The sequence below is a fragment of the Hemiscyllium ocellatum genome, chromosome 31 (assembly GCF_020745735.1).
Source record: "Hemiscyllium ocellatum isolate sHemOce1 chromosome 31, sHemOce1.pat.X.cur, whole genome shotgun sequence".
Lineage (NCBI taxonomy): Eukaryota > Metazoa > Chordata > Chondrichthyes > Orectolobiformes > Hemiscylliidae > Hemiscyllium > Hemiscyllium ocellatum.
In genome coordinates this window covers 11,360,892-11,432,443 of record NC_083431.1, presented here as the reverse complement: position 1 = coordinate 11,432,443, position 71,552 = coordinate 11,360,892, and the positions used below count along the sequence as shown (strand labels likewise).

The window sequence follows — 71,552 nt, the reverse complement described above, 5'->3', positions numbered from 1 at the left end:
GGACATTCCAAAATCCATTAGTATTGATATCGACGTTTCGGGCAAGAGCCCTTCATTAGGATCTTGCCTGAAACGTTGACTCTCCTGCTCCTCGGATGCTGCCTGACCTGCTGTGCTTTTCCAGCACCACACTCTTTGACCCTGATCTCCAGCATCTGCAGTCTTCACTGTCTCCTAGGTATTTATATGTTAGGGTATTGAGACTTAGAGCAACAGTGTGATGGCGTCATGGAGCTGCACATCACTGGGTATAAATAGCACAATATGGGTGGAGTTAGTTGGATTTCAACTGGTGAGATTGGGACTAACATGGAGTTAGATCAACTAAAAGCATACGCAGAGAATAGTTGTAACTAATGTAACTATAAACCTGGTGTGTCTATGGTTACCATGTACAGCAGTGCCCAGTGTCAATGTATAATAAATAGTGTTACCTGGAAGTCGAAACACGAAGACCGTTTTTTCTTAACCTTGTCTTTTTTTTTACCTTGTCTCCTCCTTGACCAGTCAACCAGTTCTAAAGAATTAAAACTCACAGTGTAGTACAACAAAGCAGCTACAGTGCGGGGTGGGGGGGGGGGGGCCTGCAAGGATCATATTAAGAGTATTGTTGCATTGTAGTATTTTGTTTGACTTCTGTGGAATATGAGCACCCGTCAGAAAGATTGGGAAATGTAAGAGTACTGCTACTGTGTGTAATATAATGTTATGTTTGCAGCGGTGTGTAAGCAGGAGACTAATCCTGTAAAAGCTCTCTTGTAAACTTTAAACACTCAATAAAACAGAACAACAGGAAACAAATCAAATAAACAACTCTGTGAGGGAGGAAATTGATAAAGGAAACTATTTGTGAACATCTCTTCTATCAGTTCACAATAGCAGAGCAGGAATGAAACCCAATATAAAGACAGCGTGGGGCTGAACCAAAGAGTTGTTTATATTCATTTTTGAGAATTGGACATCACCTGGTTGGGCCAATGTTGTTACCCATCCTTGAGATGGTAGTGGCAAGCTGGTACTTGAACTATCACAGTCCATTTGGTGTGGGAACACCCAGAGTGTGGTTAGAGAGAGAGAGTTCCAGGACTTTGACCCTGAAGAAACAGCAGTGTATTTTCAAGTCAGGATGGTTGTGGCTTGGAGGGGAACTTGCAGGTGGTGATGTTCCATGCCCTTATCCCTATAAGAGGTTGTGGGGTTGGAAGGTGCTGTCACAAAAGCTTTGTTAAGGGACTGCTGTGCATCTTACAAATGGTGAACGCTGCTACCAGTGCATATTAATGGTGAAGAAAATGAATGTTAAAGGGCTGATGGAGTTTAATTCAGATAAATGTGAGGTGCTATATTTTGGGAAAGCAAATCTTAGCAGGACTTCCACACTTAATGATAAGGTCCTAGGGAGTGTTGCTGAACGAAGAAACCTCGGAGTGCAAGTTCATAGCTCCTTGAAAGTGGAGTCGCAGGTAGATAGGATAGAGTCATAGACACATAGAGATGTACAGCATGGAAACAGACCCTTCGGTCCAACCTGTCCATGCCGACCACCACCTGCCAGTACCCAGCCCATATCCCTCCAAACCCTTCCTATTCATATACCCATCCAAATGCCTCTTAAATGTTGCAATTGTACCAGCCTCCACCACATCCTCTGGCAGCTCATTCCATACACGTACCACCCTCTGCATAAAGTTGCTCCAATGTCTCTTTTATATCTTTCCCCTCTCACCCTAAACCTATGCCCTCTAGTTCTGGACTCCCCAAACCCCAGGGAAAAATACTTTGTCTATTTACCCTATCCATGTCCCTCATAATTTTGTAAACCTCTATAAGGTCACCCCTCAGCCTCTGACGCTACAGGGAAAACAGCCCCAGCCTGTTCAGCCTCTCCCTATAGCTCAAATCCTCCAACCCTGGCAACATCCTTGTAAATCTTTTCTGAACCCTTTCAAGTTTCACAACATCTTTCCGATATGAAGGAGACCAGAATTGCATGCAATATTCCAACAGTGGCCTAACCAATGTCCTGTACAGCCACAAAATAGTGAAGGTGTTTGGTATGCTTTCCATTATTGGTCAGAGTATTGAGTACAGGGGTTGGGAAGTCACATTGCGGCTATACGGGACATTGGTTAGACCACTGTTGGAATATTGCTTGCAATTCTGGTGTCCTTCCTATCGGGAAGATGTTGTGAAACTTGAAAGGGTTCAGAAAAGATTTACAAGAATGTTGCAGGGTTGGAGGATTTGAGCTACAGGGAGAGGCTGAACAGGCTGGGGCTGTTTTCCCTGGAGTGTCGGAGGCTGAGGGGTGACCTTATAGGGGTTTACAAAATTATAAGGGCATGGATAGGGTAAATAGGCAAAGTATTTTCCCTGGAGTGGGGAGTCCAGAACTAGAGGGCATGGGTTTAGGTTGAGAGGGGCAAGATATAAAAGGGACCTAAGGGGCAACCTTTTCACACAGATGACATTATGTGCGTAGAATGAGCTGCCAGAGTAAACGGTGGAGGCTAGTATAATTGCAATATTTTAAAGGCATCTGGATGGGTATATGAATAGGAAGGGTTTGGAGGGATGTGGGCTGGGTGCTGGCAGGTGGTGGTCGGCATGGACAGGTTGGACTGAAGGATCTATTTCCATGCTGTACATCTCTATGACTCTATGGCTGATTTGCCTCGATTATCTTGAACATTTTGAGTGTTGTTGGAGTTCCCTCACCCAGGTAAATGGACGGTGTGCCAACATCCTCTTGACTCATATCTTGTAGATGGTGGACAGGCTCTGCAGAGCTCCTCGGATGCTGCCTGATCGGCTGTGCTTTTCCAGCACCGCACTTTTTGACTGATCTCCAGCACGTGCAGTCCTTTCTCCCAGGCTTTGGGGAACCAGAGGCAAGTGATTCACCACCCGATTCCAGCCTCTGGTTTGCTCAGTGGTCAGGTAACACAAATAAGTGGGAAGGCAAGTAGTGAGGACGGCACAAAGAAGATTTAGAGGGATATAGAATGTCTGGTTGAAGATTTGTAGCTCGGGTGTCCGTTGTTGTGGTTCTGTTCGCCGAGCTGGAAGTTTTTGCTGCAAACGTTTCGTTCCCTGGCTAGGGAACATCATCAGTGCTGTTGGAGCCTCCTGTGAAGCGCTGCTTTGATGTTTCTTCCGGTATTTATATTGGTTTGTTCTTGCCGCTTCCGGGTGTCAGTTTCAGCTGTAGTAGTTTGTATGTGGGGTCCAAGTTGATGTGTCTGTTGATGGATGTTCTTGCCGCTTCCGGGTGTCAGTTTCAGCTGTAGTAGTTTGTATATGGGGTCCAGGTCAATGTGTCTGTTAATGGAGTTTTTGGATGAATGCCATGCCTCTAGGAATTCCCTGGCTGTTCTCTGTCTGGCTTGTCCTATGATGGTAGTGTTAACCACTACAGCTGAAACTGACACCCGGAAGCGGCAAGAACATCCATCAACAGACACATCAACCTGGACCCCACATACAAACTACTACAGCTGAAACTGACACCCGGAAGCGGCAAGAACAAACCACTATAAATACCGGAAGAAACATCAAAGCAGCGCTTCACAGGAGGCTCCAATAGCACTGATGATGTTCCCTAGCCAGGGAACGAAACGTTTGCAGCAAAAACTTCCAGCTCGGTGAACAGAACCACAACAACGGATATAGAATGGTTGAAAGAGTGGGAAAAATACTTGGCAGATAGAATCTAATTTGAAAAAATGTGAGGTTATATGCTTTGGCAGGAAGTATAGAGGAGCTGAATATTATATAAATGGGGAAAGACTGCAGAAAGCTACAGAACACAATGATTTGAGAATCTTTACGGATGAATCATAAGAAATTAACTTCCACATTCAGTCCAGAATAGAATGTTGGCCTTTATTTAAAAAAGAATGATATGTAAAAGTGAAGAGGTCTTTCCAAAACTGAAAATCTCACAACACCAGGTTACGGTCCAACAGGTTTATTTGGAAGCACCAGCTTTCGGAACGCCGCTCCTTCATCAGGGAGCTGTGCTCCAATAGCTAATGCTTCCAAATAATCCTGTGATTAGTCCAAGGTTTAGATTACTTACATTGTGGAAACAGGCCCTTCGGCCCAACAAGTCGAACACGGTGAACGGCGGCACGGTGGCACAGTGGTTAGCACTGCTGCCTCACAGCGCCTGTAGACCTGGGTTCAATTCCCGACTCAGGCGACTGACTGTGTGGAGTTTGCACGTTCTCCCCGTGTCTGCGTGGGTTTCCTCCGGGTGCTCCGGTTTCCTCCCACAGTCACAAAGATGTGCGGGCCAGGTGAATTGGCCAAGCTAAATTGCCCGTAGTGTTAGGTAAGGGGTACATGTAGGGGTATGGGTGGGTTGCGCTTTGGCGGGTCGGTGTGGACTTGTTGGGCCGAAGGGCCTGTTTCCACACTGTAAGTCTAATCTAATCTAAAAAAGTCCACACCGACCCGCCGAAGCGCAACCCACCCATACCCCTACATTTACCCCTTTACCTAACACTACGGGCAATTTAACATGGCCAATTCACCTGACCTGCACATCTTTGGACTGTGAGAGGAAACCCACGGAGACACGGGGAGAATGCGCAAACTCCACACGGACAGTCGCCTGAGTTGGGAATTGAACCCGGGTCTCTGGCGCTGTGAGGCAGCAGTGCTAACTGTTGTGCCACCGTGCCGCCCACTAACCCTGTTGGACTATAACCTGGTGTTGTGTGATTTTTAACTTTGTCCACCCCAGTCCAACACCAGCACCTGTACATTTCTAAAATTGTACAAGGTACTAATCAGGTCACAGCTGGAATATTGTGAACAGTTTTGGTCCCCTTCTCTATAATAGACTGACATTGAGACAACCCTGAGAAGTTTTACCAGATTGATCTGGTGTTTTGTTGGATTTTTCTGATGTGAAGAGGTGGAGTAGGTTGGGTCTGTACTTGTTGGAATTTTGGATAATGAGGAAATTTTACTGAAACATATTAGACACTTGGGGGTCTTGACAAGGTGGTTGCGTTTCCCCTGATGGGACAGTCTGACCAGAGGGAATAACCTCAGAACAGGAAGTCTTCCATTTCAAACAGAAATGATGTGGAATCTCTTTGCAAAGGTGGTTGTGAGCGTGAAATTCTTTCCCACAAACAGCTGTAGAGTCTGGGTCATTAAGTATAATCGAATCTCAGACAGACAAATTATTAAATAGTGAGGGAATCAAGGTTTATGGGGGGGGGGGGGGGGGGGAGGAAGAAACAGGGAGTTGACAACTATCTGATTATTGAATGGCGAAGCAGACTTTAATGGGCTGAATGGCCTGCTAGCGCTCTTGCGATCTTATAGGATGGAAGTATACTCTAGCATTGACTATAGCAACATCGGGATGCACGCTATAGCAGGGGTGATTTATCTGATCGAGATGTTGAAAATCATGAAGGGTTTTGGCGCAGTAAGCAGGGAGGAACTGTTTACAGTGATTAAAGGCTCAGTCACCAAAAGTCACTGATTTAAGGTCAGCAATGAAAGAACCAAGAGTCAAAATTAGACCCTTCTACACAGCAAGTTGTGAAAAGACAGTGAAGGTAGCTTCAGTAGTAACTTGCAAAAGGGAGTTGGATTTATGATGAACATGGAAATTGTAGGCAATGAGGAGGGGGGTGAGCAAGTTTGCGGATGACACGAAAGTCAGTGGAGTTGTGGACAGCGAAGAAGGATGTGGCAGGTTACAGCGGGATATAGATAAGTTGCAGAGCTGGGCAGAAAGGTGGCAAATGGAGTTCAATATAGCGAAGTGTGAAGTCATTCACTTTGGTAGTAGTAACAAGAAGATGGATTACTGGGCTAATGGTAGGCTACTTGGTAGTGTGGATGAGCAGAGGGATCTTGGTGTCCATGTACACAGATCTCTGAAAGTTGCAACCCAGATAAATAGTGCTGTGAAGAAGGCATATGGTGTACTGGGCTTTATTGGTAGAGGAATTGAGTTCCGGAGTCCTGAGGTCATGTTGCAGTTGTATAAGACTCTGGTGCGGCCTCATCTGGAGTATTGTGTGCAGTTTTGATCACCATACTATAGGAAGGACATGGAGGCATTGGAACGAGTGCAGAGGAAGTTTACCAGGATGTTGCCTGGCATGGTAGGAAGATCGTATGAGGAAAGGCTGAGGCACTTGGGGCTGTTCTCATTGGAGAAAAGAAGGTTTAGGGGAGATTTGATAGAGGTGTACAAGATGATTAGGGGTTTAGATAGGGTTGACAGTGAGAACCTTTTTCTGCTAATGGAGTCAGCTGTTACTAGGGGACACAGCTTTAAATTAAGGGGTGGTAGGTATAGGACAGATGTTAGGGGTAGATTCTTTACTCAGCGGGTGGTGAGTTCATGGAATGCCCTGCCAGTAGCAGTGGTGGACTCTCCCTCTTTATGGTCATTTAAGTGGGCATTGGATAAGCATATGAAGGTTATCGGGCTAGTGTAGGTTAGGTAGGCTTCGGTCGGCACAACATCAAGGGCCGAAGGGCCTGTACTGCGCTGTATTTTTCTATGTTCTATGGTGACGCTGGATTACATGGATGGTTGGGAAATAGACGATGCAGCCCTCAAGCCTGACCCACCATTGAGCAGCTGATGGAATTTAAATTCAGTCAATGACTCTGGAACTGAAAGCTAGCCTCAGTAATGACGACGAAGGTTTAGAAATCCATCTGGTTGACCGATGCCTTTTTGGGGAAGGAAATCCACCGTCCTTACCCGATCTGGCCTGCATGTGACTCAGGCCCACAGCATTGTGGGTGACACTTTAATATCCTTTGGAAATGGTCTGGTATGTCACTCAGTTCAAGGGCAATTAGGGATGGGACAACAAATGAAGACTTGACTAATGATGCCCACATCCTGTGGCTCAGTGGTTAGCACTGCTACCTCACAGCGCCATGGTCCCAGGTTCAATCCCACCCTCGGGTGACTGCCTGTGTGGAGTTTGCACATTCTCCTCGTATCTGCGTGGGTTTCCTCTGGGTGCTCCGGTTTCCTCCCACAGTCCAAGATGTGCAGGTCAGGTGAATTGGCCATGCTAAATTGCCCATAGTGTTCAAGGATGTGACGATTAGGGTGGATTGGCTATGCCAAATTGTCCCATAGTGTCCAGGGATGTGTAGGTTAGGTGTATTACTCAGGGGTAAAATGTAGAGTAGTAGAGTAGAGTAGAGGAATGGGTCTTGGTGGGATACCCTTCAGAGGGCCGGTGTGGACCTGTTGGGCCGAAGGGCCTATTTCCACACTGGGATTCTATGAACGTCCTCAAAGACGGCACATTTTTCAAGTTTCTCAATTCAACTGGTTCTCCAAATGTTGGAGAGTCACGGACACTGTGCGGTGCGGCTGACAGAACCACCTTTGGAACCTTCTCATATAAATCAAGAAGCACCTTTAATTCCTCAAACTGACAGTACAGTTTAAATAGCAGGGCTCTGTTCTCTGCTTTGTGTTAAAAGGAGGAGTCTCGCCATCTGTTCCCAGTTTGGAAAATAAACAGGTAACACAAATTATGATAAACTTCAGCAGGCTTTCATTTTTCATCTTTAATTCTGTTGCTTAAATAGTAATTCCCACGGGAAAGTTGAATGTTGCCGTTTAATAAAGCCTTAAATCAGGCCCGTGCAGTCTTCCTTTGTCTTCAGACAAATCTAATGCAAGTTCATATCGATAACAAAGCCGGGAATGATAATAAACAGATATAATGTACAGCTGTAGCTGAAACCTGGCATTTAGAAATGCTAATGACTTGTATCTGCTTTAGCCCTGCCTGTGACTAATCTCTAATTACTGACTGCCAATTTCTGAACAGCGCCCTGTCACTTATTCATTTTGATTGACAAAATACACAGAGCAGCTGAATCTGTCTCTGCCCTCACACTGAATTGCTCAGTCTGGCACATTGCACTGATGTATTAAACACCACACAGAGATGTGCAAACGATTGCAATATTCTCCGTACATACAAGGATAATGGATACTTGGGAACCATTTCAAAGCAGTCATCTAATTCCTAGGTTTAAATTACATTATAAAGCACAAACTGGAAGCTGAGGGAAAAAAAACTTGACTGAACTGTCATCTGAACCCTGAGATTACATTCTTGCTTTGAAATCACACCACAGTAATCTATTATTCCTTATAATAACAGATACTGTTAATAGCTTGCAAATTTGTTCAGTGGGCTAATGCACTGCCTGACGTGGAACTGAACTTTGGAGATCAGCTGTGAGCTGGGAGAGGGGGTGGTTGGCAAAGTGGGGGAGAATTATGGGTCTCTGAACTTGGTGTCAGAGTCAGGAGACCAGGAGCTCAAGCCCCAGCGTCAGATTGAGCACAGTGCAATACTGAGGGAGTGCGACATGCTCTGAGGAGCCTGGCTTTGGGCGAGGTGTTAATCTGACGCCCTGCCCGCCCTCCCGCAGGCAGGGGACTCCTCTCAAGGCCCTGGCTGAGCTTTACTCTTCAACCAGCACACTGCCCTCGCTAAACCACAAGAAATGGCCACAGGAGTAGGCCATTCAATGCCTCCAGTTGAAAATGTGTCGCTGGTTAAAGCACAGCAGGTTAGGCAGCATCCAAGGAACAGGAAATTCGACGTTTCGGGTCAGAGCCCTTCATCATTCAACGCCTCCAGCCAATTCTGACAAGCAATAGGATCATGGCCGAGCCGACATTCCTCACATCCACTTTCCTGCCCTTTCCCCTTGATCCGACTGATCGAGGGTCTATCACGGCCTTAGATACACACATGGACTCTGCCCCCAAAGCTCTCTGGGGCAAAGAGTTCCAAAGACTCCCTACACTCTGAGAGGGGGAATTCCTCCCCACCTCAGTCTTAAATTGTCACCCCTTTACTTTGAGACAGTACCCTCTGGTCCTAAACTCTCCCATGAGGTGGAAACCTTTACCCTGCCAATGATCACCTTGTGGGCGGCACGGTGGCACAGTGGTTAGCACTGCTACCTCACAGCGCCTGAGACCTGGGTTCAATTCCCGACTCAGGCGACTGACTGTGTGGAGTTTGCACGTTCTCCCCGTGTCAGCGTGGGTTTCCTCCGGGTGCTCCGGTTTCCTCCCACAGTCCAAAGATGTGCGGGTCAGGTGAATTGGCCATGCTAAATTGCCCGTAGTGTTAGGTAAGGGGTAAATGTAGGGGTATGGATGGGTTTCGCTTCGGCGGGTCGGTGTGGACTTGTTGGGCCGAAGGGCCTGTTTCCACACTGTAAGTCTAATCTAATCTAATCTTCTAAACTCCAGTGAGTAGAGTCCCAACCTGTTTAGCCCCAGCTCATAAGACAATCCCTCCATTCCGGGGATCACCTTTGTGAACCTTTTCTGAACCTCCTCCAATGAAATACCTTTTCTTAAATAAAGGGATCAAAACTGCTCACAGTATTCAATAGATTACGAATGCTGCTGTCAGTGGACCTTAACCTCTGTAAATTAGTTGTTACATTAGCTCAGTACAATACCACACTTAAATACATTGCACCAGCAGCACAGAAACAAACCTTTCCCCTCAGCCAATCCCTGCTAGCATTTATGTTCACCTGAGTCTCCCTCATTTAAATCCATCCTGTAAACCCTACTCCCTTCTCCATCGCAGGCTTAGCTGACCTCCTCTTAAATGTACCTATGCTAGACACTCCACATGAGCTCCATATTCTCACCATTCTTTGGGAGAAGATGTTTCTCTCAAACTTCTCAGTTTTTCTTGCTGAATATCTCGTACTTGTAGTAATGAGGTCAGCCAGGTGGACCTCATAGGAGTTCTCTGATTGGTCCAATCAGGGAGCCCCGGCTGACAGACAGAAACAGGAGTAAGGAAAGGCGATGGGAATAGACCCATCCCCAAAATCACGATATGGAGTGGAGGCGATACGCTCGTGGTTAGACTATTAGTCTAAAAACCAAGGTCATGTTCTGGGTACTTGGGTTCAAATCCTACCACGAGGTGGAATTTGAATTCAGTAATTTAAAAATAATTATGGAGTTAAGAGTCTAATGATGACCATGAAACCATTGTTGGTAAAATCCCATCCGGTTCATTAATATCCTTCAGGGAAGGTAACTGCTGTCCTTACCTGGCTCTGACCTATTTGTGACCCCAAACCCAAAGCAGTTGATTCTTAATTACCCTCTGGGCAAATACTGGCCTGGACTGTAGCACCACATCTTGTGAATGGATTTATAAAATAATAACTTTATTAGATATAAAGAGTTGGTATGCAATAATATAAAGAGCATTGAGGAATTATCTGTTCAGTGGGGAGAAGCAGAACTGTTTTGGCTGTTGAAGTTGTGTTCTCACAGTCAGGGACTAATACACTGGGATCCACTGAATTCCTGAATCTGTTTTCTCCTCGTGTGGCAGAAGGCCCATCTGTCTCAGCGGCAACCCGACAGACCCCCATCCTTTGGGATTCTCTGTCTCCTCTTTTGTACTTTTCCAGGTAAGAAAGTATAACTGAGTTTGGGAACTGACCCTGAGGGAGATCAGGAACTCAAAAAAAAACAAAAAACACAGGAGTGTCTGAGGTTCTGTTTACTCTGAGAGCTGGCTCTGAGGGAGCTGGATCAGTGTCAAGGACTCTCCGTGTGTAAATAAAGGGGGACTTGGTGACGGGATACTGGCTTCTGTGGAGTTACTTCAGGACAGATGGCTTCTAGTCAAGCTCTTTCCTACAACAGATGGAGTTTAATTCAGATAAATGCGAGGTGCTGCATTTTGGAAAAGCAAAATAGAGCAGGCCTTATACACTTAATGGTAAGGTCCGAGAGAGTGTTGCTGAACAAATAGACCTTGGAGTGCAGGTTCATAGCTCCTTGAAGGTAGAGTTGCAGGTAGATAGGATAATGACGAAGGTGTTTGGTATGCTTTCTTTTATTGATCAGAGCATTGAGTACAGGAGTTGGGAGTTCATGTTGCGGCTGTGCAGGACATTAGGCCACTTTTGCAATATTGTGTGCAATTCTCATCTCCTTCCTATCGGAAATATGTTGTGAAACTGGAAAAGGTTCAGAAAAGATTTACAAGGATGTTGCCAGGGAGTGGCTGAATAGGCTGGGGCTGTTTTCCCTGGAGCGTCGGAGGCTGAGGGGTGACCTTATAGAGGTTTAAAAAATTATGAGGAGCATGGATAGGATAAATAGACAAAATCTTTTCCCTGGGGTGGGGGAGTCCATAACTAGAGGGCATAGGTTTAGGGTGAGAGGGGAAAGATATAAAATGGACTTAAGGGGCAATGTTTTCAAGTAGAGGGTGGTACGTGTATAGAATGGGCTGTCAGAGGAAATGATGGAGGGTGGTACAATTGCAACATTTAAGAGGAATGTGGATAGGTATGTGAATAGGAAGGGGTTGGAGGGTTATGGGCCAAGTGCTGGCAAATGGGACTAGATTGAGTTGGGATATCTGGTCAGCATGGACGGGTTGGACCAAAGGGTCTGTTTCCTTGATGTACATCTCTATGATTCGATAACAGGAAACATTCTGTCTGTATCTATTCCCATTAAATCCTTCCTTAATTTTAAAGATCTCGTTAGGCTATCCCTCAGCTCTCTATTTTCAAAGGAGAGAGACTGTTTGTCAAGTCCTTTACTGATGTGTACATAAACACATACAATCAAAATCAATTCATTGGCTGCAATGTTTTTCTGGGACACTCTGTCAAGTAGATGGATTTTATCTAAATGCAGGTTCTTTCTTGGAGATGGAATAAAGTTGGTCAGGATTCGCAATCCTAACCATGAGGGTGGAAAATGCACTTGTGGAAATGAGCCAGAGGTCATACGAGCAGGAGGTGGCCATTCAGCCCGTTAAGGCTCTTCTGACATTGACACCTTAACTTTATTTTCTCATGTTGGTTCCCTATCTCTATGAATGTCTTCTGCTAGGTAAGGTTTGTGCTGCTTGTCATTCATTCCAGGCATCACTGGCTGGGTCAGCATTTATTGGCCAGTGAATAGTCAACCCCATTGCTGTGGGTCTGGAGTCACATGTAGGCCAGACCAGATAACAGTGACAGTTTCCTTCCCTAAAGGACATTAGTGACCCAGATGGGTTTTTCCGACAATCTACTCCTAATTCCAGACATTTTTAAAAATTGAATTCACAGCTCACCATCTGCTAATGGTTGGGTTTGGAACCCAGGTCCCCAAAACATTACCTTGATCTCTGGATTCAGAATCTGGCAGTAATACCATCATCTCCCCATTGTGAAGCCCATTGTAACTTGGTCCATCAATGAAGAATAGTCACTTCTGTGTAGAACAGGAGGGTGGCTGGTGCCTCTGAAGATTTATCTCATGATGACCTGTCATTGGTGGGACAGGAGGAAAATATTAAGAAAATAACCACTCTCATCTTCCTTTAGCTGTTAAAAAAAATTAGATTAAGGGCTTGAGAATTTGTTTTTCCCAACCTTAATGGTGAAGAAACAACCTGAGGCTGAAGGAAGCTGTACATGATTTAAATTTTCACTTTCGTTTCAAGTATTACTGAGATTATTTCTTTTTTAAAAAAAAAATCAATAGTAATGAGTTTATCCAATTTCAAATATGACTTTAGGGAAATTGTGTTCAGAAATCAGCAAAGCTGCCACCATTGTGACAAGAGAGAAATAATATCCATTTTATTCTGGTCCTTTGTTTAAAGTGAGTTGGGAGGATAATCTCAAAACAATTGAGCAGTGCAGGAACTGGAAAACTGAAACAAACACAGAGATTGCTGGAGAAACTCAGCAGGTCTGGCAGCATCTGTGGAGAGAGAAAGCAGAGTTAACGCTTTGAGCCCAGTGACCCTCCACCAGAACAGAAGATAGTAGGTGGAGAAAGACGAGATGGGGAGTGAGAAAAGAGAAAGAGGGATAGAGAGAGGAGAGAGAAAAATGGAGGCGAAGGAAGAGAGAAAACAGAAATAAAATTAGAGAGAAACTAAATAAAAAGAGAGAGAAAATAGAAATAAAAATAGAGAAAAGAGAAATAAAAATAAAGAAAGAGAAATAAAAACAGAGAAAAGAGAAATAAAAAGAGAGAAAATAAAAATAGATAGAGAGAAAGAGAGAAAAGAGAAATAAAATAAAGAGAAAAGAAGTAAAAGTAGATAGAGAGAAAGAGAGAGAGGAAGAGAGAGAGAAATAAACAGAACGAGAAAGATAGAGATGCCTTCCCATCATCAATATACATTTCACCCTTCCCTAGCAATCTCCTGTCCTTTTGAAGGGTCACTGGACCCAAAACATTGTTGCTTTCTCTGTACAGATGTCAAGTTTCTCTGGCACACACTGTTGCTGGCATTAATCTTGAGCTTGCTTCAGTGTTAACATGTATGTGAATTCAGTTGCCTCTCAATCACTTGGACAGTAAAATTGCCAAAGTGGTGCTCCATCTCAAAATCCCAATACCAGAGCTTAATGTGCAAAGGCATGACAGTTAGACAGAAAACAAAACAGTTCATAATGGCATTTGGTTTTTGTTTTAGAAAGGACACCGATGGTGAAGACAGTCTCTTTAATATAAAGAATAAGGTACTTAATAAAGTATTTTGTTTTAGTGTACGCTCTGCATATTTCAGCCTCAGGGGATTTAGGTAAAGAGTGATGTTTAGTGTCCTGTTTAATTAAGCTCTTCCTGTTGGAGATATACGATGCAGTTTATTTTCCTGAAACCTGTCATGACTGGTGAGTTTTAAAGAATAGGAATTTCACAAAAGGATTATCTGATCAGTACGATTTGCTGAAATATTCTGATGAATGGGACTATTTGTCCCTACCGAAGATTCAAACTGGCTTTGTCACCTTTGTTCCCAAGTGACCACCAGAACAGAATAAGATCAGGGGAAATAAGAACAGGAGGAGGCCGTTCAGCCCCACAGGTCCATTCTGCAACCCGGGGCATGACTGATCTTCCCCCCTCCCCCCCAGTACCACTTTCCCACATGATCGCCAATCATGCATTATCTTTCAGGTCTAGAAATCTACATCACTCTGTCTTGAACATTTTCGTAGACTGAGCCTCTGCAGAATATTATAAAAGAATGTCTTGGAAAGAGACTATTCGGCCCATTAAGTTGGTGCCAGCTCTTTTCAAAAAGCAATCTATTTCGTTCCACCCTTGACTTTTCCCTTACTATTAATCATAGAATCCTTACAGTGTGGAAACAGGCCCTTCGGCCCATCGGGTCCACACTGACCCTCTGAAGAGTAACCCACCCAGATCCATTCCCCTACCCTATCACTTTACATTTTCCCCCCGAGTGATGCACCAAATCCACACATCCCTGAACACAATGGGTCATTTCCCATGGCCAATTCACCTAACCTGCACATCTTTGGACTATGGGAGGAAACCGGAGGAAATCCACAGTGACACGGGAGAATGTGCAAACTCCATAAAGACAATTGCCCGAGGCTGGAATCAAACCTGGGTCACTGGTGCCGTGAGGCAGCAGTGCTAACCACTGAGTCACTGTGCCGCCCTATCATCTCTGATTGTCTCCCTCCCTGAGCTTTCTCTTCACTTGATGTAGGAGCAGCACTCTGAAAGCTTGTGATTCCAAATAAATGTGTTAAACTATAACCTGGTGTCCTGTGATTTGTGACTTTAACCACCCCAGTCCAACACTGACCACTCCATCTCAGTTTTTTTTCATTTCAATTCCTTTCTGAAGGTCTGTATATGCCACATCAGGCAGTGTTTACCAAATCCTAATCACTGTATAAGAAACAGAAAATGCTGGGGAAAAAAAACTCCCTGATCCTCAGAACCATGGGCTAACATTCCATATGTGGATGTTAACTCCACTTCTCTCTCCTGCTGGCGGCTTCCATTTATTCCAACTTTACTGCTGATGCTGGAACTCTGAAATATTTCATTTTTTACGTCAAGTTTTTTTTCCTCACAAAGTCACTAGTTCTTTGTTCCCCAGGATCTTCGATATTGTCCTTAGTGATCAACTTCTGTCTGAACTCTACCCGATTTTAAACACCTCTCTGTTCTCACTGACGTGAAGTCTCGAACATCTTCTCAAGTCTGTGCACATTTCTATAGGCATCTTATCCATGTTGATGGCTTTTTGCTCCCTCTCCAATGCAGGACACCCAGACTTGAACAGGATCCTGCAGCAGAGCCCAGCTGAGTGTGTTTTATACAGCTTTAGCATGATCAATTAAAAGGTGCCTCGTCACCTAGGACCAGAAACTTGGGCCACGTGATGCTGGTTCTACTACGCAGGACTTTGCAGTCAAGCCAAATTCTGTAATACACACACACACACATTCCCACCCCCCCCCCCGTCCCCACCCACAGTCAATCCTCCGCACACACCAACTCTTATAAACTCCACAGACATTCACACAAACACCACCTGCCACACACACATGCACTCCCCCGACACACAGACAGCTTCACAAGGTTATCTTGGAGTTATAATCACGATGCAATTTTCACAATCGTCGCTCCCCACTTCCTACCTTTTGATGTTACTCATTCAAGAGATATAAGCATCACTGGTGAAGGCCAGCATTTACTACCCATTAAATACCCAGAGGGCAGAGTCATCCAACCACATCACTGTGGAACTGGAGTCACATGTAGACCAGAAAATGTGTTGCTGGAAAAGCGCAGGTCAGGCAGCATCCAAAGTGCAGGAGAATCAACGTTTCAGGCATGAGCCCTTCTTCAGGGATCATTCCTGAAGAAGGGCTCATGCCCGAAACGTCGTTTCTCCTGCTCTTTGGATGCTGCCTGACCTGCTGTGCTTTTCCAGCAACACATTTTCAGCTCTGATCTCCAGCATCTGCAGTCCTCACTTTCTCCTCACATGTAGACCAGGTTAGGATGGCAGTTTCCTTCCCCAAAGGACATTAGTGAACCAGATGGGTCTTTCCAACAATGGATTCATGGTCATCATGAGACTTTTAATTTCAGATTTCTTTCCCATCCCCAATTGAATCCAAATTCCACCATCTGCTATGGCAGGATTCAAACCCAGGTCTCATCACATTATCAGAGCATCTGGACTAATAGTCCAGTGATAAGACCACCAGACCAACGCCTTCCCTGCAAGTAATCCTGGGGGGGGGGGGGGGGGAATTGTGATAATTACGCTGCACTAATCATCCCAATCCAGTGTTCTGAAGACATGGGTTCAAACCCCACTTCATTAGCTGGTGGAATTCACACTTAATCAATAAATATGGAATTGACAGCTATTCCCAGTGATCGTTATCACAGAGACTGTCAAAGGTCATCTGGTTCACTCGTGCGCTCTCAGGTATTAACTTTGCTGCCCTTACCCAGTTTGGCCCATGTGTAACTCCAGACACACAGCAATGTGGCTGACTCTTAACCACCCTCTGAAACGTCCCTCGTTCAGTCACCCAGCACAAGAGCAGTCAGGGATGAGCAACAGAGTCTGACCTTACTGCATCTCATGAAAGAATAAAGAACAAAAAATGACAACTTCTTGGGATCTTGGCTCCGATCTATTAACTCAATGCAGACTGGAGAATTATCATGCCAGATGTCTTAACGCAGACAATAAGTACTGACAGTTTTACTGGGGGAAGCTGGCTGAAAGAGGTCCAGCTACTGGAAGGAGTTGATTTGACAGCAGAGATAATAGTTTACAAATGCAAGACGTATCAATGCAGGGTGATAGAAAGTCAAACGAAGAATTACATTAGTCCAGGTGTTGTCAGATTCTCACAGCACTCTGTCAGGCTGAAGAGCTGCTGGTTGTAAGTGGACCAGGCATAGACACAACGTACAGAATTGTCACTCCCTTCCCAGTGAGGTCGCTTTCCATTTCACTGTCGGGTTCTCATGAGTGGAAAGCAGCAGGCTAGAAAGCAAGGAATGAGCTGCTTGAAGTGGATCTCGTAGGTCCACTCATCATTGACAGCACTGACACAGGGACGGTCTGTGTGGGAGCTGGAACATACAAGTCTGAGACCCAGGAGCAGACGCATCACTGAAGCTCCTGTGGGATTAAAGCCGTTTTACTTGAGTTTTCTTTTGGGGAGATGGACACTGTTGCTCACCACATGAAGAGTGGTTGAGGACGTTGGGTCTGTACTCAATTGAGTTTAGGAGGACTGGGGAGGGTTGCGCAGGTGATCAGAATACAGAGATGCCTGGATAGAGTGGATGTGGAAATGTTGCCATAGGTAGGAGAGACCAGGACCTGAGGGCACAGCCTCAGAGTGAAGTGACAACTCTTAAGAACTAAGAGGAGGGGGAGCTTCTTCAGCCAGAGGGTGGGACTCATTGCCATGGATGGCTGTGGAGGCCAAGTCATTGACTGTTTTTAAGACAGAGATAGATGGGTTCTCAATTAGGAAGGGGATCAGGGGCGACATGGAGAAGGCAAGAGAATGGGTTTGAGCAGCACAGCTATGTTTGAATGGTGGAGCAGACTCATCTTATTGTGGGTCTGGAATCACATCAACAGCAAAGTTTTTAAACTGGATAATAGGAAGGCACCTTCATTATCACAGTCACAGTCACTGAGAATAACTTCAACTGAAGTTAAATTCTGCCAGCTTTCATTAGTGCGATTTAAAACCAGGGTCCGACAGCATTAGCCAGGAGTTCAGATCCAGTGACATTCCCACTGCATCACCATCTTTCCATTGACAAGGAAGGGCTGCTGCAGGGAAGCTGGGAACGGCAACAGCAGATACAAGGTGCCTGGGTTCTGCTCGTCAGTGGGGAGCGGTTTCGCTCGGTTGGCTGGATTGTTGGTTTGCAGAGCGGTGTGATGCTAACAGCATGGGTTCACTTCCCATCATCGGTTGGAGGTTATTATGAAGGACTCTCCTTCTCAACCTCTTCCCTCACCTGAGGTCTGGTGGCCCTCAGGTTAAATCACCACCAGTCGCTTCTCTCTAATGAGAGAGAGCAGCCCCTATGGTCTGGTAAGACTATGGCAACACAATAAGAATGGTCATCAGTGCAAACAACTTTCACTCAACAAAACCAAAGAGTTACCTTCCAAAGGCTTGTCTCCTCCACTACTCCCCATTCCAACCTATCACGCCTGGACACCCAGTCTTGATATGCTCAAACACAGCATTGACACCTAAAACAGGAAGACAGATAGGGTCTGGGGTGTCATTAATGATCCAGGAAGAGATGAGATGAACTCTTTCCTGTGTAGTCATCCAGACTGGTCTTGCGTTCAACTCTTCAGTCAGACACCGATGATATAAAATCATGTGCAGCTTACACATATTCAGATAACAAACAAACAGTCTATCACTGCCACTCAGCATTAGCCTGCTCACTGATACTCAGTTTAGATTCAAACAGGGCCACTCAGCTCCTGATCTCATTACAGCCTTGGGCTACACATGGACAAAAGAGCTGAGTGCGGGGCGAAGTGAGAGTGACAGCCCTTGACATCAAGGCGATGTCTGACTTCGTGTGGTAAAACAGTGAGCCCAGGCAAAACCGGAGTCAATGGGAACCGGGGGGAGCTCTCCACTGCTTGGAGTCATACCTGGCACACAGGAAGATGGTTGTGGTTGCTAGCTGTCAGTCATCTCTGCAGCAGGTGAGACTTAAACCCAGACCTCCTGGCTTAAAGATAGAGACAATACCACTGCACCACAAAAACAAATCAGGGTGAGTTGTATGTATTTTCCTAACTATGCAGTTCCATGCAGGTGTGACTTGAACTTGAGCCTCCTGGCTCAGAGAAAGGGACATGACCACTGCACCACAAAAACCAAACATCTTCAGCTGCTTCACCAATCACTCTTCCTCCATCTTAAGGTCAGAAGTGGGGATGTTCGATCATTGCTCGATGTTCAGAACAGTTTGTGACTCCTCAGAGGCAACAAAAATCCACGTCCAAATGTAGGGGGAAAAAACCCTGGACAATATCCAGGTTTGGGTGAATAAGGGGCAGGTATACAAACATGTCAGTCAATGACCATCTCCAACAAGGACATTCAATGCATTAGCATCGCTGAATACTCCACTACCAACATCCTTATGGTTACCACTGACCAGAAACTCAACTGGACCACACAGATCAAATATTGTCGAGTGAGTGTGGTGCTGGAAAAGCACATCAGGTCAGGCGGCGTCCGAGGAGCAGGAAAATTGACGTTTTGGGCTCCAGCCCTTCAGTTTGTGCCCGAAATGTTGGTTTTCCTGCTCCTCGGATACTGCCTGACGTGCTGTGCTTTTCCAGCACCACACTCACGACTCCAGTCTCCAGCATCTGCAGTCCTCACTTTCTCCTTGATTAAATACTTTGGGTACATGGACAAATCAGCATCTGGGACGCTGTGATGAGGAACTCACTCGCATCTCTCCAAAGTCTGTCCACTACCTACAATATATGTAAGTGATGGAATATTCCCCTCTTGTCTGAATGAGTGAATCTCAGCACGAAGTCTTTTCCCTGGGGTGGGGGAGCCCAGAACGAGAGGGCATAGGTTTAGGGTGAGAGGATTAAGATATGAGAGAGACCTAAGGGGCAATTTTTTCACTCAGAGGATGGTGCGTGTATGGAATGAGCTGCCAGAGGAAGTGGTGGAGGCTGGTACAATTGGATGGGTATATGAATAGGAAGGGTTTGGAGGGATATGGGCCAGGTGCTGGCGGGTGGGACTAGATTGGTTTGGGATATCTGGTCGGCATGGACGGGTTGGACCGAAGGGTCTACTTCCATGCTGCACATCTCTATGACTGTATGACCATCCAGAATAATACAGCTGGTTTGATTGTTAGTGGATGAGATGCCAACACTCAGTAGCATCAAGGCGCACTATAGAAATTCACCAACACTCCTCAGACAACACCTTCCAAACACTTGACCATTTCCAACTAGAAGGATGAGGACAGCAGGTGCATGGGAACACCACTAGCTGCAAGTTCCCCTCCAAACTTCACACCTGACTTGGACATATATCAATATTCCTTCAACCTTGCTGGGTGAAAATCCTCCCTGACTACACGGCGGGATCCCTACAGCAAACGGACTGCAGCAGTTCAAGATGGTAGCTCCCCTTCACCGAGTCGAGGGCAATTAGGCAGGGGCAATAAACTTTGCCTCAGCCAGCCACATGCACATCCCTGAAGACCCAAAGAAAGCAGCAGGGTAATGGTGAGTTGATTTAAGCTGTGCCTTCAGGAGATGGGAAGGAATTGGAGCAGCGATGGGTGACAATGAACACCATCTCTACTTAGCTGGTCACATGAAAAGTGAGACAATTCGTCTGTGTTCCTCTAATAACTAGACAGCAGTCTCAAACATTTCAACCTGAACATGACTGTACCTTGGCTCTTTCAATGCTGGGATAAAAAGAATGGATATTGATAGAGTGTAGTTTGGCTTCATGCATTATATCAACTTGGCCAGAGAAAGTTATGCGTTACTGCTACCTAGTGGACAACATGAGAACAGCATCACAAGAAGAAACAGCAAAGGAGATCTGCATCTCTGAACATTGATTTTCACAGGAGATTTTCTCAAGATTAAACTTTTGTGTCACTTCATTAAAACTACTCTTCAGTCTCTATGCTTGAAATGTTAAAACCTCTCATGCCTGACCTCTACCCAAATGAAAAAGTCTCCGAGGAAATTTAAGTAAAAATGCACTTCCACAAATGCAGTGTGATTTACTGGGTCATTTGTATTTTTTTTGGGACCGGAATTAAATATAAAAACTGGCTTTTCCCTCTGGCTTTTCGTAACTGAAGCAAAGAAGGGTACGGTATAAATAGATCAGGCAGGTGAAATGTGCTGCAAGTCTCAATGAGCTGTTGGAAAGAGGCAGCATCTGCGGCCGCACTGACTATTCCCCCAGCGTGAAAAATTCCTGAGCTCAGGCAGACCACTGGGGATACTGGAAGTTGAGCATTTTCCTGAAAAGGGAGAATAAATCTGGAGATGAATCAACCGCCTGCACAATGGGACATGGAGAGTTGAGAAGAGAATGAGGGGGACTGGAGCAGGACAGGGCTGCAGACAGTAGGCGGACAGGGTGATTAAACACGCTGAAGCTTTGCTCAATTCTGTGAACCGTGCACTATGAATGCAGAACTGCGCCACTGTGGAGTAAAAGGTGGGCGACAAGAGTTCACATCGATGGAATAAAAAGTTACCAACGTGCATTTCCGATCTCCCTGCTGGAGGAAGAAATTGTGAAACTCGAGAGGGTGCAGAAAAGATTTACAAGGATGTTGCCAGGGTTGGAGGGTTTGAGCTAGAGAGGCTGAACAGGCTAGGGCTGTTTTCCCTGGGGTGTCCGAGGGGTGACCTTATAGAGATTTATAAAATCACGAGGGGCATGGACAGGGTGAATAATCAAGGTATTTTCCCTGGGATGGGGGAGTCCAGAAGCAGAGACCATAGGTTTAGGGTGAGAGGGGAAAGATATAAAAGGGGCAACTTTTTCCACACAGGGGGTGGTACATGTATGGAATGAGCTGCCAGAGGAAGTGGTGGAGCTGATACAATTACAGCATTTAAAAGGCATCTGGATGGGTATATGAATAGGAAGGGTTTGGAGGGACATGGGCCGGGTGCTGGCAGGTGGGACTAGATTAATGTAGTATATCTGCTCGGCATGGATGAGTTCCACCGAAGTTCTGAACTGTACAGCTCTGCGACTCTAAACTAGGAGAAGTCGGCTATTTGGCCGTTCAAGCCTAATTCAGTATGATCACAGGTGATCTGTCGCTGTTCTGAATTCCACATTCCCATCAAGCCCCAGTAACCCTCAATTCCTATAACTTTAAAAATATTCAGTGACTTCATCTCCACCGCTCTGAGGCACAGTGTTCCAATATTGCAACACCCTCAGGAATAAAATTTCTCCCTGTGTCTTTCTTAAAAGGGCAACCCCTAATTTTAAGTGACCCCCCTCTACTCCTGGATTCACCCACAAAAGGAAACATCCCTGCTACTTGTCAAGGCCACTCAGGAGCTTCACACTTCACCTTTCACTTTTCTCAACTTTCTGGTGGAGGGAAGTCCAGTCCGTCCAATCTTTCCTCATGAGGCAACCCACATATTCCAGGTATTATCCTCGTAACGATGCTCTGGACCACCTCTAATGTATTTACAACTTTCTTTAAATGAACGAGACCAAAACAGAATACTCAAAATGTGACCTCATCAGTACCCCCTCTAACATCATTAGTTTTACAGTCCAGTCCTCTCATAATGAAGGATAGCATTCTTACTGATCTGCTGCAGCTGCATACTAACCTGTGTGATTCATGTAACAGAACACACATCCCTCTGCATCAGAATTCCCAGAAAAGGGGACACAGGTTAAAATTAAGGAATCATTCAGAGAAGATGGAGATGAGAGAAGTGCTCTGTCTCGGCAGGGGGTTAGGGCCTTAATTTATCTCAAGAGGATTGGAATGTAAAAGCAGTGATGTGCTACTGAAACTTTATAAAGCTCAGGTTAGGCCCCATTTAGAAAATTGTGGGCCCCACATCTCAGGAAGGACATACTGGCACTGGAGAGTGTCCAGCGGAGATTCACACGGATGATCCCTGGAATGGTAGGACTAACATGCGCTGAATGGCGGAGGATCCTGGGATTGTATTCATTAGAGTTTAGGGGAGATCTAATCGAAACTTACAAGATAATGCATGGCTTAGACAGGGTGGAAACAGGGATACTAGGACTTGTGGGCACAGCGTTGGAATTAGAAGGGGTCAACTTAGAACAGAAATGAGGAGACATTTCTTCAGCCAGAGAGTGGTGGGCCTGTGGAATTCATTGCCATTGAGCGCAGTGGAGGCCGGGATGTTAAATGTCTTCAGAGCAGAGATTGATAAATTCTTAATCTCGCAAGGAATTAAGGTATATGGGGAGAGTTCGGTTAAGTGGTATTGAAATGCCCATTAGCCACGATTGAAGGGTGGAGTTAACTCGATGGGCCGAATGGCCTTACTTCTACTCATTTTCCTTATGGCTGCAAATCTGTGGGATTCTCTTATTAGGAGAGTGATGGGTGGGGGTGGGGAGTGGGCGGGGGAGGCATTAAAGGTGGAGATAGACAGATATAAAAACAGAAAGTGCTGCCAGTGGACAGAGAAACAGATGTTTTGAGTACAATTATTTTTCTTTCAAACCTAAATTCCCGATGAACAAAGGGTTGAAAGCTTTACTGGGGGAAGGCAGGGAAGAGGGGCTGAGGCCAACATCAGATCACTCAGCAAAGCAGGTTTGAGGGCCCAAATGCGGCTAACTTGTCTATCCACGTGAAAAATAGCACTTGGGCCTGCTCCACCAAACAACATACAACTGGTGTCCGATCTCAAGTGCCCAATTACCTTGACTTTCCCCCCAAAAAATCTCCCCCTTTGTATATTTTCTCACCAGCTGAGTATCCCGAGCCTCTGAGGCAGAGAAACCTTATGACACATCTGCTTTACAGCCAATAGTCACAGTCACACTCTTCCCCTTGGACAGCAGCCTTCCCATTACTAATCACCATCAAGTTAACACTGGCCTGCCCAGGTCTGAGGGACTTTTTCTACTGTACAGAGCAAGGTCACATGGAGATAATTAGATTCCTTTATATTAAAAAATAAGGCCAGAAAATGTTACCCCGTGAATTAATTCCACTTCAGTAATTATTTAATTAGTTAGTGCAGTCAGTCTGAAGGGAATAAGAGTTTTAAACAAAAATAAATTGCAGCAAATTCACCGAAAGAAGTTCACTTCTTACTAAATTCAGGAAGGCAGCTCCTCCTCACCTTCTCAAGGGCAGCTAGGGGCGGGCACTAAATGCTGCTCTGCACAAGAGGATTTTTTAACAAGTTCCTTCCATCTTATGCTGAAAATGTGTTGCTGGTCAAAGCACAGCAGGCCAGGCAGCATCTCAGGAATAGAGAATTCGACGTTTCGAGCATAAGCCCTCAGGTATGTTCAGCAGCAATGATGCTAACCTGGTCTGAGCTCATCTTGTTAGAGTCATACAGCACGGAAACAGACCCTTCGGTCAAGCCAGTGCTGAACTTAATCCCAAACTAAACTTGGCCCACCTGCCTGCACCTGGTCCATATCCCTCCAAACGTTTCCTATTCATGTACTTATCCAAGTGTCTCTTAAACATTGCGTGACGGTGCCACACCCACCACTGCTTTAGGAAGTTCATTTCACGTGAACCACTATGTAAAAAATTTACCCCTCGTGTCCTTTTTAAATCTCTCTCCTCTCACCTTAAAAATATGTCCCTTACACTTGAACTCCCCCATCCTAGGGAAAAACAAACACCTACCATGAACCCTACCCATTCCCCTCTTAATTTTATAAATGCCTCTTAAGGCCACCTCTGAGTCTCCTACACTCCAATGAAAAACGTCAACACTAACTCAAACCTTCCACTCCAATCAACAGCCTGGCAAATCTGTTCTGAACCCCCTCTATCTTAATAATGTCCTTCCTATAACTGAGCAACCAGACCAGTACTCCAGAAAAGGCCTCACCAATGGGTTAAACAGTATCTTGTGCGCTCTAGACACTAGCTAACATGGACCAAATCCTGTCATGAACAATTTGCATTTATATAGTACATCCACTGTAGTCACAAACATCACAACGCATTTCACAGAAGCACAAGCAAATGAAATTTCATGTCAAATCACTCGGGAACACTAAAGTAGCTGGTTAAAAGCTTGGCCAGAGACAGAGACTGAGAGGGATAGAAAGACAAAGAGGTTTCGCAAGGGAATTGAAAAGCTTCAGGATTAGCTGAATACACAGCCGCCAATGGAGTGGGATTGAAAATGAGGAGCGGGCACGAGGCGATAGAGGGATTTGGAAACAAGGATGAGAATTTTAAAATCATGTGTTGATGAGCGTGGGCTATTGAGCACAGAGGCTATAGGCAAACAGGTCTTGTGCCCAGTAAGGACGTAGTCAGCAGAGTTTTGGATGAGCTCAAGGTTACAAAGAGCAGTAGACGGGGTGTTGTGGACTACAATAGTGAAGTGTGGAAGTAACATGGACATTGATGGAAGCAGGTGGATGAATAAAGCAACAAGCATGGAAAAAGGACGTAGAAATAAAAAACCTAAAAGAGTAACTGGACAGGGACAAGAAAAGGCCCTCTAATATTTGGAATAGCCAAAGGAAGTGTTTGCAATCTATGGTCAGAGTGCTTCAGATTTCAAGGTACTTGGGCAGCGACAATGTTAGACAAGTTTCTCAAACTTCAATCTGCTGTAGCTCCATCTTAAGGCTTCTCACTCAGTGCAGCCCCAGAGTGATAATTGGGGACACAGTCACAAAAGCCACCTAGCTAACTACCATTATAGAGATAGAACAAATGCAAACCCTCGGTCAATCTCAGGGTTATCAAATCCAAGTCTCTGCTCCACAGCCAGTAGTGCTCCCTCAGAACTTGCAAATCTAACTGCTGCTCAATATGCAACCCCACAGGGGGATCGTGATGCACAGTGTGGTCTAAAACAGTATCCTCACACAACTATACTGTAACAAAGAATTTAATTAAATAGTCAGTACCACCTTCATAACTCTACCAGTGTGGTACTCAGGCAGTGACAGCACTGGAAGCCCCATTTCTCACAATGTACCAACATGCAGGATTTGTTTTAATTTGCACACTGTGCTCGAGAAACCTCTGACACTGAGCGCCTCAGCTCCCAAATGAAAAGTGATCATTTGGTCAAGTTGCTGGTGCGTGTGTAACTCAGGTACCAAACAGTGACCCAGAGAAGCAAGGGGAAAAGAAAGGATATTAATTTCAAAAAGTACATTTACAACTGGCTGCATGAATATGTCGTTGCAGTCTGGCAGTGGGTTTGGGGGAATGTTGTTCCATGTCAAAATGTTTGATTAGCACTAGATTTTAGATTAGATTCCCTACAGTACGGAAACAGGCCCTTCGGCCCAACCAGTCCACACCGACCCTCCATAGAGTAACCCACCCCAATCCATTTCCCTCTGACTAATGCACCTAACACAATGGGCAATTTAGCGTGGCCAAATCACCTGACCAGCACATCTTTGGACTGTGGGAGGAAACCCATGCAGACACAGAGAGAACATGCAAACTCCATACAGACAATCTGCCCAAGGCTGGAATCGAACCTGGGACCCCAGTGCTGTGAGGCAGCAGTGCTAACCACTGAGCCACCGTGCCGCCCTTAGCACAGTGCATTGGCAGCTACCAAGGCTCATTTTCCTTTCAGTAAGTTATTTGGAAAAATAAACTGCAGGAGCACTCCAATCAACCTGTACACAAAACTGGGATTGTTAAAATCTAAGTAACAGGTTGTATTTAACTAGCTCATGATTTAATGAAGGTGCTGGACCTGACAGTTATTACAAATCAGTCTGTTGAAGACTATCGATTGCCAGATTTTCCAATTTAAGTAGACTGCAACATTCAGGAATAATGCACAACACTTCAGGGGCAAGCCCTGGGATTTGGAGGTGGGGAGGGGGTGGAGTTGCTGTTCATTTTCACTTGTACAAAACAGTTCGTAAGCGTGTGGTGAGCAGACACCTGTCAGTGCGACTGTGTCTCTTGTTGTGCCTGGAGCTGTCTCTCCTCCTGAGCTAGTCCTTGCTGCTCCTCCTGCATCCCTTTCAGCAGGTCTTGCAGCTTCATGTCCAACACTGGGTTCCGTGCCTTGGAGTCCTGGGGATTGTCACTCATTAAGCCCGATATCTGAAAAGCACAACAAGTTATTTGGGGAGGGTTAGACAGCGATGGATACTTGCCCGAGTTTGACTTGCACCACCTTTCTCACAGCTGGCTCTTACAAACAGCAATGAAGCCAAAAGCCCAGTGTCGATGGAGGGATCAACATTGACCAAGAAAACTAGGGAGATCTACCCTGCTCTTCCTCCAGCCAGACCACGAGATCCCTCGCAATCACCTAAGCAGCCTTGCATTAAAGTTGCATCCAGAAGTCAGCACTAACGTGTATACGCAGTCTCACTGGAATGTGTATATTGTGATTCAAAGCAGCTGATACTAACTGGGGAAAGATCAGGGCATGCTTAAATAGGCCAGTCTTTTGGACCCTTCTGTGGAGTGGTAGTGCCCCTACCTCTGGGTCAGAAGGCACAGACCCAAGTCTCATGGTCCAGATGTGCACAGTAACATCTCTGAACAGATTGACTAGAAATATCTCCAAGAACCAGACCTTGTATTTTACAGTTAAACAGTATTAAGAAACAAGCCTGGTTGAGGTGGCCGTAAACAAGTCCTGGGCAGCTGAGCTGGTCATGCAGCCTGACGGCCTGCCTCTCTTCTCGAGCTCCTTTCGTACCTGGGTGACCCCAGGAGGATGAGGAGGACGTGGTCTTCACGGGTGCACCAGGTCTCCTGTGACTGGAGGGCAGTGCTGGGCTCGCCTTGCACCCCACAACCAGACTTCAGTTTAAATTTTACCAGGTTCATTTGGAGATTTGATTTTTGTTAAAGTGCATGCATAAGAGGCCTCCACGGGTTCATCTGGTTAATTCAGTTCAACTGCTTGAAAGTAACTAATTCCCCGTGTAGCAGCGAGCTGGTCTGTAGAAGGGGACCTGACTCTGCACTTATACAGCACTGAGTAAAGTGAATAAACCAATGTGGAAGAGGGGCTAGTTCTGCCAGAGAGATGCTTCGCAGATTAACTCAGCAGCTCCAACACAGCAGCATTCCTGCCACCTTAGACTTGTTTTTCTGGGAGTGGGGAGGTGGGGTAGGGGTCTGGATTACAGCTCAAGGCAGCGGAGTGAAGCTTGATTCCCAAATCTTTGGTCAGGACGACTGGATAGAATCGTGGAAATCCCTACAGTGTGGAAACAGGCCATTCAGCCCAACAGGTTCATACCGACCCTCCAATGAGTATCCCACCCTGTTACTTTTACAATTACCCCTGACTAATGCACCAAACCTACACATCGCTGAACACTATGGGCAATTTCTGCAGGCCAATTCACCAAACCGGCACACCTTTGGATTGCGAGAGGAAACCCACGCAGACACGGGGAGGATGTGCAAACTCCTCACAGAGAGATAGTATCTCTCCTTTCCAAGCTACCACACCCAAGCACCAACACACTCAGGGTGGAAACAAATTTGGGTGATACTCACTCCGGCTCGGCCTCTCCTTCGCAACACAACTCCGTCCAAGAGCAGTGCCCGGCTGGTCGCCTCGAACAACTTCTCTTCGTCCACTTCACCTCGTGCCTCCAGTTCCTGGTACTTTTCCACAAACCTAGGGAAGAGAAGGTCAGGCATGGTGTGGAGCTCCCAACCTCAGGCAGGAATCCAACAAAAACAGAAGGCAAAAAAAATACCCTGGGACACATGTACGGCTGAGAGAAAGTGAGGACTGCAGATGCTGGAGATCAGAGTCGAGAGTGTGGTGCCGGAAAAGCGCAGCTGGTTAGGCAGCATCTGAGGAGCAGGAGAATCAATGTTTCAGGCATAAACCCTTCATCAGGACTTGTGCAGCTGATCCCAGGTTCAGGCAGAATTTACCTAGACTGGAAATGGCTGAACACCTTTTTGGAAACCAAGTTTGAGATTTCAGTTGTGGGTGAAGATAGTTTATAAATTACCAGAAAGCTGTAAGTGTTAATAAACTAGGGCTTTACAAACGGGACAAAGAGAGGATGAACGTGGTCAGCTGACTTGGAAGCTGGTCCAGGAGACAGACGCAGTAACAAAGACCAGGGCAGCACAGGAGACAACCATTCAGCCCATTAGCTCTGCGATGGTTCTTTTGAACAGCAATCCATTAATCCCTCTCTTAATTCTTGTGTTGCAATACCATGTATATGCTCCTTTAAGAAGTGTAACTACGCACACCTTGGCACGCTTATTTGTTGCTGGGGTGGGGGAGGGCAGGGTTCCCTAGTGGAGGAATGTCTACACCAGAGTCTCCCTCCTTCCCATCAGGGATCTGGGGTGGAGGCTGATGCATACAGCAGTCCTTTATAACCACAGATTGCAGCGGTTCACAGGCTCCCCGCCTGACCGTTTGTTTTGTGGTACTGTGGTGCCCGTATGCATATTGGCCGTGGGGCGTTTGCACTCCCTTGTCAGTTAGGAGAGAAACCTTTTGTTGTGCTTTTGGTTGCACCTTAGCCCATGCTCCTGGTATTAGGACACCCGGTGCCGAGGGGTGTGGGCAGGTCGGAGAATCTCCTCGTCGGCCCGACCGGTTAAATAGGTCCAGGCAGTGGGTGGTGGAGGGGGTCATCTCTGAAGACTGCCTGCTCCTCTCCTGTGGTCACGTCCGAGCCTGGGTGTCATTGCAGAGGGAGCAGGCAGTGTCCATCAGAGCTCTCGATGCCTTGAGAGAGAGATTGGTACTGTGGGAGATTCAGTGCTTTATTTCCCCCCCGAATCCACTCTGATTTAGTCCCCTCGCTCTCTCCTTACCTACTCCCCCACTTCATTTTTTTGATGTTAGCTTTGCCCTGAACAGGCCATATGTGTAAATATTCAATTGTATAATAAAGTCTATTCACAACAGTGTCTTTTGTTTGGTTTCACTATACGCGTGATTTTTTGAAGTAATGAAAAGGATTGATGAGGGCAGAGCAGTGAACATGATCCATATGGACTTCAGTAAGGCGTTCAACAAGGTTCCCCATGGGAGACTGATTAGCAAGGTTAGATCTCATGGAATACAGGGAGAACTAGCCATTTGGATACAGAACTGGCTCAAAGGTGGAAGACAGAGGGTGGTGGTGGAGGGTTGTTTTTCAGACTGGAGGCCTATGACCCAGTGGAGTGTCTCAAGGATCGGTGCTGAGTCCACTGCTTTTCGTCATTTACATAAATGATTTGGATGACAGCATAAGAGGTAAATATAGTAAGTTTGCAGATGACACCTAAATTGGAGGTGTCGTGGACAGCAAAGAGTATTACCTCAGATTACAACAAGATCTTGGTCAGATGAGCCAATGGGCTGAGGAGTGACAAATGGAGTTTAATTTAGATAAATGCGAAGTGCTGCATTTTGGGAAAGCAATGTTGCATGCAAGTCTGGTCTCCCTCCTATCGGAAAGATGTTACGAAACTTGAAAGGGATCAGTAAAGATTTAGAAGGATGTTGCCAGGGTTAGAGGATTTGAGCTACAGGGAGAGGCTGAATAGGTTGGGGCTGTTTGCCTCGGAGCGTTGGAGGCTGAGAGGGGGGACCTGAAAGAGGTTTATAAAATCATGAAGGGCATGGATAGGGTAAATAGACAAGGTCTCTCCCCTGGGGTGGGGGAGTCCAGAAATAGAGGGCATAGGTTTAGGGTGAGAGGGGAAAGATATAAAAGAGACCTGACACAGAATGCAATGTAATAATCCCATGCCTGCACAGCCTACAATTAGCGGCACTAGAAGTGAGATGTACAAAACAGGTTTCCAGTTAACACTATCCGATTATATCTGCAAATGAAAAGCAATCCCCCCCCACTATATCCTCATCATATGTTTTGTATGCTTACTTCAACTTAACAATTTATTTCAAACTACCCAATGGACAAATGGTTGGGGCACTGAACTTGTCACTTTTTAGTTAGTTATGTAGCTGGATTCAGTTAATTTGGTGTAAAAAAATGAGGTCTGCAGATGCTGGAGATCACAGCTGAAAATGTGTTGCTGATCAAAGCACAGCAGGCCAGGCAGCATCTCAGGAATAGAGAATTCGACGTCTCGAGCATAAGCCCTTCATCAGGAATGAGAGAGAGTAGCCGATTCAGGGGATCAGAAACAGCCTTGACTAGAGTAATCTAGGGGTGGGCTGAGAGATAAATGGGAGGGGATGTAAAGCCCCTCCCACTTATCTCTTAACCCCGCCCCAGCCCACAAGCCTCACTCCAGACAAAGGACCTATGCTCGAAACGTCGATTCTCCTGCTCCTCGGATGCTTGCCTGGCTGGCTATGCTTTTCCAGCACCACACTTTATGACTCTGATCTCCTGCGTCTGCAGTCCTCACTTTCTCCTAATCGGGGGGGGGGTGTGCTGGAGACAAAGGTTAGAGACTAGACCATCCACCTGGGTCAATCTCAGGCCAGAGGACAAGAGACAGTGAACGGTGATCACGCCAGAGAAACAAAGTCCTCACGGCAAAGTCTCCAACTGAGATCATCGTGCGCAGCAAAGCAGCCATGGACAGCGTGAACCTACAATCCACAGCTCATGTGTAAGCGGCAGTCACCCATTGGTTCATCTACAGATTGCATCAACATCCTGAGGGAGTGACCATTAACCAGAAAATGAACTGAACCAGCCATATCCCCACTGTAGCTAGGTTAGAGACTGGGGATTCACCTCCTGACTCCCCAAAGCCTGTCCACCAACTACAAAGCACAAGTCAGGAGTGTGATGGAATACTCCCCGCTCGCCTGGATGGGTACAGTTCCAACAACACTCATGAAGCTTGACACTATCCAGGTCAAAGCAGCCCGCTTGACTGGCACCCAATCTGCCAACCACAACATTCATTGCCCCCATCAGTGATATATAGAAAATATAGAATCCCTACAGTGTGGAAACAGGCCCTTCAGCCCAATAATGCACAGTTGCAGTATGTGTGTACCATATACAAGATGCACTGTAACAAATCATCAAGGCTGCTAAGACAGCACTTCCCAAACTCATTACCCCTTCCACCTTGAACGACAAAGGCAGCAGATCCATGGGAACGCCTCCACCACCTGCCAGCTCCCCGCTACGTCACTCACCACCCTGACTCGGATATATATTACTGTTCCATTATGTCATCCTTACAGAATAGTGCATCCCCCTATACGGTATGGACTGCAGCAAGTCACCAGCCCCTTCTCAAGGGCAATTAGGGATGGGTAATAAATGCCCACATCCAATTAATAAATGACAATAATCAACTGCTGGGTCTGGGCCAAGGAGGAAGCTAGGAATACAAACGAGGATCTTCCTTACCTTTGACAAGTGGAAACAAAATTGGATCGTGTGAAGTCAAAAGGTCTTGGGCCATTCCCATACACCTCATAGAATTTCCTGCAATTAAAAATGCAGAATAAAGCAAGTTTATGTGTATCAAATAGCTCCTCAAACCTTGTCCATCATTCAATGAGACCTGGGACACCCTGGTTTTACATCGGGACATTTGCACAAACCCTGACTTGCACCATCATGAAAACCAGCGAGGTTCACTTCAGTAACATCACTCGATTTCACCCCCTCTTGACTTGTCAGCTTTTAGAAGCCCTCACTCGTACCGTGGCTATTTCTGGACCTGACAACCAGAGTGTATTCCTGGCTGATCTTGCACACATTCCATCGCCCAGAAACTTGGAAGTCATCCAAAAATCTGCAACCTTTGTCTTAACTTGCAGCAAATCCCTTTTATCTATTACCCTGCGGTCACTGACCTACAAAGGATCCCGGTGAAGCAGCATCTTTAGTTCTAATATTTAATATGGGGTTCTAATATTTTCAAATTCCTCCCTGGTCTCTCATCTCTGCAATCTCCTTCAGCCCAAGGAAATATCTCCAGGATCTCTGTGCTCCTTGAACTTTCAGAAGCCCCAATTTTAATTGCCCTTCCCAGTGGTGATCACAGCTTCAGTTTGTGCCTGGGCTAACAGCTTTGCACTCCCCTCCCTACACCTCTCTGCCTCTTTCTTAAAGCCTCTCTCCCTGAGTAAGCTTTTTGGTCATCTGACCAGTACTCGCATGCAGCTCGGTGCCATGTTTTGTTTCAGAATGTTTCTGTGAAGTGCTTTGAGATGTTTTATTAATGAAAAGGTGCTATACAATTACAAGTTGTTTTTGTAGTGCTTGGCTCCAGCCAACTCCCAGTTGTCAGAGGGACCGTGTGCAGTGAGGTGTTTGCTTCAGCCATTACCGTAGCTTTGATTCTTCCCCTCCCCCCTGCTGTGATCGCCCCAAATCCCAGCCTCAGGGACAGGGAGATACTGAAGACTGCCTTTTCTGAGGGGAGCTGGGGCAGAAAGGAACACAGATCTGAACACACCCACAGCCACGGCATGTTCTTAGACCATCTGCTGGGGGAGAACCTTCAGTGAAAGAGCAGACTTGGAGAAATTTAAAGCAAGGAAGGAGGCGGTTCAGTGTCTGCGCTGACCAATAAACAGCTGCCCAGTCTAATCCCACATTCCACCTTTAAATCTATAGCCTTTTAAGTTGCAGTATTTTGCAATGTACAGCCAAATATTTCTTAAATATGATGAGAATTTTCACTTCTACCACACATTCAGACAGTAGGCCAAAACCCACCTTTCCTTCACTTTGCTTTGGGTGAAGGGACTTCCCCACAAACCCCTTCCCTCCTGTTATAAATCTCAACCCCCTGTGATGGACTCCTCAACCCAAGGGAACAAGGTCATCCTCACACACTATTTAGACGCCTCAATTTCTTAACAAATCAGTTAGTTTTCCTTTCAGCTTCCTCTGTTCTGCAAACCCTGGCCCTGCCAGATCAGTTGGTGATTAAAGAACACTTTGGAACTTTCATGGGAATCAAAACGATTAACACTCTGAACATATTGGGCTGATGAGAGCACAGCTAAACTTTATTAAACTGGATTCAGCTATACTATGTGATTAGAGATTTTTTTTTCCCCTCTGTTTGCACTGGTGAACTAAGCCGGACTTATCTTTATCTGCACTCCTCTCAGATGTTGGTTGCTTCCTTCAGGGAGCAACCGTTGTTTAACTTGTCTCTTATAGTCAGGACCACTGCTCCCGTATCTGCAGTTAGCAGCTGCTGGGAATGGAGGGGCCATGGTCAACATCACTTGCAGATGACATTGAGCTATATGCTGGGGATGGTGAACACACGGGGGAAAGGCAGGACTCCAAAGATTCACAACATGGACTGTCAGCTGGCAGAGAGAAGGTGTAAATATTACTGAAGACAACCTGGAGGAAGGGAGCACATTTAAGTATCTGGGATCGGGTGTGGGAGAGGTAGGAGTTTGGGATGGAAACGTAAGCTCTAGTTAGAAATAATGAGGCACAGCCTCACAGTGAAGGGTGGAAATTTAACACCATGATGAGGAAGAGTTTCTTCTCAAAGAGGATTGAGTCACAGAGATGTACAGAACAGAAACAGAGCCTCCGGTCCAATGCGTCCATGCTGACCAGATATTCTAAATTAATCTAGTTCCATTTGCCAGCATTTCGCCCATATCCCTCCAAACCCTTCCTATTCATATACCCATCCAGGTGCCTTTTAAATACTATAATTGTACCAGCCTCCACCACTTCCTCTGGCAGCTCATTCCATACACACACCACCCTCTGCGTGAAAATGTTACCCCTTAGGTCTCCCTTTTAAATCGTTCCCCCCTCACCTTAAACCTATTCCCTCTAGTTCTGGACTCCCGACACCGGGGAAAAGACCTTGCCTGTTTATCCTATCAATGCCCCTCATGATTTTGTAAACCTCTAAGGTCGCCCCTCAGCCTCTGACACTCCAGGGAAAACAGCCCCAGCCTATTCAGCCTCTCCCTGTAGCTCAAACCCTCCAACCCTGGCAAAATCCTTGTAAATCTTTTCTGACCCCTTTCAAGTTTCACAACATCCTTCCTACAGGAAGGAGACCAGAACTGAGTGCAGATTCCAAAAGTAGTCCAAACAATGTCCTGTACAGCCACAACACGACCTCCCTACTCCTGTACTCGATGCACCGACCCTTTGGAACTCCTCGCCACAGAGAGCTGTGGAGGCAGAGACCTTATGTATATTTCAGGCTGAGATTAGATTCCCTACAGTGTGGAAACAGGCCCTTTGGCCCAACAAGTCCACACTGACCCTCTGAGGAGTAACGCACCCTGACCCATTCGCCTACCCTATATTTTACCCCTGACTAATGCACCTAACTCTATGGGCCATTTAGCATGGCCAATTCACCCTGACCTGCATAACTTTGGACTCCAGGAGGAAACGCTCACAGACACCAGGAGATGGTGCAAACTCCACACAGACAGTCACCTGAGGTGGGAATCAAACCTGGGTCCCTGGCACTGTGAGGCAGCAGTGCCAACCACTGAACCACCGTGCCACCAAATAAATGAGATAAATAGACTGATGATACATTGGGGAATTAAGGGTTATGAGGAAGAACTGGGGAGCAGGCTCAAGGGGCTGAATGGCCTACTCCCGTTCCTATTGCTTATGGTCTCAGTGCAGTAGGGTGGTACTCAAACCCAGCATCATTCCATTGTACTTCGGGAGCACTGAAATACCAAGGTGGAGATTGAATGGTGTCAGAGAGAGTGAGACAGTGAGAGACTGAAGGGGAGGAGGATGACCAAAAATGGATGGAAGGATGTGCCAGCAATTACATTAATGTAGCAGGATTGGACGAGAAATGAGTAACTGACAGTGGAGAACAGTGATCAACCAGCAACCCGAAGTGAAATGAGAGAAGGTGAAAGCTGAACTGGGATGCGGGAAATAGCTCAGCTGTCACCAAGCGTGGCTCCTCTCAGCCCCTTCGTTACATCCTTTATTTGGCCTATTACCATCTCCTTTCACTTTGTATTTTTGCAGAAAACCAATGGATTATGTCGTCACTTCAGGTATCAGCCCCAAATTCAGTTTCACAATCTGTCAGTCCATGTGGGTGTTGGATGGTCAGCACCTGAAAGAACTCCTGTTACCACCAGCCCTTTGATCACTTTTATCTTCTACTCTATCACATACAGTGCTTTCTGTTCTGTATCTCCTGCCTGAGATTTTCCCTGCCTCATTGTTCAATCGTTACAGCTCTAATCCTTTCTGGTTCAGACAAAAAAAATCACAGATCCAAAACATTTACAGCTTCTTACTGCAATGCTGAATCCTGACGGACAGTGTTTCTGGCATTTTAAACACCTGCAACACCACCAGCTGTCAAACAAAACGCAAACAGAACGTACGCTCGAATCGTGTCCTCCTGGTAGAAAATCTCCCGAACCGGGTCCTGCACTTTACCAAATCTCTCCTTCGGTTGCGCGTAGACTGGCTCATATTTTGGAGGGAAAGCAGCGTAAACATCGTACCAGCAAGGTTTCTCCGACTCCTTCATGACACCAGCTCGCAACAAGTCCCGCACCCTACAGTGTAAAACAAAGGCAAAGGGTTGGTGGATTTCCTCACCTTTATTTACCATAACAAACCGAGCCGAACCTAAAGACTGGATGTGCGGGAAACTACGAGGGAGGGGAGAGCGGGGGGGGAGGGGGAGGAGAAGGGGGGAGGAGGAGGAGAGGGGGAAGGAGGAGGAGGGGGGGAGGAGGAGGGAGGGGGGGAGGAGGAGGAGGAGGGAGGAGGAGGAGGAGGGGGGAGGAGGAGGAGGAGGAGGGGGGAGGAGGAGGGAGGGGGGGAGGAGGAGGAGGAGGGGACGAGGAGGAGGGAGGAGGAGGAGGAGGGGAGGAGGAGGGGGGAGGAGGAGGAGGAGGGGACGAGGAGGAGGGTGGAGGAGGAGGAGGGGTGAGGAGGGGGGAGGAGGAGGAGGAGGGGAGAAGGAGGAGGGGAGGAATGGGAGGAGGGGGAGGGGGGGGAGGAGGGGGAAGGAAGGAGGGAGGGAGGAGGAAGGAGGGAGGGAGGGGGAAGGAGGGAGGGAGGGGGAAGGAAGGAGGGAGGGAGGAGGTAGGAGGGAGGGAGGAGGAAGGAGGGAGGGAGGGGGAAGGCAGGGAGGGGGGAGGGAGGAGGGGGGAGGAGGGAGGGGAGGGAGGGGAGGAGGAGGGGGAGGAGGGGGGAGGAGGAGGGGGGGGGGGGGGGGGGGGGGAGGAGGGGGGGGGGGGGGGGGGGGGGGGGGGGAGGAGGGGGGGGGGGGGGGGGGGGGGGGGGGGGGGGGGGGGGGGGGGGGGGGAGGGGGGGGGGGGGGGGGGGGGGGGGAGGGGGGGGAGGGGGGGGGGGGAGGGGGAGGAGGAGGGGGGGGGGAGGAGGAGGAGGGGGGGGGGGGGAGGAGGAGGGGGGGAGGGGGAGGAGGGGGGGGGGGGGAGGAGGAGGGGGGGGGGGGGGGGGAGGGGGGGGGGGGGGGGGGAGGGGGAGGGGGGGGGGGGGGGGGGAGGAGGAGGGGGGGGGGGGGGGGGGGGGGGGGGGGAGGAGGGAAGGGGGGGGGGAGGGAGGGAGGGGGGGGGGGAGGGGGGGGGGGGGGGGGGGGGGGGGGAGGAGGGGGGGAGGAGGAGGAGGGGGGGAGGGGACGAGGGGGGTTTGGGGTGAGTGTGAATTCACATGAACACCCGGTCCGTGTGTCCTGACCCTCCCGTCTCCATCACCATCACCTGGTGAAGACGGTGCCGCATTTCTCCAGCCGAGTGCCCGCCATCGGGACACAGACCCTCACCCCCGCGCCGCCTCCTGAACCCTCAACCGGAAACAATCCACAGTCCTCCAGGCCCCGCCAATCAAACCCGAGCCAGGGGTGATCCATCCAGCGCGCGCACATCGATTAGAGAGGCCCCGCCCCTAGTGTGACTGACAGGCAGGCAAGGGGGCGGGGCTGGCTGCCTGCTCCAGGGGAGCCCTCAGGGCAGTGTACTACACTGCAGCTCATGTGTGGTAGTGTGTGGTGAATACTGTAGGTGTAAACACAGACTAGTGGTATATATTTAATATAGTTTATAAAATCATGAGGGGCATGGATAGGGTAAATAGGCAAAGTCTTTTCCCTGGAGTGGGTGAATCCAGAACTAGAGGGCATAGGTTTAGGGTGAGAGGGGAAAGATATAAAAGGGACGTAAGAGGCAACGTTTTCACACAGTGGGTGGTACGTGTATGGAATGAGCTGCTGGAGGAAGTGGTGGAGGCTGGCACAATTGCAACATTTATGGGCATATGAACAGGAAGGATTTGGAAGGATATGGACCAAGTGCTGGGAAACGGGATTAGATTAATTTGGGATATCTGGTCGGCATGGGCGAGTTGGACCAAAGGATCTGTTTCTGTGCTGTACATCTCTATGACTCTGTGTGTAATATAAGTATCTGTGTTATACATAATATGAATACAGAAATACAGAAAGTGCTGGAGAAACTCAGCGACCTTGCAACACCTGGGAAAGAGAAACAGTTGATATTTCAAGTCCAATATCAGAGCCCAGAAAAGTGTTGGTGGGAGGTGGAGGGTCAAATAACCACAGTTAGAATACTGAATGGCCTAGTTAGAGTGAATGCTCATACCTACCACGAGTAATATGGTTATAGTTGGTGGAAGTCAGTCATTTAAGCTCCAAGACATCTCTGCATTTATTGCCCGTCCCTAGATATAAATAGCCTATCAATTCATTTGTGCTGAACAGCACCAAAGGTGTCAGTGAGCAGTTTGTCAGCACATTGACAGCAATGATTGACACAGAATTCACAAGTTACAATTAGACACAATGTATTTCCATTTAAATAGATCATTAAATCAAATGTTAACTTGGCAATAAAAACACATTTGAATCATTTGAAGCAAGTGGAACTTAAACCCAGGCCTCCTGGTCTAGAGGTAGAGAAACTACTACTGAAACACAAGAACCCTTAGTTCCTCAGGATAGTGTCTGAGCCAAACCACCTTTAGCCATTTCATCAATGACTTTCCCTCCATCATAAGGTCAGAAGCAGGGATGCTCAGCACCTATCACAAATCCCCTGGAATTCAGCTGTTTCGTCCATGAATGAACCAAAGCTGTAATGAAGATGAGAGTGGTGCTGGGAAAGCACGCACGTCAGGCAGAATATCAGAGGAGCAGGAAAATCAACATTTCGGGCAGGTGCCTAATGAAGGGCTTTTGCCCATAACGTAGATTTCCCTGCTCCTCGGATGCTGCCTGACCTGCTGTGCTTTTCCAACGTCACTCTCATCTTGACTCTAATTTCCAGCATCTGCAGTCCTCACTTTCGCAAAGCTGTAATGAAGTCAGGAGCTGAGTGGCCCTTGCAAAAGCCAAAGTGGGTGTCAATGAGCAGGTTATTCCAAAACACGTGCTGCTTGAAAGCACTGTTAACAACCCCTTTCATCATTTTTCCTCCTGTTTCCTCAGAAGCTGCCATCTGGTATTTTCTGTTTCAATGGGCCAGAGACCCGGGTTCAATTCCCGCCTCAGGCAACTATCTGTGTGGAGTTTGCGCATTCTCCCTGTGTCTGCGTGGGTTTCTTCCGGGTACTCCGGTTTCCTCCCACAGTCCAAAAATGTGCAGGTTAGGTGAATTGGCTATGCTAAATTGCCCATAGTGTTAGGTGAAGGGGTTAATATAGTGGAATGGGTCCAGGTGGATTGCTCTTCGGAGAGTCAGTGTGGACTTGTTGGGTCGAAGGGCCTGTTTCCACACTGTAGAGAATCTAATCTAATTTCATATTTCCACCTTGTGCTATATTTGTCTTTTGTATCCCAGGCAAACTACAGCTGCAGTTAATAAAAGTTGCAAGAGATGTAATCTCTAAGAATTGACAGGAGGACATTAATCAGATGTATCCCATCACTTAGCCTCTTAAAATAAGCCCCAATTGCATTACGTGCTGCATATTGTACTTTTTAAGAATTCACTCTGAGGACCTGGGCATCGTTGGTTGAATGAGCATTTATTTCCCGTCCCTAGTTACTCGTGTGTTAAATTACATAAATAACCTATCAATTCATTTGTGCTGAACAGCACCAAAGGTGTCAGTGAGCAGCTTGACAACACATTGACAGCAATTATTGGCACAGAATTCACAAGTTTGCGATTAGACACAAATTTATTTCCATTTAAATAGATCATTAAATCAAACGTCAACTTGGTTAAAAAAAAACAGATTTGAATCATTCCCATCAAAATATGATAGCTTTAATAAAAACACAACAGTACTGATCTCTCGAGTCCAACATCTACTCAACAAACTGATATAATAATCAGCCATATGACGAGATGTCAACCAGTGTGACATAAAACAATTACATCGTATCTCTATTAAATAAAGCTATTCTGGGACATCAGATCTCTCATTCCAGCGCATTAAACCCACTTAAAATTTGGGAAATTCAAATGAAAACTTGAGGAAAGGATTCTGCAGGAGTTTGCAGGACCTCTCCTGGGTTAACTGGAGGTGGGTTCTGCTGAAGACTGTAGGAGCTCTCTAGGGATAACAGGAGGAGTGTGCTGCTGGTGACTGTAGGAGCCATACTGGGTTTTCAAGGGGCTGTGCTGGGTTTAGTGGAGGAGACCTCTGCTAGAAACTGTGGGAGTTTTGCTGGCTTTTCTGGGGGCTCTGCTGGAAACTGGGAGCGCTTTTGGGTTTACAGAGGGTACTAACGGGGACTCTGCTGGGTGTACGCGAGGAGGACTCTGTTGGAGATTGTAGGAGCTCTTCTGGATTTAAAGGAGAAGGGCTCTGCTGGCAACTACAGGAGCTCTGCCAGGTTTACCGGAAAACTGTGGGAGCTCTGCTGGGTTTACAGAGGGTTCTGCTGGAAGCTGTGGGAGCTCTGCTGGGTTTACAGAGAGTTCTGCTGGAAGATGTGGGAGCTCTGCTGGAGACTGTATAAGCTTTGCTGGGTTTACAGTAGGAACTCTGCTGGAGACTGTAGGAACTCTGATGGGTTTATATGAAGTTCTACTGGAAACAGCGCTCTGCTGAGTTTACCGGAGGGTTCTGCTGGACATTGTATGAGCGCTGCTGGGTTTTACAGGAGGAGGGCTCTGCTGGAGACTGTGGGAGCTCTGCTGGGTTTACAGGATGAGGGCTCTGCTGGAGACTGTGGGCGCTCTGCTGGGTTTACAGGATGAGGGCTCTGCTGGAGACTGTGGGAGCTCTGCTGGGTTTACAGAATGAGGGCTCTGCTGGAGACTGTGGGAGCTCTGCTGGGTTTACAGAATGAGGGCTCTGCTGGAGACTGTGGGAGCTCTGCTGGACTTGCAGGAGGAGGTCTGCGCTGGTAATTATGCTGTCAGTCATAATCGTAAAGAGATTATTAATCAGATTCATGCTCTTAAAACCAAAATAATAATTAATCCTATATTTCCAGCTCCTTAAATTCTTCCTAAAACTGTTTCCAGCATATCATAGTGTTACTTTGTGTAAATGGTATAACCATCTACCAACACACTGTGAATAGCACGAGAGACATTTAGTCAAGTCATTCACTGAATTCTGAAGTTGTTCCTGCGAAACTGTGAACAAGGACCCAAGGTCAGAGGAACAGCAGTCAGACTGAAATGAAGGTAAAAGGTGACACGGTATCACATCTGTTATCCATTCCTAACTGCCTTCTGGGGAGATGATGTGGTGTGCTGCCTTCTTGAACCACTGCAGTCCATGTACTCGAGGTACAGTTAGGAGGGGAGTCCCCGGATTCTGACCCTTACATGATCGGCAACATGGTCAGGATTGTGGGTGGCTTTGAACTTGCTGTTGGTGTCCCTCTATGTTAGCAGTCCTTTGTCTTTTTAGATAGGAGAGATTGCAAGTCTGGAGGAGGAGACTTAATGGAGCTAAACTTAACAAAGTGTTAACGGGCAGTTCTAGACCCTCCAGCCATAGGAAGTAAGCTTGCTCAATCTCTCGATGTATGAATATAAATAAAATGCTCTGAATACCTTACAGATTCAAAACGTACTGTTATACATTGTAACCACCAAGCGATCAATGTTTTAAATTATATAATATCAAAATCTGACTAAGTTGCTGAATTCTATTCATTGGAAGCCAGATATTGAAGCCCTATGGTAGTACTTATCTGAAAGGTTGCTTCATCTTTATGTCTACCATTGTAACATAACAGAGCCCCTCTGAACAGATTGATGAGAAAATATCTCTAATTCCCATCTGATGAGGAAACATTAGATTAGATTCCCGACAGTATGGAAACAGGCCCTTCGGCCCAACAAGTCCACACCGATCCTCCGAAGAGTAACTCATCCAGACCCAGTATCTTACCCTACACTTACCCCTGACCAATACACCCAACCTACATATCCCTGAACACCATGGGCAATTTAGCATGGCCAATTCACCTGACCTATACATCTTTGGGTTGGGGGAGGAAACCGGAGCACCCAGATGACACCCACCAAGACACGGGGAGAATGTGCAAACTCCACACAGACAGTTGCCCGAGACTGGAATTGAACCTAGGTCCCTAGCAGTGAGGCAGCAGGGCTAAACACTGAGCCACCGTGCCACCCCAAAGATTGGGTTAAGTCAGAGTTTAATTGCCATCTGGTATTGGCAATAGGGGAATTAGATATTTTCCAATCAACCTATCACAGAGATGTTATCACACACCTCTGGAGCAGGTAGCACCGAGACCTAGGCCTCCTGGCTCAGAAATAGAGATGCTACCACCACACAAGGGCCCAATAGGGGATTTATTTTTGTGGAGACAACTGAGCATCCAAAACCTTCTGGGATGGAGAGCTCTCAGTGAATTAACTGTGGTCACGTCAGGACCAGAGGCTTCCCTCTCCATTAGGGATAGACTATTGGTTACACAACTTGGGGGGGGGGGGAAGAACGAGAGGAGGAATGGCCTTCAGGATTTACCACAGCGCATCTGGGATTGAACTCAAGCTGGGTTAGGATTATTCCGAGCCAGACACTCTGTCTAGCCAACTGGGCTAACCAACCCTCTGTCCTAAGTAGCAATCTCATTCTGACATTGTGCCCACATCTTCAGCCCTGACATGAACAGAATGGGCCAAATGGTCTCCCTGTGCTCTGGGGGGAACCATTTTGCAAGACTCTGCTGCAGGTGACCCAGCTTGGGGAAAATAAACCACATGAGCATTAAATAAAATTACATTCCATTATTCTTTGAATGCTTGCATTTCTTAGAGTAGCCTGACCTACTATGTGCAGAGTCACATTGAGATCCTCTGGTAATTAAAATGTACTCTCCTCACCTCATGAGGAAGCTCAAGGACTCTCCAAGATAGACAGGCAAGAGGCTAAAAGAACACAGCAAGCCAGGCAGCATCAGGGGGTGGAGAGGTTGACGGTTCGGGTGTAACCCTTCTTCAGTTAACACCCAAAACGTTGCCGTCTCAATCTCTGGATGCTGCCTGGCTTGCTGTGTTCATCCAGCATCTGCAGTTTTTGGTTTATCTGTAAAGGACTCTCCAAAGCAAGATCTAGCCTTGAAACTGCGGCTTTGTCTAAAAGCAGACCACATCTTAGCACTGCATTCAAATCTACTAAATCACTCCCCTTTATGTCAAAGTCATGAATCAGACACCATTTCCCAGATATCAGCTTTCAGTGGTCAGGACCCACCTTTCACATATTAAAAAGCTCCATGTGAGTATACTTCATCGCTAATAAAGTGTAACATTCAGATTTGGTTACAGTCAGTCGGATTAAATGAGCTAAGGCAGAAATGGTCCATTTAACTATTTTTAAAACTGTATATATGTACATAAACATTCTGCAGAAATCCTGGATCCAGACATGTTTCCAGCTGACTTGTGTTCACTAGGGTTTAAATGTATATATTATTTTCGGGGGCCATTGGTTTACAGTGACTGAATAAGTCAAATTGCATTTTCATTACAAGGGCTATATTTAAGGATTTTATTCTCTGCTTGAGTTCCTTCTTCTGTTCAGGAAACAAGGTTTTTCACAAAGTGAAAAGGGGCTGCTTCTATCCATGATGTGGACAGGTTATTTTCCATGGCTGCAGAGCTTCTGCACTACTCAGGACTAAGCTGTGGAGCAATTTTAACAGTGCGTTGGTTAGCTCGACATGGTGTACAGCTCAGAGTCAAGATTAGGGTGGCGCTGGAAAAGCACAGCAGGTCAGGTAGCATCCGAGGAGCAGGAAAATCGATGTTTCGGGCATAAGCCCTTCATCAGGAATGAGCTAATTTTCCTGTTCTGCGGTTGCTGCCTGACCTGCTGTGCTTTTCCAGCGCCACCCTAATCTTGACTCTAATCTCCAGCATCTTCACTTTTGCCATGATGTACAGCTCAGAATGATCCCAGCTAGTGTTGGTTCAATCGCTGGAGGCCAAAACTTGTTTTTATTTAATCCCCCCACGAGCTTTATAGATAACTGGTTTGCAATTCAGAGTGACACCAGCAGCGTTCGTTCAATTCCCACACCAGCTGATGTTACCATAAAGGATTCCCCTTCTCAACCTCTCTCTTCATCTGAGACGTGGTGACCCTCAGGTTAAGATTAGATTAGATTAGATTAGATTCCCTACAGTGTGGAAACAGGTCCTTCGGCCCAACAACTCCACACCAACCGTCCGAAGAGCAACCCACCCAGACCCGTTCCCCTACATTTTTACCCCTGACACTACGGGCAATTTAGCGTGGCCAATTCACCTGACCCGCACATCTTTGGACTGTGGGAGGAAACCCACGCAGACACAGGGAGAATGTGCAAACTCCACACAGACAGTTGCCCAAGGTGGGAATTGAACCCGGCTCCCTGGCGCTGAGGCAGCAGTGCTAACCACTGTGCCACCCCAAAACCGCCACTCGTCATGTAAGCAGTCCCACTGCAACTTTAATAATCAAATAGTCTGCTTCAGAGAATCCCCACAGCATGGCAAGCAGACCATTTGGTCCATCAGATTCACATCAACCCTTTGAAGGACATCCCATTCAGACCCAGACCCAACCTCCACCTTACCCTTGAAGCCCTGCATTTCCTCTGGCTAATCCACTCTAACCTGCACATCTTTGGACTATGGGAGGAAACCCAAACCAAAGCAGGGAAAATGTGCAAACTCCACACGGACGGTCACCCTACGTTGGAATTGAACCCTGGTACCTGATACTGAGGCAGCAGTATTGCTCGAAAAGTCAATTTCGCTGCTCCTTGGATGCTGCCTGAACTGCTGTGCTCTTCCAGCACCACTAATCCAGCAGTGCTAAACACTGAGCCACCGTGCCACCTCATTATTTCTAATGGAGAGAGACGTCTATGGTTTGGAGGAGACCGTGGCTAATTGCCTGAGATCTCTGAAGCTCTCCATCCTAGTTGTAAACTATATTCAAGACGGGAATCAATAGCATTTGTGGACACTAAGAGTGTCACAGAGTGGAGGTTAAATGTCAGCCATAATCACACTGAAAGGCAGTGGGTTTGAGGGGTGCTATCATCTGCTTCGAGTCCCTGTTCTTACAACTACAGAAAGAGGAAAGATAGAATTCTGATGGTGAAATGGTCCTCGATGATTTTGCCATGTTCAGCACCAGTGCACTTATCTGAGTCCACCACAGACACCGTATGCTTTCCCTGGAGCGTCGGAGGCTGAGGGGTGTCCTTATAGAGGTTTACAAAATTATGAGGGGCATGGATAGGATAAATAGACAAAGTCTTTTCCCTGGGGTCGGGGAGTCCAGAACTAGAGGGCATAGGTTTAGGGTGAGAGGGGAAAGATATCAAAGAGACCTAAGGGGCAATCTTTTCACACAGAGGGTGATACGTGTATGGAATGAGCTGCCAGAGAATGTCCATTCTTTGGTGTGACATCAGATATACTCTTGACTGACACTTAGAACACAGGAACTAGGAGCAGGAATAGGTGTCTGGCTCCTTGAGCCTGCTCCGCCATTCAATAAGATCATGGCTGATCCTTTCATGGACTCAGCTCCACTTACCTACCCTCTCACCATATCCCATAATTCCTTTATCGTTCAAAACAAAAACTACCTTAGCTTTAAAAATGTTTACTGAAATAGTGTTAACTACTTAATTGGGCAGGGAATTCCATAGATTCACAACCCACTGGGTGAAGAATTCCTTCTCAATTCAGTCTTAAATCTGCTCCCCCTAATTTTGAGGCTAAGCCTCTTGTCCTAGTTATACCTGCCAGTGGAAACATCCTCTCCACCTCCAACTAAGCTATTCCCTTCACAATTTTAGATGCTTCAATAAGATTTCCTCCCTCATTCTTGTAAACTCCAATGAATATAATCCCAGTCTCCTCAGTCTCTCCTCATAAGCCAACCCCCTCAACTCCGGAATCAAACTTGTGAACCTCCTCTGCAGCCCCTCTAGTGCCAGGACAACATTCCTGTGTGTCGGTCATTATTGAGGAGATGGAAGTCTTATCCCAGAAAAAGCTACACAATAACCAGCAATGTTATCACAGCACTGCCATGTGCAATGCAATATTATCAGATATCACTTCAGGACCAACCGACTGCAAAAATACCATTGTCTGCACAATCCTGGGCGATGGCGTAGTTTAGGGGATTTTTCACATAGTGGGGATAAAGTTAATACAAAGCAGCAGTTATTGAATTTTAATCCAATTTTAATCTGCACAAAAAAACCTGTAATCTTTATCAGTGATAACGTTTACTTTTAAAAAACTGTCTGACTGCAAAACATTTCCTTTCACAATTAAAGCAAAATTCTGTGGATACTTAGAAAGCAATGAACTCGATAGGTACAATCCCAATGACCCGAAGCCATAATAGTTACAAAGTATGTAATAGTCTCTCTTTGCAGTGCTCACTCCCCACCCACAACCCCCCCCAAATCTAATGCAGGACAATGTATTTTCTAAATTTAAATCAACTTACTTGGACACGTTATAACACATCTCCGTAGCACTCGGGATTTAAATCTGGACCTTCTGATTGAGGAGACTACCACAGTTCATCACAGGGAGTCCGCACCCGCCCACCCCACTTTTTGCAGGACCAAGCAGCTTGGTCACCAATTAAAACTGGTGCTTAAAGATCAGGCAGCAACATCCTGAGAGTAAGATATTGTGTCCAGTCACAGGAAAAAGCTCTTGGTGATAAAAATCACCCACCGTTCATCTCGGGTATGGGGAGGTGTGGATTTCTTACGAGGAGAGGCTGAGTAGGTTTGGCTTGTGTGCACTGGATTTTAGAGTAACGAGAGGCATTTGTGATTTTAAAGGGGCTTAATGAGGAAACGCTAGAGGATGTTACCCCTTATGGGAGTAAGTACAACCCAGTGTAGATGGCCACCCAGTTAGAAGAGAGATGAGGAGGCATTTGTTCAGGGGGTAGGGAGTCAATGGAATTCTTTATCTCAGAGGTTGGGTAATGCTGTGTAGTCAAGGCTGAGACTTATAACTGGTAAAAAAATCAAGGGTTATAGGGAAAAAAGGAGTAAATTGGGGGATAATCCAATCAGCCAGGGTCTCTCTGCATGGCAGTGCAGACTCGGTGGACTGAATGGCTGATGAATTATGGTGTTACAGCCAAGAGACATCAGGGGAGCACCCCTTCCTCTCAGCACAATACAACGCCATTTCCAAATGAGTCACAATGGACAAGCACCCAACATCAATGAAGTGGAACCTTTAGCCGAACCTGACAGGAACTCTTCGTTCATTTCAGCAGCCTGCTCTTTTTTCTAAAAAAAAAATGGGGGTTGGGAAGGGAAGAACACCATCAAGTGAAACAATCATGGAAACACTAGTATCCAATGTGAGACTTTATTCTGAAGGCAACTTTTGAAACTATTTTTGTCCACAATACTTGAGAGCAGGAAAGGAGACACAGGCGATTTGCTTCAGGAGAACGTGCTTGGTGACGGAAGCCTTTGGTGATGGGTGTTCCTCTGCCCCTCTTGGGACTGAAGCAGGACCCAAAACCTTCCACAACCAGTCAGTCACAGCAGGGGACGTGCCTGAGCAGTCCCATTTACGCAGATGGCTTTGGTACATGGTATTTTGCAAACCATTCAACACTTTTGTCTTCGGCTATAGCCTGTTTGGGAAAGATAAGCACGGTTACTCCTTCCAGCCAATTCGGAAAATGGACTTTTAAAGGGTCAGGCATTACCACCCTGATGTCATCCTCCATATTGATTAGATTAGATTCGATTCCCTACAGTGCGGAAACAGGCCCTTCGACCCAACCAGTCCATACCGACCCTCCAACGAGAAACACATCCAGAGCCCATTTCCCTCTGACTAATGCAACTAACATTATGGGCAATTTCGCATGGCCAATTCACTTAAACTGCACATCTTTGGACTGTGGGAGCACCCGGAGGAAGCCCACACAGACACAGGGAGAACATGCAAACTCCACACAGACAGACAGTCATCTGAGGCTGGAATCGAACCTGGGATTCTGATGCTGTGAGGCAGCAGTGCTAACCACTGAGCCACGGTATTAATGTCACTCATTCCATACACGCACCGCCCTCTGAGAAAAAAGTTGTCCCTTTTCCTCTCTCGCCCTATGCCCTCTAGTTCTGGACTCCCCAACCCCAGGGAGTCTGGGTGGGTTACTCTTTGGAGGGTTTGTATGGACTTGTTGGGCTGAAGGGCCTGTTTCCAGACTGTAGGGAATCTAATCTAATCTTATCAAAATATTTCTCTCTCCACAGGTTCTGTCCGACCTGCTGAGTTTCTCCAATACTTTCGAAGACAAAAATTCGAGTCATATACTTTTACACGGATGTTGCTGGGAATGGAAAGTTTGAGTTTGAGCAGAGGCTGGAACTTTTTTCACGGAGGGTGTGAGGTTGAGGGGTAACCTTATAGAGGTTTATAAAATCCTCAGGGACATAATATAGTCAAGGTCTTTTCCCTAGGGTAAAAGAGTTCAAAACTAGAGGGCATAGGTTGAAGGGAAGAGAGGAAAGATTTAAAAGGGACAACTTTTTCACACAGAGGGTGGTGTGTGTATGGAATGAGCTGCCAGAGGAAGTGAAAGAGGCTGGTACAATTACTACGCTTAAAAGGCACCTGGATAAGTACACAAATAGGAAAGGGTTAGAGGAATATAGGCCTAACACAGACAAATGGGACTAGTTTAGTTTTTCATAAGTCCACATCGACCCCCCGAAGAGCAACCCACCCAGATCCATTCCCCTACATTTACCCCTTCACCTAACACAACAGGCAATTTAGCATGGCCAATTCACCTAACCTGCCCATTTTTGTTTGGACAGTGGGAGGAAACCAGAACACCCGGAGGAAACCCACCCAGACACTGGGTTTAACAAGTCCACACCGACCCTCCGAAGAGCAACCCAGCCATTTAACAATGTCTAGTTTGGGAAGCTTGGTCGGCATGGATAAAATGGACCGAAGGGTCTGTTTCTATGCTGTATGAGTTGAGACACCACTAATTTCAATAGCGTGAATTATTGCAGCCCACATACAAGCCCAGTCAACCGATTGGGGCGGCACGGTGACTCAATGGTTAGCACTGCTGCCTCACAGCACCAGGGTCCCAGGTTCGATTCCAGCCTCTGACAACTGTCTGTGTGGAGTGTGCACATTCTCCCTGTGTCTGCGTGGGTTTCCTCCGGGTGCTCCGGTTTCCTCCCACAGTCCAAAGATGTGTGGGTCAGGTGAATTGGCCATGCTAAATTACAAGGAACAGGAAATTCGACATTTTGGGCATCAGGAATCCTTATGCCCGAAACGTCGAATTTCCTGTTCCTTGGATGCTGCCTGACCTGCTGCGCTTTTCCAGCAACACATTTTCAGCTCTGATTTCCAGCATCTGCAGACCTCACTTTCTCCTCCATGCTAAATTACCCATAGTGTTAGGTGCATTAGTCAGAGGGAAATGGGTGTGGGTGGGTTACTCTTCGGAGGGTTGGTGTGGACTGGTTGGGCTGAATGGCCTGTTTCCACACTCTAGGGAATCTAATCTAAAAAAATCTAAGTATCCCTTAATTAATGTTTGACCATTTCTTGCTCCATTCTATCTCAGGCTTCCTTGCCAGACCTCACTCGAGGATAAAATGAGCTAATTCATTATGTTCAAACAAAAACAAAGACATTTGGCAAAGCTACAGTGAGACAGAAAGGAGTTGGACCAGTTTCAAAGATCAGGGTCAGGAATGAGGGGCTGATTGGCCTTTACTTAGTCTGTACGATTGTATGATTTTAGTCTGCAGTAATAAAGAGTGAACTTGGGGGTTGAGAGAGGGGAAAGAAAGGGGGGGTCACAGTTCTCGATGGAGGTTCTGTGTGTCCACGTGGCTTAATGTTGGAGTCTCGAGGGTAAAGGTTAGCACTGAGTGTACTCACATCCTCTAGCAGCTTGCTGGCGTTGGCATCCATTTTGGAAAGGTCATGGAAAGCCTCTTCACCCACAAAGCAAATTTCATGGCCATCCTGATGGTTCAAAGCAAAGGTCACAGGGTTCAGAATCTACGTATGACCCCAGTCATCCCTGACCATCGACTAATACAAAGCCCAGCTCACTCCCGATCATTAACAAAATGCCAGCTCCCCCCCACAGCAGGAAAAGGGGCAAAGATCGTCGTCATGGTAGGGCATCCCAGCACATCCTTTCTGTCCGATAACCCACCTGTAGCAAAAGGAGCTACATAAACGCAACTTTACGACCTGAGCTCTCCTATGTCCTTACCCCAACCCCATGCACCAGGCCTTGTTATCACATGGTCTGCTATTACACACAACCCATTGTTAATCACTAACAGCCCCCATTCATAGCTATTCATCCTCCCAGACAGATTATTATCCACTCGTTTGTCTGTCCAACTGGTCTTTTCTCTCTCTGGCCTCTATTCCTACCCCCCCTCCCCCCACCTCCGCCCCCCGCCCCCCATTGTATAGTCCTTCCCCCTCCCACCCCTAAGTTCTGTACATTTTCCCAGCTACCATCAGTTCTCAGTAAGAGTCACCATACCCGAAATGCTAATTGATTTCTCTCCACAGATGCTACTAGACCTGCTGAGTTTTTCCAGCAACTTCTGTTTTTGTTTCTGATTTACAGCACCTGCTGTTCTTTTGGTTTTTATTTAGTCGCACAACCTGACTTGTTCCCTTTATCCCTTCAATTTATCAAACTCCCCCCTTTTTGAAGATAACAGTTGAGCTTGTAACCACTAGGCAATGTATTCAAAACCATCAGACCATAAGATGTAGGAGCAGAAGGCCATTGAGTCTGCTCTGTCATTCAGTGTTATTAAGGCTGATCTGAGAACCATTGAACAGTGTGGTGCAGGAAAAGTGCAGCAGGGCAGGCAGCATCCAAGGAGCAGGAGGATCGATGTTTTAGGCACAACCCCTTCATTAAGAAGGGCTCCTCGGATGCTGTCTGACCAGCTGTGCTTTTCCAGCACCACACTCTTCTGATCTCCAGCACCTGCAGTCCTCACTTTCTCCTCCTAATCTGATAACTCTCAACTTCACTGTCCTGTCTTTCCCCATTACCCTAGATTTCCTGGCAAAAGGTGTAAAATTCTTCAGTTACTTGACAGGATGGTTTTGAGATGATGTGAGGCCCTGGCTGAGGGGTCTAGATCGTGCCTAATCTGATAACCCGCAACTCCACTTTCCTGCCTTTCTCCCTTAACCTTCAATTCCATCTCTGGTTAAAAATAGGTCTATCGCAGTCTTCAATCATAACTACTCAGTGCTTAAAAAAAACCTGTTTGCACATTTTTAAAACAGGACGGCACGGTGGCTCAGTGGTTAGCCCTGCTGCCTCACAGTGCCAGAGACCCAGGTTCAATTCCCGCCTCAGGCGACTGTCTGGGTGGAGTTTGCACGTTCTCCCCGTGTCTGCGTGGGTTTCCTCCGGGTGCTCCGGTTTCCCCCCATAGTCCAAAGATGTGCAGGTCAGGTAAATTGGCCATGCTAAATTGCCTGTAGTGTGAGGTGCAGGCATAAATGTAGGGGAATGGGTCTGTGCGAGAAGCCGCGCTTTGACAGGTTGGTGTGGACTTGTTGGACCGCTGTGAGTAATCTAATCTAATCTAATCTAAAAATTTTTCCCAGATGCATTCCGACGTCCAGAGATACATGAATTCAACAGCAAAGGCAGTAACTGCTAACTCTAAGAGTTGGCAATGTGGGTTTCTCTCTCTCTCTCCCCCCTGCATTGACCTCACCATGTGCGTCCTTTGTCCGTTCCCCTCCCTTTTAAAAGTGTTGTTTTGACTTTATTTTTCTCCAAAGTTCCAAAACAATGCAACAGCATATAAAACAGTAATTGCTGCTCCTGGAATTGGAGGACATCATCGCCAACACCTAAAATACCTCAAAAAGGAGCAGCTCTTACAGCCAGAAATTTTTCCCGTCCTCCATCTTGGGATGTTGCCAGGGTTGGAGGATTTGTGCTAGAGGGAGAGGTTAAATAGGCTTGGGCTGTTTTCCCTGGAGCGTCAGAGGCTGAGGGGTGACCTTATAGAGGTTTACAAAGTTATGAGGGGCATGGATAGGATAAATAGATAGAACTAGAGGGCATAGGGTGAGAGGGGAAAGATATAACAGAGATCTAAGGGGCAACCTTTTCACTCAGAGAGTGGTACGCGTATGGAATGAGCTCTCAGAGGAAGTGGTGGAGGCTGGTACAATTGCAACATTTAAAAGACATCTGGATGGGTGTATGAATAGGAAGGGTTTGGTGGGATATGGGCCAGGTGCTGACAAGTAGGACTGCATTGGGTTGGGATATCTGATTGGCATGGATGGGTTGGACGGAAGGGTCTATTTCCGTGCTGGACATCTCTATGACTCTTACTTCCTCTGATTCTTTTTGTTAATTACCTTAAACCTGTTCAGTCAGCCACTCGAAATGGTCCCTTCTTATTTTCTCTTTCACCCAGTATCCTCTTTGCCAACTCTGCTCTAAGGAAAACAATGCCAGCTTTTCCTCTCTGACCACATCATCCCAAGTCCTCACTCCTTGCACTCATACCCATACTGAAGGCAGACCAGGGGACATAGCCTCCAGCTGGGGAGTAAACTGGAGTTGTACATCAAGGTTGTGGTTTATGTATTCCATGCCTCTGTTTATAAATTCCACTGTCATATCCCTTTTATTAACCCTTTGTTAAGCAGTCCTGTCACTTTCAATAATCAGTGCACTAACACCTCTAGAGCATCTCTCTTCCTGTACCTCATTTCAACAACAAATTGTCTTCTGTAGCGTCCTTAACTTGGCCATTATTTTTTCCTGGGATATGGATTATCAGACGCATGATCCCATTGCTGCTGGTGAAAGCTTGCTTTACATAAATTGGTTGCTGCTTTCTCTACATCAGAACTGTGATTATTTGTCAAAATTAGTTCATTGGCTGTAAAGCAGGCATCTTATAGAACATAACATTACAGCGCAGTACAGACCCTTGGATCTGTGGAACCAATTTGAAGGCTCATCTAACCTACTGTATTCCATTTTCATCCATATGTTAATCCAACAATCATTTAAATGCCCTTAAAGTTGGCGAGTCTCTGACTGTTGCAGGCAGGTGGAAGTGGGTACTGCAGATGCTGGAGATTAGAGTCAAGATTAGAGTGGTGCTGGAAAAGCACAACAGGTCAGGCAGCATCCGAGGAGCAGGAAAGTCAACGTTTCAGGCAAAAGCCCTTCATCAGGAATGGAAATTCATCAGAGCTGTTACAGCAGGACATTCCAAGCCCTTACTACTCTTGAGCTGAAAATGTGTTGCTGGAAAAGCGCAGCAGGTCAGGCAGCATCCAAGGAGCAGGAGAATCGACGTTTCGGGCATGAGCCCTTCTTCAGGAAACGTCGACTCTCCTGCTCCTTGGATGCCGTCTGACCTGCTGCGCTTTTCCAGCAACACATTTTCAGCTCTGATCTCCAACATCTGCAGTCCTCACTTTCTCCTCACTACTCTTGAGTAAAGAAACTATCTCTGACATCTGTCCTATATCTATCACCCCTCAATTTAAAAAGCCCTTCGTGCAAGTGATCTTCTTTAAAGATTCTTTCACAGGACATGGGCAACACCAGCCAGGTTAAGGTTTGTTGCCTGACTTTGAATGCCCCTTTAACTGAGTGCCTTGCTGGCTATTTCCAATGGCATTTAAGAGTCTGGAGTCACAGGGAGGTCAAACCAGGTAAGAATGGCAGAAATAAAAACAGCAAGTGCTGGATATTAAAATTAAATCAATGGACATCTGAAACTTAACACAGAATGCTGGAGAAACTCAGGAGGTCTGGTAGCATCCGTGAAGACAAGAGTCATACCGACTCAAAACACAGTTTCTCTATCCACAGACCTGCTGCATTCCTCCAGTATTCAGTGTGTGTTTCAGATTTCCAGGGCAGGCAGTTCTGGGATAAGGCGTGTTTCCGCAGCTCGATTTAGTTGTAATGTCGCTGAAGAATTAGGGAAAGTTAAAAAATTCTCACAACACCAGGTTACAGTCCAACAGGTTTATTTGGAAGCACTAGCTTTCGGAGCGACACTCCTTCATCAGGTGATTGATGAAGGAGCTCTGAAAGCTAGTGCTTCAACAGAAACCTGTTGGACTGTAACCTGGGGTTGTGTGAATTTTTAACTCTGTCCACCTCAGTCCGACACCAGAACCTCCACATCAGAATTAGGGTAAGGTGTTTTCAAGAACGATTACCTCCGTTGGCCATAGCGCGATTCCAGCAGGGGTCGGTTCACCCACTTCTTCCTGTGCACGTGCCGATGTCAGCTGCTGATAGTGCAGCTTTCGTACATTTAAATACACAGTGCTAAATTTACTTTTGTTTCATTAATAAATATGATTTCAACCTCATTCAAGTTGTGCTACTCTTCGCGTTAGAGGTTTGGGTGATTTTTGAGCGATCCTGAGTGATACTTTTTGATGGTCTGCCCCTAACCCCACTTTTCCCATAGGTCCCATTATTTCTATTAAGCGAGGTTTCACTGGAACACAACTATGGTGTTATAAGAAAGCTACCTGTATCTGCAATATTTTACTTTTATTTTAATATTTCCTAAGGTGGTTTGGTGTCACCTTCCATTTGTGACTGTTCCTCTGAAGTGCCCTGGGGTAAATTCATGGTGTTAAAGGTGGTTATAAAGTCCAGGTAACCTTGGAATTCATAGTAAAAATGCCAGGAGAAAAAACATAATTCCTTCTCCAAAGGGCAATACTGAATCAGAACGGGTTTTTTTCTTCCCCCAAGAATCAATCAAATTTCATAGCCAACATTACTGAGACTAATGACTTTTTTGAAATGAGTTTAAATCCCACCAACTACCACAATGGGATTTAAATCTATCTCCTTACTATTAAACCAAACAGTGCAGAACAGGCCCTTCAGCCCATTCACTACTGACTATGAGTCCAGTGACATTAACATTAAGCCATCATCTTTCCCTTGTAAATACAGGAAAATGTTGCAATGGCTTTGAGGGAGATCTTCTCAAATGGAAGCCTGGCAGGGTGCAGAGATGATGCATTGTTTCTGTATAAGTTAGTGCAGGTAACTGGTGAGCAGGTTATCTTCCAGAATCACTTTGTATCATTGCTGATAAACCCCCATCACATGGTAGCACTCTCCCGTCACATGGCACCCCCACCCCGGTCACATGGTGCCCCCAACCCTGTCACATGGCGCCCTCACCCCCGTCACATGCGATTCCCACCCCGGTCACATGGCAGCACTCCCCCGTTGTATGGTGCCCCCACCTCCATCACATGCCGGCTCCCCCCGGAGTGGTAGAAACCGTCAGCCGCCACTCACCGGGTCTGCCAGGATCACGACCTCTACAGTTGCTTTTCCCGGCGTGTCCAAGCTCACTAATGGAGTCAGGATTTTCTGATTCTCCTCCTTCATTTGAGACTCGATACCGGGCAACTTAATTAAAACAAAGATTGAGCTTTTTTTAAAAAAAAAGACCTGAACCATCTCAGAGAGAATTTGAATGCAATGGGGAAAAAAAACAGGCATTCAAACCGGAACTCCATGAAGAACCACGTTGACTTGGACCCCATTTACCAACCTCTGAGAAAAAGAACAGGAAATGAGATCACCCACTTTATGAGACCAAGACTCATAACTAGAAAGCGGGACAGAACACCAGCGCTTCACCAGAGGCTCACTGATGATGTTAGCGAGCGTGGTGACGAAACGTCTGAGAACAAACTTACAACCTGAACCTCGACTTGAGCTACCAATCTTCTCAAAATCGCAAAACAAAAAAGTATTGTTAGTTGTTTTAAGAGACAATGACAGCAATTATTTTGGGCCTTCTCTGTCTTCTCTGTCTGTCGATCTCTGGATATTCCGCTGTAGAGACACCATCTCCACCACAGCTGGACATCCACCCATTGCCCAGATGCCCCCTGACTGTGTTGTTCCCAGGTTACCTGCAAGGTAGTGACCGATGGAAGCAAACACGGGGAACTTTCATTGGTCGTTCAACAGCTTGTGTCAAGGTCTGTTGGGTTACACTCCCGTCCAACATACAACCAGGTGGATTGGACAAAGTCCACACTTCCTTTATGTTAATTTCACTGGCATTCACTAGGATTAGGAACTAGAGTAGGCCATTCAGCCCACTGACCCTGTTGTGCCATTCAGTGGTCAATCTCCATTTACCCCAACACCATTCCACCTCCCTCTCCTCTTTCAACATCCTTCTTAAAGCCTACTTTGTTGACCAGGCTGTGAGCAAACCCTTCCTTCTTGAACTCTTATATTCCTTATCAATCAGTATCCTGTGGCCAACTAAGAATCTGGGGATATTTTGTTACTGTAAAGGTGCTACGCAAATACCACCTTTTCTGAGGAAATGGGAAGGGTTGGGGAAATAGGAATGTTCTTGCTCGAATGCTCTGGAAAAGCAGGCCAGAGCATATGGTTTTCAAAGCACATTGATATGGATCAACCCATCACTGCACAGCAATAGGAGGTAGAATCGGTCACTGCTGGCTCTCCACAAAGTGTCCCAGTCAGTCCCAGTGGGCAGCACGGTGGCACAGTGGTTGGCACTGCTGCCTCACAGCGCCTGAGACCTGGGTTCAATTCCCGACTCAGGCGACTGACTGTGTGGAGTTTGCATGTTCTCCCCGTGTCTGCGTGGGTTTCCTCCGGGTGCTCCGGTTTCCTCCCACAGTCCAAAGATGTGCGGGTCAGGTGAATTGGCCACGCTAAATTGCCCGTAGTGTTAGGTAAGGGGTAAATGTAGGGGTATGGGTGGGTTGCGCTTCGGTGTGGACTTGTTGGGTCGAAGGGCCTGTTTCCACACTGTAAGTAATCTAATCTAATTCAAATCCCATTCCTCCACTTACATAAACCCTGTAAGTTTACTTCATTCAACAACTCATCCAATTTCCTTTCAAAATCATTAACCGTCCCTGATTCCACCGACCTCATGGGATGTGCATTCCAGGCCATTTATCACTTGTTGCACAAACAGAAGCTCTTCCACATATTCCCCCTGGATCTCTTACCCAAGATTTTAAATCAGTGTCTCATGGTGTCCTTATACCATCAGCTAATGAGAACAGGCCTAGCCTCTCTGTCCAATCCAAATCCGGCTTAATTGTGTGTACCTCAGCCAAGTCTCCCCCAACAAACGTCTTTGTCCCAAGGAGGACAATCCCAATATTTCTGAGCAATCCTTTTTGAAAGAAAATAAGACAACATGGGCACAGAATCTTTTTGGTTCACCTCAAACTGTCCCTACTCCCCTTCCCAGCTTCTTCAGAAGGAAGTTCAGTTCCATCAAGAGGGCTGCTGTCCCTGTCAGAATGGTGGGATTGCAGGAGGCACTATGTCAGTCGCTCTCCCCCATCTTACCTGCTCTCTCGGGCAAGAGAAAGCGATTCGTCCGTAGGCAGAGGCGTGATTCACAGGGCTGCCGATATCCTGCAGTTCCAGCTTACACTGCAATCCAGAACAAGACAGAAAACAAACAAAGCCATCACACAACAGCAGCTTGACAGAATTTGTATTCAGGAATTTAAGGCAAAAAAAAATTTACTTCTTTGAGCCAGTGTTTGGTCGCCTCATCTAATATCTCTCAATGGGGCTGGGTGACACATTATTAGATAACCTCTGAATCACCCTGGGATGTTACAGGTGCTACATGAATACAAATTGTAGGTGACTTTGGAAGCCTCGGCAAATATGCCAGGAAAGCAACATCGTTCAGTCCGAATGACAATGGACTGCTGGCCTTGATATTCCCAGAGGGACTGGAAGGGCTCTGGTGGGTGGGGAGAGGGAGGTTGGAGAGTTGGGGTTCAGGTGACACCCTCTTTGTCAACTCCGTCATGACTGAGACACACATTTACACTCAGCTACTCCTCAAGTACACAGGACACCCCCAACACCACCAACATTACAGTGAGGTCGGGAGGTGCTGTGAATTCAGTACACAAACATCAGGTCCCACGTACAAGCGCAAGTATACATACACACCTGCACACACAGGCGGACAAACATGCGCATACACACAAATAGGTGACCCCACAAATGGGTGTACACATAGACACACACCTTCTGGACAGAACCGTTAAAATAGCCTGATGCTGGAGGAGTCAAAATGTAAAATGACTGGGACAACAGTGGGGTCATGTCAGGAAGTATATTTTGAAGATTTTAGCCACTCGAGCTCACATTTCTCTTAGAGGGAAGTGGGGGTCTAAAGTCAGAACCTAAGCTGTGAACCGAGATGTTGCCATTTCTGTCACCCTGTGTTTTGGAATGGAAGGACAGACGTGAAACCAAACAAGAGGAGTAAGAACCATGTAGTCTTTGCTGCCCCCGACCAACAGAAAATGGAGAGCCGTTGCGAGCAAAGCTACAGTGAGATGCTGACAGGGTTGTAGAGTCCGAGCTGACTATGCTAAACACACAGGGCTCTTTGTCAATGAATCGTGGGAAGAGGCCATTCGGTTCATTGAGTCTGCCCTCTGTCTCTGAAGAGCATCCACACCCCACCACCCTATCCCCATAACTTTGCATTTCCCACAGCCAATCCACCTGACCTGCACATCTTCGGACTGTGGGAGGAAACCCACGCAGACACGAGGAGAGTGTGCAAACTCCACAGACAGACAGGCAGTTGAACTCAGGGTGCGTGGCGCTGTGAGGCAGCCCTTGTGCAGTACAGAATTAGGAAGTCAAAGACTGAAATATTATTGGTGGACGGTCAAACGCGTGCATCATGGCAGCTGACTATGGGCCAATCGATATTTCAATGATGAAGATCAATTCGGAGGATGAGATCTAATGGAATCACATAGCATGGAAACAGACCCTTCGGTCCACTCATTGCCAGTGACCAGCTTAAACTTGTCCTATTTACCTGCGTTTAATCTTGGAACCCAATGGCTGTGAACCTGCACTGCTGTGTTCAGTTCAACGTCCCCTGCTCTGATCTGTCAAGCTGAACACACTAACAGATTGGCTGCACTCTCGCACTGGGGTGCTCACCTGGTCGTCTGCATATCCCAGCAGGACTTGCTTCTTGGCGTCATCCTTCTTGTAGACTTTCATCCCAAGCAAATTGGACCAGTAGTTAATGGAACGCTGGAGGTCTGACACTGGCAAGGTTACCTTCAGCACAGGATCTGAGAGAGCAACGTGGCGTTAGTGTCGTCCGAGGCAAGTGTAGAAACAAAGGTAAAAAACACGTCCCACTATGCACAGAAACATGAAGAACCACAGATGTTGAAAATCTGAAACAAAAACAGAAAGTGCTGGAGAAACTCTGTAGGTCTAACAGCATCCGTGGACAGAGAAAGCACAGTTAACCTTCCGAGTCCAGGGTCCTCTTTTATCCCCCCCCACAGAATCATAGAATCCCTACAGTGTAGAAACAGGCCATTTGGCCCAACAAGACCACACCAGCCCTCTGAAGAGTATCTCATCCAGCCCCATTCCCCAACCATATTACTCTACAATTACTCCTGACTAAATGCACCTACACATCCCTGAACACTATGGGCAATTTAGCACGGCCCATTCACTTAATCTGCACGTCTTTGGGTTGTGGTAGGAAGCCCACGCAGATATGGGGAGAATGTGCAAACTCCACACAGACAGTTGTCTGAGGGTGGAATCGAACCCAGGTCCCTGGCACTATGAGGCTAACCACTGAGCCATCGTGCCACCCTATCCAAAGCATTCACAAGATGGTAGCATTGCTGGCTATGCAGTATTTATTTTCCATCCCTAATTGCTCCAAGGGCAGTTAAGAGTCAATCACATCGCTGTGGGTCTCAAGTCACATGTCAGCCAGACCAGGTAAGGATGGCAGTTTCCATCTCTAAAGGACATTAGTGACCCATACGGGTTTATCCAACAATCGACAGTGCATTTATGGTCATCATTAGACCATTAATTCTAGATTTTTTTTATTGAATTCAAATTCCACCATTTGCTGTGGTGGGTTTTAACCCCAAGTTTCCGGAACATTACCTAGGCCTCGGGATTAACAGTCCAATGACAATACCACTAGGTCATCACCTCCCCTTTTGTCAGAATTGTTCTGGTGATGACTCACTGGACCCAAAACGTTAACTCTGTTTTTCTCTCTCAACAGATGCTGCCAGATCTGCCGGGGTCATCCAGCATTTTCAGTTGTAGCTTCAATTGGCCCACTGTCAAGTCCAAGACCATGTACAATCTAACACTTATCCTTCTGAAACAGGTAAAGTGAGTACCTGAGAGACACATGGCTGACACAGGCTCAGAGAAACACTGAAGGTATTGTTCCTGCATAGAGCAGGCATCCAGGGGACAGGTGACACTCAGGGCATGCAATACATGGCTTCTTGGAGATGTGGGTCTGGTTACTAAGGTCATTAGGTTTGAAAGGGTTAAAACGAGCTAGTTTTCTGTGGATACTGCTGGCCCTTTTGATGGACTGCTTTTTGGTTTTGCTTTGGTCAAGTTGATCAGGAGGGTTCTTCAATCTCATTTTTTTTTGAAAATCAGATGGACTGGCACGGTGGCTCACAGCATCAGGGACTCAGGTTCGATTCCCGCCTCAGGCAACTGTCTGTGTGGAGTTTGCACATTCTCCCCGTGTCTGCGTGGGTTTCCTCCGGGTGCTCCGGTTTCCTCCCACAGTCCAAAAATGTGCAGGTTAGGTGAATTGGCCATGGGAAATTGCCCGTATTGTTCAGGGATGTGTAGGTTAGGTGTATTAGTCAGGGGTAAATGTGGGATAATAGGGTAGGGATATGGTTCTGGGTGGGCTACTCTTTGGAGGGTCGGTGTGGGCTTGTTGGGCCGAAGGGCCTGTTTCCACCTTGTAGGGATTCTAAACAAAAATTATTTTTTTCAAGTCACGTACACTCAATTTGGCAAACTAACTCCAGAACAATCACAGGGGCAGTTAGAGAGGGAGGTGCAAAACCAGTCCACACACCTGCCTTTGGCTGCTCCTTGTTCACCAAGATGAACTTGTATCCTCCCGGGTCCTCAGTTACAAACACCCCGTCCTGATCTTCAGTCAGTGCCCAGCCCAGTTTCTTGGCGTTACTGACTGCCTCACTTGACTGAATAGTAATCCCCTGTAAGGGGGTGGGGGGGGGAAAAGAGGTGGAAGAAGTAGTTAACGTGGTCAATAGAACCTAGAACATTACAGCACGGTTCAGGCCCTTCGGCCCGCGATGTTGCGCCGACCTGTGAAACCAATCTAAAGCCCATCTAACCTACACTATTCTGTTCTCGTCCATATGTTTATCCAAGGACCATTTAAGTTCCCTTAAAGTTGGCGAGTCTACTATTGTCGCAAGTGGGGCATTCCGTACACCTACTACTCTGAGTAATGAAACCACCTCTGACATCTGTCCTATATCTATCACCCCTCAATTTAAAGCTATGCCCCCTTGTGCTAGCCAACACACTGCTAATTAAATTTTACATACTTTATAAGAAAAAAAACCTTTGAACCCTTCAGATTTTGAACAGGAAAGAGTCATTCAGCCGTTTGAACCTCAGACTTTGTTGTATTAAACTACTGCCTCCATTGCTCAGTCCTTTGGGTGGGGGAAGCTGAGAAGTCATGGTGAGGGTATACAGAACATTGGGGAGGCCTCTTCTGGAATACTGTGTCCAGTTCTGATCACCCAGTTATAAGAAGGATAACATGAAGTTGGAGAGGACTCAGAAGAGATTTATGAGAACGTTTGAATTATAAAGAAAGGCTGGATAAGCTGAGACTTTTTTCACTGCAGCGTAAGAGGTTGAAAGGCGACCTTATAAAATAATAAGGGGTACGGTGGGAGTGTTCCTACCTCTGGGCCAAGAGGTGACTATTTCTAGTGTCGAGAGTGTGGTGCTAGAAAAGCACAGCAGGTCAGATAGCATTCTGTCTTTCAGGCAAAAGGCTTTTACCTGAAACGTCAATTCTCCTCGGATGCTGCCTGACCTGCTGTGCTTTTCCAGCAAAGCACTCTGAACTCTGATCTCCAGCATCTACAGCCCTCACTTTCTCCTGGGTGACTACTTCTAGCTTTGCAAGGTAGGGGTTTCAAAACACTAAATGCAAAGTTTGATTGTTATTGGATAGAGTCATAGAGACGTATGGTAGTTGTCTTTTCCCTAGTACAGGGGATTTCAAGACTGGGGGGGCGTGAGAGGAGAGAGATTTTTAAAAAGACATAGGAGACAAGGTTTTGTTTAAACACAGTGGTTCACACGCGGAATGAACTTTCTGAAGAAGTGGTGGATGTGGGTCCAGTTGCAATGTTTAAAAGACTTTTGGACACGTACATGAATAGGAAAGGTAGGAGGGATATGGGCAGGAGTGGGCAGGTGGGACTAGTTTAGATTGGGATTATGTAGGGCAAGGACTGGTTGGAGCAAAGGGTTTGTTTCCGTGCTGTATGACTCTACCCTTTCTCTAGATTTCATCTCCTTATACCCATTGTTGCACATCCTTCAATATACTTGCCCAACAAATATTTATTCCCCCAAAGTTTGTGAGAAGATTTGTAGCTCGGGTGCTCGTTGTTGTGGTTCTGTTCGCCGAGCTGGGAATTTGTGTTGCAGACGTTTTGTCCCCTGTCTAGGTGACATCCTCAGTGCTTGGGAGCCTCCTGTGAAGCGCTTCTGTGATCTTTCCTCCGGCATTTGTAGTGGTTTGTATCTGCCCCTTCTGGTTGTCAGTTCCAGCCGTCCGCTGCAGTGGCCGGTATGTTGGGTCCAGGTCGATGTGCTTATTGATTGAATCTATGGATGAGTGCCATGCCTCTAGGAATTCCCTGGCTGTTCTCTGTTTGGCTTGTCCTATAATAGTAGTGTTGTCCCAGTCGAATTCATGTTGCTTGTCATCTGCGTGTGTGGCTACTAAGGATAGCTGGTCGAGTCGTTTCATGGCTAGTTGGTGTCCAGCTATCCTTAGTAGCCACACACGCAGATGACAAGCAACATGAATTCGACTGGGACAACACTACTATTATAGGACAAGCCAAACAGAACAGCCAGAGAATTCCTACAGGCATGGCACTCATCCACAGATTCAATCAATAAGCACATCGGCCTGGACCCAATATACCGACCACTGCAGCGGACAGCTGGAACTGACAACCGGAAGGGGCAGATACAAACCACTACAAATGCTGGAGGAAACATCACAGAAGCGCTTTACAGGAGGCTCCCAAGCACTGAGGATGTCACCTAGACAGGGGACGAAACGTCTGCAACACAAATTCCCAGCTCAGCGAACAGAACTACAACATTTATTCCCCCAAACAGACAAAAATCTAAAAACGTTACGTTAAAAGAACACTCACCAAGAAGTCATTCCCCTTGCGATAGCCACCTATTCCATAATTATACGTCAATTCTGACACAAAGTGACTGTCCTCAGGGCCATATCCCATCATGGTTTTACTCCATTTGTTACCATAAGGTCTGTAATACAATTTAGAAAGCATTCAGACAAAAACAAAAGCTTGTATTATGCTTCACCAAAGAAATAAGAGCAGAAGCTCATTTACCGTCATGCGCCTGCCCTGACATTCAATAACGATCGATCATCTGCCTCAACTCTATCTCCAAAACCAGCCTAATATCGTGTAAGATGTTCAGCAACCAAAAACAAACTTTTTGTCTGTATTCAATTAGCGAGCACTGTATTCCAGTTTCAAAGGGCTCACAGCTTAATGACTGATGAAATCACTGACATAAATCCCTCATTTTGAGACTGTGACCTTGACTCCACAACCAGGAGTTCAGATCTTCTCAAGACCGTCCAGTAAAGCACCTTAAGAATTTTGTACCTTTCACAAGGAAATCCAGGGTCATGGGGAAAGCCAGGAAAGTAGAGTCGAGGGTAATCAGATCAGCCATGAACAGGCTGAAGGGACTGAGTGGCCTCCTGCTCCTACACCTTACTGGTCTGACGGTTTTGAACACATTGCCCGGTGGTTACCATTTCAACGGTCATCTTCAAAGGGTAATCTGACAAATGGGTAAATTAAAGGGAGAAGGAGAACGAGTCAGGTTGTGGGACTAACTGGATGGCCGTTGAAAGAGCGGTCACAGACTCAATGGGTCAAATGGCCTAACTGTGTGCCTTGAAAGTAGAGTCGCAGGTAGATAGGATAGTGAAGGTGGCATTTGATATGCTTTCCTTTATTGGTCAGGGTATCGAGTACAGGAGTAGGGAGGTCATGTTGTGGTTCTACAGGATGTCGGATAGGACACGTTTGGAATATTGCGTGCAATTCTTGTCTCCTTCCTATTGGAAGGATGTTGAAAGGGTTCAGAAAAGATTTACAAGGATATTGCCAGATTTGGAGGATTTGAGCTAGAGGGAGAGGCTGAATAGGCTGGGGCTGTTTTCCCTTGAGCATCAGGGGAGGAGGTGTGGTTTTATAGAGGTTTATAAAATCATGAGGGGATTGGATAGGGTAAATAGACAAGGTCTTTTCCCCGAGGTGGGGTCGTCCAAAACTAGAGGGCATAGGTTTAAGGTGAGGGGGAAAGATTTAAAAAGAGACAACTTTTTCACGCAGAGGGTGGTGAGTGTACGGAATGTGCTGCCAGAGGAAGTGGTGGAGGCTGGTACAATTGCAACATTGAAAATGCATTTGGATGGGTATATGAATAAGAAGGGTTTGGAGGGAAATGGGCCAAATGCTGGCAGGTGGGACTAGATAGGGTCAGGATACCTAGTCAACATGGACGAGTTGGACCAAAGGGCCTGTTTCCGTGCTGTACATCTCTGTGACTCTACGTATGCATATTGTTGCATCAAGTATAGAGGGGTAGCTAAAGGTTCTGTCTTCCCAATTGTTCTGAACTTCAGTCAAGCTAAAGGAGGAGAATCGAAGTTTCAGAGATAAGCCCTTCATCAGGAATGAGCAGGATATCCGCAGAGTGTGGTCAGAATAGAGGGAAAAGTTTGGGCGACGTGTTGTCTGAAGGAGCAGTATTGACTGGGTTTGTTTGAATGGCAAAGCAGATTTGATGGGCTGAATGGCCTATTCTGCTTTCATGTCTCATGGTCACCTCACATTCTGTGAAACTCCAGGCACTATGGACCTGTTCTGCTCACTCCCTTCTTATAGGGGAACATTCCCTCTCCCACCAATCCCTCCTCAAAAACAACACTATTTTTGTTGTTGGCATTATAGTTCTGTAGGAAGAGGCAACAGCCAAACTGCACACAGCAAGATCCCATTAACAGTAATCAGGTAAAAGCTCAGCTGGTCTGCTTTTGTTGGCATGAACTGAAGGGTCAACTTTGACAACGACACCACCTATACTTCAGTGCCACGAGAATTTTCCACCCCTGTTTCTGTGGATGCAATCCTTCATCTGAAAGATGGGACCACTGACAATGCAGCACTGCTGCAACACTGCAACTGAAGTGAACAGGTCAATTATAGTGCTCAGGGAGCTGATGTGGTGTTTGAGTGGATGTTCCCCACACAGAGTTGATGATGGTTCATTTTGTTTAAATGAACATTAAGCTGCAGAGAAAGTTGACCTTTGGATTCTTGGGTTAACCTTCTAGTGACTAGGTGGTGGTAGCCGAGTGGCATTATCACAAGAATATTAATGCAGAGACCCAGGAAATGTTCTGAGGGCCAGGGTTCAAATCTTGCCAGGGCAGATGGTGGAACGGAATCCAATCAAAATCTGGAAGCATGCGTCTAACGATCAATGTTGACCATCATCAATTTTTAGGAAATATCCATTGGGTTCACTCAATTAGATTAGATTCCCTACAGTGTGGAAACAGGCCTTTCGGCCCAACAAGTCCACACTGACCCTCCAAACAGTAACCCACCCAGACCCAATTCCCTCTGACAAATGCACCTAACACTACGGGCAATTTAGCATGGCCAATTCACCTTACCTCCACATGTTTGGACTGTGGGAGGAAACCGGAGCACCTGGAGGAAATCCACGCAGACAAGCGGAGAATGTGCAAACTCCACACGGACAGTCACCCAAGGCTGGAATCAAACCTAGGTCCTTGATGTTGTGAGGCAGCAGAGCTAACCACTGAGCCACTGTGCCAACCCTAATGTCATTTAGAGAAGGAAACTGCTGTTCCTACCTGGCTTGGCCAATGTGGTTGACTCTTAACTGCCTGCTAGGAAATTAGGGATGGGCAAGAAATCCTGGCCTGGCCAATAACTCCCTCACCCCACGAATAAATAACCCAAAAGGCAGTGTCCTTCTAGAGGAAGGATGTTGTTCAACCTGAGAGGGTACAGTAATCTATAGGTCTGTCAAGCTTTTCGTCCACAAGCAGTCAAAAAAAGGCTTTACACACCCATTGCAGCTTGCTTTGCATCCTTCTTCAAACTCCTCATGTCTCAGAACCTGCAAGAGACATCCAACATGAGAAAGTCAAAGCCATTACAAATGGTCTCCCAAGCTGCCTTCATTAGCTAAACTGCCTCACTGCCCTCCCAAACCCCACCATCACTATACTGCAGCCTTACTGGGAGTGAATGCGATCGCACAAGCACTGCACTTTCTCTGAGATGCCATTTTGGTATCTGTTCTTTCACACATTGTCTGACTGTGGGGCGCAGGCAAACCATGAAGCTGTGTCATAGAGATGTACAGCATGGAAACAGACCCTTCGGTCCAACCCGTCCATGCCGACCAGATATCCCAACCCAATCTAGTCCCACCTGCCAGCACCCGGCCCATATCCCTCCAAACCCTTCCTATTCATATACCCACCAAGATGTCTCTGCGTGAAACCAAAGTTCAGTTTAATCCTGTCAACAATCCCTAGCAACAATGTGAAGCAAGGTACGTTTTGTTTCACTCATCTACGAGTAATGAGGCAGCTACAGGACCCAAAACACTGCACTAAATCACTCAATATATAGTGATTTTAAGGTAATTTAGTATCCCCCCAAATATACTTTAGATGCTCATTTGTGATGCCAAGGCATACAAGGCTATGGGACAAAAGTGAAAGATGGAATTGTGAGAACAATTTGTTTTTGATTCAAAGGGCTGAAAGGCCTTTTTACGTGCTGTAGACCTCTTTGATTATGGAAACATTCTAAAGCAAAAGCAGACATGAAACTACTTAATCAGATATCATGACTGATGACCAAACGCAGATGTCGGTTGTTAGGAGCATCTTAAAGGAAGTGTCCAAGAGCTTTGGGGGAGGCAACCGAAAACACTGCCCTCAGGTGTGTGCAGCAACTACATCAAAGATGCTCAACAGGCTACAGAATGTTTAAATGGAAGGCATTGCTTGGCCAGGATGGAGTGTATATCAGAGGTGATAGAAGACCAGGACTTGAGGATTAGGACATCACTTAGTAGAGGGTTTGGACGATCTCAAGCCTCCAAATGGTAGAAGATTGGAACCAGCCAGCAGCACATTGGGGTGGTCAAGTCCTGAGGTGACGAAAATCTGACTAGGGGTTCTAATATTGGATGAACAGAGAGCTGAGAACATGAAGGAGCTGGAGATAGGTGGACTGTGAAGACTCAGCAGGAAGTGGAATTGGTAGGGGAGCTTGCAATTGGTGGTGCAGTTGGCAGTATGTATCTGCTGCCCTTTGTCCTTCTTGATGGGAAAGGTTACAGATTTGGAAATGCTGTCTAAGGAAACGTTGCATTACATACTATAGATGGTACCTAATACTGTGGAGTATTACTGAGAGAGGGTGTTGCTGTTAAATGTTAGATGGGGTGCCAATCAAGCAAGTTTTGTCCTTACAAAATCATAACACAGGAGGCTGCCATTCAGCTCACTTCATCTATGCTAGCTCTTTGCAAGAATATTTCCACTACCCTTCTCTCCCTTCCCCTGCAGCAAATTTTCTCTTCAGATAATTTTCCAATTACCTTTTTTCAATTTCGATACATTTCAGATCCGAACCACTCTGTGGAAATTCCTCATATCAACGCCACTGCTTTGCTAAATATTTTAAACCTGTTTCCTCTGGTTCTCAACTCTTCCATTAATGGAAACCGTTTGTCCCCATCTCCTGTGTCTTGACTCTTATCAAATCTCCACCTTCCCTCCCAAACTGCAGCCATACCAATCTATCCTTGGAGATGAAGTCTGGCAAGTTCTAAACCAGGTCCATTTGTCTTTCCAATGCTCTCCGGTTCAGTGATCAGAACTGCATACATACTGTACACCTTCTGAGGCCAAACCAGCGTTTTATTATAATATTGAGTAATACTCCAAATTTCCATTTAAAAAGCTCAGGATCCTAGATGCTTGTCCCACCAACACCTTGAACACTTGGTTCATAAATACCTCTAAATCCTTCTACTCTTATATTCCCTTTAGAATTACATTTGGTTCGTGGTCAAGTTTTTTTAAATGCAGAGTTTTGAGATGTAATTTCGATTTATGATAGTCTATTTATTCTAGGGTTGGCAGGAGCTTGTGTTTAACTACACACTGTCGACAGAAGAACAGACTTTGTGTTTCTGCATGAATTTTTTTTAAAAGCCAGGGGCTTTGTCATATTTTTCAGTGGTACTTACAATCCAGGTAAAGTAGGTCAGTAATTTGTCATGCCACTTACTTTAACCAGAGTGACTCCCCTGGCATTGAAACATTGTAGGGAACATCTGGAGGTTGTGTGCATGCAGTTTCTGAACACATCAGAATGATAACAAATCATTTACCCAACCATAACAAAGGTTAAACCTTTACAGTGTGTACCTTCTTTGCAAAAATGAGGCCTATCTTGCATTTTTGTTTTGCAGTTATAACTGAAAAGGCACCATTTCCACTCAGGACAAAGTGAGGACTGCAGATGCTGGAGATCAGAGTCGAAGAGTGTGGTGCTGGAAAAGCACAGCAGGTCAGGCAGCATCCGAGGAGCAGGAGAGTCTGACATAAACCCTTCATCAGGAATTAAATCCTGCATCAGGGCTTATGCTTGAAGCGTCGATCCTCCTGCTCCTGGGAGTCTGCTGTGCTTCCCCACCTCCCCCACCTCCCCCCCCCCAGCACCACCGTTTCAACTCCCCAAGTCAGACAAGGGGGAGAGGGGACTGAAACATTGCTGGGACGCAGCACCTAGGGTTAGACAGCACAGAGCTACCGATACGATGTTGTTGAAGCGTTGCCTTCGGGTTTACAAGAGTAGAATTAGAAACAGCAAACTCACAACCATGCCCAGAATATCCCTGTAAAATGCGACGGTCCGGGCTCGGTCTCCCACTTTGAAGACAAAATGCAGCGCCCTACCCAACACCATGGTGACAGTGCCAGAGGGAGAGGTAGTGCAACCTCCCACACCAGACCCAGCTGATCACATGACCCAACCCCAACTTGCTACAATCTACTCCCAGGCGCATGCGCGCAGCCAGCTCTTCATTCAGCTCTGCACCAGTAAGGTCATGTTTTTTAAAAGCCACAATCTCAATGTTGTCTCATTCCGCCCTGGGGCAACGGATTGTGCATAAACAAAAAGCAAATAGCGCCCCACAATCAGAAACAAAAGCACAAACACTCATCAGGTCATTTTCAACCTAGTTCTGAAGAAGGGTCACAGAATAGAATACCCACAGTGTGCAAACAGGCCCTTCAGCCCAACAAGTCTACCCTGACCCTCCAAAGAGTAACTCACCCAGACCAGGCAGCACTGCTGCCTTACAATGCTAGGGATCAGGGTTCGATTTCAGCCTCAGGTGACTGTCTGTGGGGAGTTTGCATATTCTCCCTTTGTCTGTGTGGGTTTCTTCCAGGTTCCCCCTTTTTCCTCCCACAGCCCAAAGATGTGTAGGTTAGGTGGATTGGTCATGCTAAATTGTTGTAGTTACATTAGTCAGAGGTAAGTATAGGTTAAAGTAATGGATCTGGGTGGGATACTCTTCTGAGGGTCGGTGTGGACTTGTTGGGCTGAAGGGCCTGTTTCCACACAGCAGGGATTCTTTGAAAAAAATTCCCCTACCCTATTACGCTACATTTACCCTGACTAATACACTCTGAACACTGCGCAATTTAGCATGGTCAGTTCACCTAACCTGCACATCTTTGGACTGTGGGAGGAAACCGGAGCACCCAGAGAAAACCCACGCAGACACGGGGAGAACGTGCAAACTCCACACAGTCAGGGTCATTGATTCTGAATTGTCAACACTTATTTCTCTCTGAAGATGCTGCCAGACCTGCTGAGATTTTCTAGCAATTCTTATTTTTGTTTCTGATTTTTCACACCTGCAGTTCTTTCAGGTTTTTATTTCACTTTGGGAATGTGTTACAGAGGAAGATCTAAAGATGGGAAAGAGAGGGAGTCATCCCAGACTTGAATATCTTAATCAGGCCATCAGCTAATGGGATGATTATTCATATAAAACTATTTGAGGAAAACAAGTGAAATGTTTGTTTCAAGGATAATGTCATGTTACTGAAGCTCAACATCTTGAGTTTACCATTGACCCAACAGCTGAATAGGTCTAGCCACGTAAATGCTAGACTTGAGCAGATCAGAGGCTGGGAATTCTGTGGTGAGTAACTCACCTCCTGACTTTCCCAAAGCCTATCCACCATCTACAAGGTACTTGTCAGGAAGGTGGTGAACCTCTCCCTGCCGATCTGAATGGGTGCAGCTCCAACAACACTCAACAGGTTTGAGATACCCAGGGCAAAGCAGTCTATTTGGGTAGCACCCTATCTTAACATCTTCAATATTTACTCCCTCCAAAAGTAATGTACAGTAGCAGCAGTGTTTGCCATGTACAATGTGATCTGCCTGTATTGCTCGCAAGACAAAGTTTTTCACTGTGCCTAGGTACACGTGACAATAAATTCAATTCAATTCACAGCAACCACTCACCAAGACTCCTTAGCCCTGCACCTTCCAAATCCAAACCACCATTACCTGGAAAGACTAGGACAGTAGACTCATGGGAACACCAGCAGCTGCAAGTCCGCCTTCAAGCCCTTCAACATTTTGTCTTGGAAACATATTGGCATTCCTTCACTGTTGCTGAGTCAAAATCTTGGAATTCCCTCCCTAACAAAGTTGGAGATGTACCTACCCCTCCCCCTTCCAAAAATAAAGCCTGCAGTTTAGCAAGAGGCCTCACCATGACTTCTCCAGAGCAATTAAGGATGGGCAATAGGTTTTGGTCTAATTAGTGAAGCCCACATCCTATGAGTGAGTAAACAAACTGTATATTATCAACAACTGGAAACCAATATTGTGTCTCCTGCTTGATCTCTGGTTTTGCTACAAACATTACCATAATATCTGTGAGGTACAGGCACACTCCTAACAGAATGAGCTGCTATGTTATATCTCAGGAAATATCTGGACTACAATCCCTAACCGCATTATAGTTCACACTAAAACGCACTGTCAAAGGAGTTATGAAATAACACTCAGCAACAGGAATACAGGTCCATTTATCCAGCCCGGTAGAGGCCAAGGTTCACAGCATTAGCAACCGATTTGGAGAAACAAAGTTTGCCCAGAAGCAGCTAGATTAAT

At 46.4% G+C, this 71,552-nt stretch overlaps 2 protein-coding genes across 3 annotated transcripts; both read right to left on the bottom strand.

Annotated features, from left to right (window-relative positions):
• Positions 1-26,317: 26,317 nt before the first annotated feature.
• Positions 26,318-37,373, bottom strand: mrps23 (mitochondrial ribosomal protein S23). Of its 2 annotated transcripts, none has more exons than XM_060848000.1 (5): positions 37,269-37,373; positions 35,919-36,095; positions 31,951-32,028; positions 28,136-28,259; positions 26,318-26,716 (listed from the first exon to the last, which is right to left on the bottom strand). In XM_060848000.1, the coding sequence occupies exons 1-5, from the start codon at positions 37,310-37,312 to the stop codon at positions 26,555-26,557; spliced, it is 585 nt and encodes a 194-aa protein (XP_060703983.1). In that variant the 5' UTR covers positions 37,313-37,373; the 3' UTR covers positions 26,318-26,554. The 2 variants fall into 2 exon arrangements, with proteins under 2 accessions (XP_060703983.1, XP_060703984.1); XM_060848001.1 differs by having other exon boundaries at positions 36,042-36,095.
• Positions 37,374-47,364: 9,991 nt separating this feature from the next.
• Positions 47,365-69,371, bottom strand: glod4 (glyoxalase domain containing 4). Its single transcript, XM_060847821.1, has 9 exons — positions 69,225-69,371; positions 66,389-66,438; positions 63,390-63,510; positions 61,019-61,163; positions 59,077-59,213; positions 57,436-57,522; positions 55,375-55,488; positions 49,941-50,027; positions 47,365-47,652 (listed from the first exon to the last, which is right to left on the bottom strand). The coding sequence occupies exons 1-9, from the start codon at positions 69,312-69,314 to the stop codon at positions 47,587-47,589; spliced, it is 897 nt and encodes a 298-aa protein (XP_060703804.1). The 5' UTR covers positions 69,315-69,371; the 3' UTR covers positions 47,365-47,586.
• Positions 69,372-71,552: the final 2,181 nt, after the last annotated feature.

What these genes read in the sequence shown, in the direction of transcription:
- mrps23 (XM_060848000.1), bottom strand. Translation starts at nt 37,312, where the DNA reads ATGGCGGGCACTCGGCTGGAGAAATGCGGCACCGTCTTCACCAG. An exon ending in TGCGGCACCGTCTTCACCAG is followed by an intron (nt 36,096 to 37,268) that starts GTGATGGTGATG and finishes TTTACACTGTAG; the next exon opens with GGTGCGGGACTTGTTGCGAG. An exon ending in CAGGAGGACACGATTCGAGC is followed by an intron (nt 32,029 to 35,918) that starts GTACGTTCTGTT and finishes TTTTAATTGCAG; the next exon opens with GAAATTCTATGAGGTGTATG.
- glod4 (XM_060847821.1), bottom strand. Translation starts at nt 69,314, where the DNA reads ATGGTGTTGGGTAGGGCGCTGCATTTTGTCTTCAAAGTGGGAGACCGA. An exon ending in TCTCTTGCCCGAGAGAGCAG is followed by an intron (nt 55,489 to 57,435) that starts GTAAGATGGGGG and finishes GTTTTAATTAAG; the next exon opens with TTGCCCGGTATCGAGTCTCA. An exon ending in TCGTGATCCTGGCAGACCCG is followed by an intron (nt 50,028 to 55,374) that starts GTGAGTGGCGGC and finishes TTGAACCATCAG; the next exon opens with GATGGCCATGAAATTTGCTT.